The sequence below is a fragment of the Ambystoma mexicanum genome, chromosome 9 (assembly GCF_040938575.1).
Source record: "Ambystoma mexicanum isolate Mex_15411 chromosome 9, UKY_AmexF1_1, whole genome shotgun sequence".
Classification (NCBI taxonomy): Eukaryota; Metazoa; Chordata; class Amphibia; order Caudata; family Ambystomatidae; genus Ambystoma; species Ambystoma mexicanum.
Window position 1 is genome coordinate 585,497,037 of NC_090931.1, and position 72,089 is coordinate 585,569,125.

Here is a 72,089-nt window from a genome sequence, read left to right on the forward strand (position 1 = left end):
AGCTCTAGTGCTCCTCGTATGTTTGCACCAAGGTAATGGTGCCTCTAGACGTAATCCGTTGCGTTGGTGCTAAAACGCATTCAAATAATTTCTCAGAATGAAGGCAAGGTTTGGCTTAAAGGTATTTGCGCTTGCACGATGCTAGGTTTTTATAAAATGGCCGTGTTCCATGTACGTTAACCGTCATAGAAGTTGGGCTGTACTACACAAACCTTTTTTTAACCGAGAGCAGCAGTAAATTAGAGGTTTCGGCTTGTTTGGCTTAATTTGGATAAACATGTCATAGCTCTCAACCATTTGTGTGGCAAAACACCCAATTTTGTTTTTGGCGGGTGAGACGCCCATTGGAATGAATGGGCGTGCAGGAGGCTTGGCGGGTGAGTCAGCTGTTTCCAAGGCGTGACACCCGCCAAAAGCGTGAGAGTTGAGAGCTATATGTTGTGATGTTGTTTGCCCTGATAGTGCTTTATTGGACCATTTCCTCATGGGGTCAAGTACACCAAGACTTGCTTGCCTTTCTTTGGAAACCAGAAAACATTGGACATTACCCTCTGTGTCGCAGCCAGGCCCATGTGGTTCCACGGTTTGTCAGAATCACTATGAGGCCACTCTTACACCATTTTTAGTTTTGGCTATAAGCACCACGGTGCACAAAGAAGCCGAAATGAATGCTTTGGAGTACAGCTAGGTAGAGATGCTTGTAGGTGTTGTTTGATTAATTCTCCCCTCCTACCTCCCCATTGACTGCCCATGGTCAGGCTAATCGCTATGGCCATTCACACCCCCTTCCTGCCCGGATCCCTTTGAGATACCTTAATCAAGCCTTACAAGCAAACTTTGTGCTCAAAGTGCCTGCTAAGGTTTTTTTCAAAGCAGTCTTCTGAAAGATAATGTTTTACTTAGTGCTTTAAACGTGCTACTGGCGCAATAAAAATGTTGTAACCAGCTCTGCCTTCAGCCACTCGACTTATAAGCACTATGAGTGTCCTTCACTAGGGTCATGTTAAAAGCAAGCATTGGCAAAGCTCACAGTTTCGTCGGCATGCACACCTTTTTTCAGCTGCTACCATTAATGGCCAGTTATGGCAATGCCTGCAAAATGCCTTTCCCATGTCTACACAAAACCCAAAACTGTTGGCATTACCAAGCTTGTTTCGTTTGTTTGTCAAAAGCATTTGACTGCATCTTCAGGAACATGTGGCGCCCCTCCAAAAAATAAGCAGGCAAAGATATCCTGACTAGACTGTCATTATGTGAAAATAGCAACAATGTCCTAAATGTTAGTCCCTATTTCCCCTCCCCAAATCCTCTAGACGGGAAAAGGTTTGTAACAATCATAGACTTACTTAAAACAAGGCAGGTCGGGTTGCGGTTTCTGAGTGTTATCAACCAGAGGAGGTTGCCCTCAATCACTGGTTGCACGTTTAAGCCATTCCTGATCAGTATACAAGACCAGACGACCACCTCTTATCAAACCCCTCCCCCAATGCACAGCATCAATAATGTAAATCCAGTAAATCGCTGCCCTGTAGAAGAGGTTGCCAGGGGAAACAAAATGTATTTCAGCCTTTAGTTTATCCATGACTACAGGTGTGCACCTAGGCTAACAATTCTGGGTGGTGGAGTCGATAACCCTTCAAATGCTGGGAGAGGCGTTAACTTCAGAGACTGTGGGGGAGAGGCAAACTTACTTGTGTGGGGACATCTAACTTCTTTACACAATATAAGGAGACTATTCTGGTGCAGCTTCAATCTTATAAGCAGTTAACACTCTCCTTCAGTCTGAAACCACACAGTTAAGAACTGGTATGCAAATGAGTTGTCTCCTGTCCCCCTGTCCCTCCAATCACTCCCCTGATATGCAAGTGCTAACACCACATCACAATGTCAATTGCCTAAACATGTATGCATAAGAATGCAGGTGCTAACAAGGAAACAATTTACATTAGTAATTGCTGGGCATTTATTAAATGTCCAGTCAATGCACCATTTATTGTCTGTGTACTGATCTGTCCGGCTACAGCTTTGTAGGTCAACCAGGTCAAGCACAAAACATCAGGGGGAGGGGTGGTGGCTGAAGCCTGATCTGCCTGTAGACTAGCAGCTGGAGCGTTTCAAGTGCCAAATGGGATTACCAAAACAAATGATTTCAGGCCCAAATAACCAGACCGACTCAAAGAATATGGCAAAATACTACTTTATTATCAGTTCAATAAAGTAAGAAAACTTGCCGAACAAACAGATTGTAGTTCACACACTGTTACGCTCACCTGGTATCCACAGGGATGCCACCCAGCCGGGTTACTCGCTGGTATGCTTCCCAGCTTTGCCCTGATGTGGTCTGAGGGGAAGGTTCTGCCTTGTGGTAGAATTAGCCATGCTCTTAGTCCTGCCTTCTTTGCAGGGGCGCGTTGTCTTTCTTTGGCGAGTGCGGTCCAGTTACTTCACTGACGCTGGCCCGTTTGATATTGTTCAGGTAGGTCTTATTGCTGTTCTTTAGTTTTGTTGCTATCCTGCATGCCTTTCTTTGTTCAAAATGTCTCTTTTTTCTCTCTTAGGTATGCAGAGCTTCAGAGCGGCGAACTGGCTTGGTTGAGCCCCGCTGGTAAAAGATAGCGCATTAAGAGCGCTATGATGCAGTGAGTAAGCGCTATGCGCAGCGCTGCGAAGTCTTGCCTTTGCTAACCTGTGTTTTCCTTCCTTGTAGGTCGCTGTGTTCTTCAGCACGAGTGGAATGTCCGGAGTGGTGCCAGCCGAGAGGCGACCAGCCAGGTATGCCTTTTGAGCAGTTCGTAATTTGTAAATGTTTCTACTGCTTTCTTTAATGTTGCCTCTATCTTCCTCTTTCAGGTCGTTCTGTCCGGGAGGCATGCAGATTCGAGGAAGCTGTTCTCAGTAACTGTGAGTGTTTAAAGATGAAGACTGCAGGTGAGATGCAGCTGCTAATGATGTTCCTTTTGTCTCCTTGCAGGTTCTGCTTCTCCAAGGGAATAGCTGGACACGGTGAGCGTCAGGTTTCAAGCTGCAAAGTAATGCGAACCGTGTTGTCTTGCTCGGGTGTGGTTTAAATAGCCCCAACAAAATAGTCCAGGTAAAGTAGTCCCTAGGCTACCACACCCAAAACACTAGACCGCATAGCTTGGTTCTTAGGAACCACGCTATATGGATGCCTCCATGTTGGCTGATAATACAATAAAGTAGTTCCCAAGCACATTGTTTTTCATGGTGTATGAGCTTGGCGCCATAGGCGCCAGGACTGGCCCCATGAGGGCTTTTGAAGAGGATGCCAGGCTCTAGAGGCCCGAGTCCTGACTCCACCTGGCCAATGGGTTTGCCAGAGGGGGTTTTGGGCGAGGGTTGTGACAGCACTCCCCCTAAGGCCCTCCCATGGTGTTCCTTCTGTCTGGCCCAGGTTTGGTTGGGAAGTTCCGATGGAATTTCCTGATTAGACGTGGTGCGTGGATATTCTCACTGGGCTCCCAGGATCTATCTTGTGGTCCAAATCCTTTCCAATCGACGAGATAATATAGCTTGGTCCTAGAGTATTTAGAGTCCAAGATATCTTTGACTTCGAATTCTAGTTCTAGTTAGTATGGTCTTAGGTGGTGTCCCAATACGTGTGCCGGGTTGCATTGGTTTCAGGAGGGACACATGGAATACCGGGTGGATGTGTAGATTAGGTAGTAAATCCAGTTTCACGGCTGCTGGGTTGATAATTGCCTTAATGGTATGGGGTCCTAAGAATCTGGGATGAAATGTCGGGGTTCCCTTGATGGGTACGAATTTAGTGGCTAACCAAACTTTGTCTCCTACTTGATAATCAGGGGCCTTTTTCCAGTGTTGGTCGGCAAATCTCTTTTGTTTTTCTTTGGCATGAATAAGGTGTTCCTTTGCCCATTTGAAAGCCTGAGTATGGTGTGTAGAGTCTTTACCACTGGCATTTCCAAGCTGGCTGGAAGGTCTAGTTCAGAGGTACGTGGATGTCTGCCATAAAGGGTATAGAAGGGTGTTTGTCCCGTGCTTGAATGCAAAGAATTGTTATATGCATATTCGGCAATCCATAGTAGGTCTTTCCAATTCCTTTGTTCATGGTGCAGCATGCACCGTAAATATTGCTCGAGTGTCTGATTGGTTCTCTCGGTTTGGCCGTCCGTTTCGGGATGGTGACTGGTAGATAGCCGAACGTCGATCTGCGCCATTGCACAACATTTTTTCCAGAAGTTTGAAACAAACTGGCTGCCTCGATCAGAGACCAGAACCGAAGGGAAGCCATGTAGCTTAACCACGCCCTTCAGGAACACTTTTGCTAAAGTGGCTGCGTTGGGGAGGCCTTTGAGAGGAATAAAATGGGCCATCTTCGAGAATAAGTCCACAACTACAAGGATGGTGTTGAACCCTTGGCTTGGAGGTAGATCAGTGATGAAGTCAAGGGAAAGAGTGTGCCATGGAAATGGAGAAATGTCCAATGGTTGTAGGAGACCAGATGGTTTTTGTTTCTGTGATTTATTTTGTGCGCAGACACAGCAGGACTGAATATACTGAATGATGTCCTTACGCCAGGTAGGCCACCAAAAGTTCTCTTTCACCTTAGCTAGGGTTTGGCAATCCCAGGATTCCCTTCAATCAGTGAATCGTGATAGTTTGAAATAATATGCTGTTGTAATTCCTTCTTGGGTACATATAGGCGATCCCTAAAAAAGGGTAGATGGTCATTGATGGTATATTGTTCTCCTTGAGTTTGCCATGCGAGGTAGGCATCAGGATTCATTGTCCGTTGGATTTCTTTTCATAGTTCTGCTTGTGTTAAGGCTGTCGGGATATCCAAGAGTTTGTCTTGAGGTATAATAGGTACTGGTCTGGAGTTGTATATACTATGTCATCTATGCCCATGCGAGCTAAGGCATCCGCCTTTCCGTTTCTGACCCCTGGTCGAAATGTGATTACATAATCATATTCGGCGAAGAAAAGGGCCCACCGTAATTGGCGCAAGGGCTGTTCCTTGGCTGTTTTGAGATATTGCAGGTTTCACTGGTCTGTGATGACTGTAATGGTGTGTCTGGCCCCCAGAAGGTAATGCCTCCAGGCTTTAAAGGCAGATTTGATAGCCAGGAGTTCCTTGTTCGTGATGGCATAATTAATCTCTGGAGGTGGGAACTTTTTCGACCAGAATGCAACAGGATGTAGCTGGCTGGTTTCCGGGTCTCTCTGTGAAAGGACAGCCCCCATTGCGAGACTGGACGCATCAGTTTCAACGACATAAGGGAGGTCTGGACGAGGATGTCACAGGGTTGGAGCAGAGGTAAACCTTCATTTAAGTTCCTGAAAGGCTTCTTCTGCTTCTTCGGTCCAAGCAAACTTTTTATTGTTTTTCCGTAATAGTACTGTGATTGGGTGCACAACCTGAGAGAAGTCTGGGATGAACCGGCAGTAGAAGTTCGCAAAGCCCAGCATGCTTTGTACCCCTTTCAGAGACGTTGGTGAAGGCCATTTCCGAATGGCATCTACCTTGTGCACGCCCATTCTGATGCCTCCTGGAGTAAGGATAAAACCAAGAAATTCTACTTCGGTGACATGAAAAAAGCATTTTTCAAGCTTTGCAAACAAGCAATGTTGACGGAGCTTGGTGAGGACTGAACAAACGTGCCTGACATGATCTTGTTCCGAGGCTGAGAATACTAAGATGTCGTCTATGTACACTAAGGCGCACACATCAATTAACTCCCTTAAGACGTAATTCATGAAATATTGGAATGCTGCAGGAGCGTTGCATAACCCGAAGGGCATGCCTTGATATTCAAACAAGCCGTATTTAGTACGGAAGGTGGTTTTCCATTCATCTCCTTTTCTGACTCCGACCAGGTGGTACGCTCCCCGAAGGTCCAATTTGGTATCAATCTGGGCATCTTTAACTTGGTCTAGCATCTCAGGGATAAGTGGCAAGGGGTAGCGGTTCTTCACAGTTATCTGGTTTAATACGCGGTAGTGAATACAGGTTCTCAAGTCTCCTTCCTTTTTCGTTATGAAGAACAAAGGACTGGCTGCGGGGGACTTCAAAGGACGGAAACATCCGTTTGCAAGGTACTGGTCTAAATAGGATTTCAAATGAAGGTTTTCTGGTTCTGTGAGAGCGTAGATCCTGTCGCAAGGGATTTGTGCACCAGGAACAAGGTCGATCTGACAGTCATAGGGCCTGTGCGGCGGCAATGTATTGGCTTGGTCCTTTCGGAAAACATCCTGGAAATTATGGTATTCACTTGGCAAGGTATTAGTTGTTCCCAGGGTTGATACTGTCGCTCCGGGAGTCATAGGGATACAGACGTCCGGTTTCTCCTCTTGGTAATAGCAGGCAGGGGAGCAGTCACCGGGGAAGGTTAATTTTCAAGCCCGCCAGTCTATCAAAGGGTTGTGAGCAACCAACCATGGCATCCCTAGTATGAGCCTGAACTGAGGTGCCTTGATGAGATCGAATGAAATAGACTCCAGATGTCTGTCCTGGCACAGCAAGGTTACCCTGGCTGTGCACTGGGTTACTGGTCCTGAAGCGATTTCTGTCCCATCCACGGTGGTTACCTTGTCCATAGTTGGCTTAGAACACAAAGGAAGCCCCATCTCTGCTGCCAGTTCTTGATCAATATAATTTCCAACTGCTCCGCTATCGATGTATGCTTCAATGGCATGCATTCTTGACGACTGTTGGTGATTAATTAAGATCACTGGTATTGCACAGTGCGAGGTCAGCAACTCTTTCTTCTCACTCGACAAACTGACCTCTACGTTTGTCGAGCTTGGTAGTTTTCCGATTCCTTAGCTTCATCCTTCTCTGTGGTCCCGACTGTTCTTCTTGGGGGGTTTACTGGACAGTCCTTCAGGAAATGTCCTGGTTTCCCACAATACCAACAAAGCTGTTGTTGTCTTCATTTGTCCCGCTCTTGTTTTGTTAATGGAGGCCGTATCCCTCCAATCTGCATGGGTTCTACAACATTTTCAGGTACACGGGGTGTGTTTTCCTTTGGTCGAACATACACGGTCAGAGGGTCAGTCTTAGACCGGTCTGCCTTTCGATCCTGCAGCCTGTGGTCTAGCTGCACGATCAGATTTATGATTTCTGCACAGTCTCTGGGTGGATCAACCACCTGGGCTAAGACGTCCTTTAATTCGCCTGGTAAGCCTCGATGGAATAACATGGTTCTTTTGTTTTCTGGCCACCTAGCTTCAGCAACCAGTCTGTTGAAGGTAGCAATGTACGTTAACAAGTCCTGATTCACCTGTCAGAGGGACAAGAGTTCATTGTCTACTGCTTGTTCCTGGGTGTGGCGAGCAAAACGTTTTTCAATTTCTCTCTGGAACCTCCCAAAGTCATTTAATAGAGGATCGTAATGGGTTACCAATGGCACTGACCAATCTGCTGCACTACCACTCAGGTATGATAAGACAAAAGCTACCCGAGCTTGGTCGATTGGAAATGCTCCAGGCCTACAAAGAAAATGAAGGCAGCGCTGATTGATGAAAGTCGCATACTTCCGTGGGTTGCCTGAGAACCTTTCTGGTGGTGCCAGGGGCACTGTTCCAGGTAACGTGATCTGTACCGGAGTGGGTGGTATGGCAGGGTTTTGCATCGTTGGATTGCTTCCAGGTAGAGGTGTCTGTCCTGCCTGTGATTGCAAGTATTGCCTGCTAATCTCTTCAGTGCGTTCTTTGGTCATTATTAGGTGTCTCCGGAGGGCATTAGTCTCTTGTCGGGCAGAATGAACCTCAGCACGAAGCTCTCCTAGTAATTGGGCCAATTGGTCCATTTCTGATGTCTCCATGGAGCCCAGGTGGATTTGTTATGGTAGGCTTTGCGTTCTGTTACGCTCACCTGGTATCCACAGGGACGCCACCCAGCCGGGTTACTCGCTGGTATGCTTCTCAGCTTTGCCCTGATATGGTCAGCGGGGAAGGTTCTGCCTTGTGGTAGAATTAGGTGTGCTCTCTGTCCTGCCTTCTTTGCAGGGGCGCGTTGTCTTTCATGGGCGAGTGCGGTCCAGTTACTTCACTGATGCCGGCCTCTTTCATATGGTTCAGGTAGGTCTTATTGCTGTTCTTTAGTTTTGTTGCTATCCTGCATGCCTTTCTTTGTTTAAAATGTCTCTTTTTTCTCCCTTAGGTATGCGGAGCTTCAGTCGGCAAAATGGCTTGGTTGAGAGCGCTATTAAGAGCGCTATGATGCAGTAAGTAAGCGCTATGCGCAGCGCTGCAAAGTCTTGCCTTTGCCAACCTGTGTTTTCCTTCCTTGTAGGTCGCAGTGTTCTTCAGCGCGAGTGGAATGTCCGGAGTGGTGCCAGCCGAGAGGCAACCAGCCAGGAAAGCCTTTTGAGCAGTTCGTAATTTGCAAATGTCTCTACTGCTTTCTTTAATCTTGCCTCTATCTTCCTCTTTCAGGTCGTTCTGTCCGGGAGGCGTGCAGATTCGAGGAAGCTGTTCTCAGTAGCTGCAAGTGTTTAAAAATGAAGACTGCAGGTAAGATGCTGCTGCTAATGATGTTCCTTTTGTCTCCTTGCAGGTTCTGCTTCTCCGAGGTTCGAGGGAATAGCTGGTCACAGTGAGCGTAACGTTGCAAGCTGCAAAGTAACGCAAAGCATGTTGTCTTGCTCTGGTGTGGTTTAAATAGCCCCAACAAAATAGTCCAGGTAAAGTAGTTCCTAGGCTACCACACCCAAAACACTAGACCGCATAGCTTGGTTCTTAGGAACCAAGCTATGTGGATGCCTCCATGTTGGCTGACAATACAATAAAGTAGTTCAAAAGCACATTGTTTTTCATGGTGTATGAGCCTGGCGCCATAGGTGCCAGGACTGGCCCCTTGAGGGCTTTTAAAGAGGATGCCAGGCTCTAGAGGCAGAGTCCTGACTCCACCTGGCCAATGGGTTCACCAGAGGGGGTTTTGGGCAAGGCTCGTGACACACACTCTCAATGCATTTGAGTTACGCAAAAGGTTTTATACCTTGATTTACATCAGCTATAAGGTCATCCTACGTGGCTAACAGTAAAAGCCTATCGGGCGGAGGGATTGGTTAAGGGAAATGCTTAAATATAGTCTGTATAGGTGTTAGTATCTTCATTGGATTCCCCTTATCTATAGGCACACCTTGTACAACCTCTGACTACGTAAAATACAGATAATAACATAATAACAGCAGCGGATAGGCCCGTGCAACAATGTATATTCCACCATCACATAAGCCATAATGATTGGTTGGCTCCCTCTTAGCAACCTTGAACATTCGTCTCGTTGGCAGCACATAAACGAAACCCAGGTTCAAGGGAAGAACGTCAAACAACTGCCTTTCTTAGCTAATTAGCCTACCATCTCATCAGTTGGCCCTATGCCAAGGCTTCTTCTTTGTAGTTGACCTTACTGAACATTCTCTTCCTCAGAACTGTAAAGGGAGTGAAGGTACATTGCTATCTTCGTCTGGAGCTTTATGAATAGGCCTTGTCTTCTGGTCCTGGACCACACACGAGGAGAACATGATTTTGTCCATTCTGCCCTTTCATTTAGTACTATTTGATTTAATTATATTGGGAGCTATTACTCTTCTTGGCCTCTGGATACTTGGTTGCTCCATCCTTCATGTGCTTTCTGCATCTTTAATTGTACAATACATGGCACTCACAAATGTTCATTCCTTTGCTTAATCTAAGAGAAATATGTCCTACATACATGGGTTAGCCTCTTCGACTCTGTTTGTGCCATGTAGTTGCTCTTGCTGCAATATTCTTGATTCAGAGTTAAAATACTATCCTTTGTTCTGCAGAAATCTATATTTCAGTGCCTGTCAGCACAGAAGCATTGGTTTTACTTTCTCAAGGCCTCTTGTTTACTGTTATACGATGTTGCCGTCCATTTTCTCAACATAGCTGCTTTACTTGCATGCTATTTCCTACCCCAACAAGCTTCTATATTGTCTTATCTACTGTGCGTTTCTGCATATATAGATCTACTACATTTCTTGTTATTTATCTTAGTGTATATGGTTTTCTTCACATTCGGCCTATGTGTTTACTTTGTTACTTCAATCACATCTTCATTCTTTAGGTATCCATGTGTTAGTTTTAGTGTGCCCTTGTGTCTTCTGTCCTCAGTGGCGTCACTTTTCATTAGTCAGATTCACTTATAGTTCTTCTATGTCGAGTGGTGTCTGCAGGTGCAAGTCTACCACATCAGTTCAGGGATACATTTGGTAAGGCTACCTAAGTGCATAACGTCTCTCATACCTTTGATGTGGTATTGGAATGATACCAGGTGTCAAAAACAGTGCCTTCTTGCTGTATTTCCAGTATGATGGAGGTGAGGGGTTGGGCACTATAAATGACATGTACGTCTGCTTATCTAAATTATCCACTCTGATCGAGTCCTCGACCACCTCCTCAATTTTCTTCATACTGTGATTTCTTTGGGATCTATATCTTTGTCACCCCCCTCAGGTCACCTGCATTCCTTATGTGCTCAACCACACTCCAGTTCATATGGCAGCCCTCCCTGATCGGCGAGCAGAACACCAATTGTCCCACATAACTCTTATGATCCTTGGGATAATACCATTTTGTTCCTGGGGGTACCATGAGGCTTCCTTTCAGGTGCTCACGGGTGGTGTTTATGGTCTGTGTGTGGTTGTCAGCCACAGCATTTACATCGATCATTATATTCATTCCAACTGCTTTCTTTGCTGTCTTCTTACATTGTCCAATGATTATTCTCAAGAGACAGACTCCCAGCAATACTAACACTAGTATTGCTTCCAACAGTTTGAAGGCATTTGCCAGCCAGGTTGCAACCCATGAGAACAGATATGAAAACCAATCTCTGTCTTCAGTTTCACCTAATTCTTCCACCGTTTTTGTGTGCAGGGTCGACAACATATTCATTGCTTCTGCCAGGTTTCAGTTTTCTCCATCGTGGTCAGAAATGTAAGTAGAGCAAGAAGGCCCAATCTTTGAGCAAATGCATCCTTCCATTGCTGCAATTAACTCCAGGACATACCTGTTCATGAGCCTGATGGCCCTCAATTCGGTTGCATGTAATAATGTCGCCACAAAAATCTCGCCATGCAAAAATATCGCCAAGAGATTGCTGTTTTTTGTGGCGACATTATTGCATAGAACATGCGGGGGACACCCCTGCAACCTCCAAACTTTTTTTTCTTCTTTTTTTGTCCCCATATATATGGTCACCCATATAATATTGCCACAACCTTTTCCCGGTGATATTATTTACGGCGACCATATATATGGGGATAATATTACCTGATACCCTCAATTCTTCTTTAATCGCATGAAATCACTTTATTGTTGTATGAATCGTTTGTAGCAGCTCCCATCTGGAGATTTGTAACCACTTGGTGTTTACTGCAGCCTGAATTCCTGGCATGAATATAGCTGTAAATATCACTGCCGTCCTATCGAACAGTTTGTGCTCATCTGCAATGTCATGATAAGTTTCTTCTGTTGGGTAAGGACAACCTCTTCTTCCTTTGATGTGCATCCATTTTCAGAAAGCTCTCTATGTGAAGATCACTTTGAGGGACCATCAACGCAGGAACATGTCTTACCACCATAATACATATTCCTCCCCAATTTATAGGTAGCTTTATATAAGCTCTGGATCCACAGGCGAAATAGTGGTCCATCAGCACAGCATTATCTCCTTTCATTACTGGCACACAAATTATTTGTTTGCATCCTTTATTTTCTCCAAATTTGGTCTGACCCCTGTTTCTTAAACAAAGTGTTGTATTCTTCAATGGTAGTATAGATACAGGTCCTGCTTCATCTTCAATCCATGTTAATAACTTCGAATATTTGGCCCATTCCTTAAGACGTTCATCATTCACTGTTTTGACTATCTTCACTGGTGCTGTCATCACTACATCCCAATATTCCACCCTCCCATCCTGTACTGGTGGCTACCTGTCCATAAACCAAGAGTTGAGGTCTTTCCCAGCATCCTGGTAATCCTGGTGTTTCCCATGTATCTGCACAAGTCAATCTCTTTTGTTCAACAACGTTCATCTCTTCTCTATTCAGACCACTCAATGGGTACAGGATCGTTTTGCTACTCGATCTTGGGTCCTTTATATCTTTTGTGTTTTTATGTAAACATCTTCATATCGGAATGTTCTTTTTGACATACATCGTAGGGTTACCCACTTCCCTTCAAATAGTCCTCTTGTCAATCAAGCTGCTAGATGGCTGAGGCACTTCACATCGTGTGTAGGTATTTCTCTTGCCAGAAATGTTCTGGCTGTGCTCATGGCATAAGGGATGAGAGAACATACATAGAATCTCTTGTCTGGCGTTCCTCTCCCTACCTTATTCAAGTGCTGATGTCACATGTTATTTTTCAAATGGGCTGACTTATCAAGATATGCATTTATATCCTGATAGTCTTCTCCAGCATCCCTCTTAAACCGGTTAATTTGTTTGGAAATATCACGGAAAATATCAGTGGTGCTTTTATTAGGAATAGAAACAGCTATCTCATTGCTGGATGCTTCATTTATATTGTAAAACATCATTTGTCAAAATGCTATAATAATAAAGAGATCACATCATGCAAAACGTGGCTACAAGAAACATTGTAAAATTACGCATGCATAGTACTGGGTTTTGCGCATTAAACTGCCTTCTTGCTAGCAATGTATATTTTACAAAATTGAACATTCCCATTTTCTTCTGTGAATGTATAATTCCTGTTACTGTTTTATAATAACCACACTTTTTAGAACAGAAATTGTAATAGTATTGCAATGATGATCCTGGCAACAATAGGAGCTGTCTTAGAATTTCCCAAAAAGGTGCAAAACGTTTTGGGGGTAATTCATAGATTTCAGCGCAGAGGCAGTACACGCGAGCAGCGTAGAGAGGGAGCGTGCGCCAGCATGCGCTAGCCATGTGCGCTAAACAGCATTCTGGCACACCACGTATTTATAGAATTACCAAGCCATTATGAGCGCTGGCGCCGAGAACATCCCGCAGCATCAGTTACGCCCCCAAGAACGCCCCTTGCGCAAGGAAAAGGCATTGAAATCCCCAATGCAGCGCAAAGGGCTGCGCTAACCCTGCACCAGCTCACAGGGCCGGGACACTGTAATCGCGTGAAAAAATCATGCGTACCCTGCTCACGGCAGCCAAAAGTGTGAAAATGTACAGGCGCACCCCTCGGAATACACGTACCCCGCTCGCGCTTGGCCAATAGCGTGTAAAACTTCACATGCACTCCTCAGAATACAGGTACCCCGCTCGCGCCAGGCCTATCGCGTGTAAAACTTCACACGCACCCCTCAGAATACACGTACCCCGCTCGCGCCAGGCCTATCGTGTGTAAAACTTCACACACACCCCTCAGAATACACGTACCCTGCTCACGCTAGGCCAATAGCGTGTAAAACTTCACAAGCACCCCTCAGAATACACGTACCCCGCTCGCGCCAGGCCTATCGCCTGTAAAACTTCACACACACCCCTCAGAATACACATACCCCGCTCGCTGCCAGGCCAATAGCGCTTAAAACATGGAAAAAGTCCTCCCTGTGGAGTGGGCTGCCTGCGGGGCATGCCCAGGGGTGAAGGGCTGCCTGCAAAGCATGGCCATGGTGGCTGAGCTGCCTGTGGGGCATCCCCAGGGGTGAAGAGCTGCCTGCGGGGCATGGCCAGGGTGGCTGGGCTGTCTGCGTGTATTCCGTGGGTGCGTGTGAAGTTTTACACCCTATTGGCCTGGCGGAAGTGGGTTACATGTATTCTGAGGGGTGCGTGTGAAGTTTTACACGCGATTTCGCTAGCGCGAGAGGGGTACGTGTATTCCAGGGGTGTGCTTGGAGTATTACATGCGATTTGGCAGTGTGGGTCCTCCCGGGTGTGCCCCCTCTCACCTCCCCAGGCCCTGCAGGCAGCCCACACCACAGGGGACTACCCTACACCCCTGGCCATGCCCTGTAGGCAGCCCATCCACCCTGGCCATGCCCCGCAGGCAGCCCACATTGCACCATGCACTTGTGAGCCCCAACACATGCCCCACCCACCATTGATGGACACCTGCCAGCAAGCCGCGACTCATGTCCCCCTGAACCCTAACCCACCCAGCAGTGACGGGCACCTACCAGCAGGCCCCAAATCATGTCCCCCTGCACCCTCACACACCCAGCAGTGACGGGCACCTGCCAGCAGGCCCCGACGCATGTCCCCCTGCACCCCCATCCACCCACCATTGACAGGCACCTGCCAGCAGGCCCCGACTCATGTCCCAACAAACAACATGTCCTAACAAAACAGAGCCATGTCCCTAAAGCCAACCCTAATCCCCCTTGCCCCCCAGTCCAAGCATGCAACCATCCACAGAAGCCACTCCCAAATTACCCATGCCCTGATACCCTAAATGAACCACCATGCCCATGCAGGAATGCACAAGGGAGCCACACAGTGGCAACACATGACTGAGGAAATGTTCAATGAGACATGCACAAAACCAATGACAGAACACAACACCAATTTAGAAGTTAGAAAAAATGTATTAAAAGCATAATGAACTGACTTGGAGGAATTGTAAAATGAAAATCAGTGTACAATGACAGATTAAGAAAAAATAAATAAAAGAAAAACAAAGGAAACCTAAGACTAATGAACTATATAGAATGGCGGCGGGCAAGTCCTACGGATCACTCTGTGATGTTCCGGGCCAGGGCATCATCGGACTCCATGTCGATGTCCCGGAGGTGGGCCTCTTCCCTGTCCTCGAGGTCTCGCAGGGATGCAGTCATGGCCTGTTCCAACTCCCTGCGAGTTACCTCGAGGCACTCAGCCCACTTCAAAGCCCTGCGCATGGAGTTCTCCGGCCTGACCATAGTGAGCCGTGCCTCCTCCGCCACTGGAAAGGCCCTTAGCGCGTAAGCGCATATGTGACGTAACATGTGGGGTGTTTCCATGCAAACAGGTTGAGGGTCCCACGTGGGTTTCCATCGCTCTGTACATGCTTTTCGTGGAAAGCGGTACATGTGTTTTCCAGGCGTTGGGGTTCACACGCGATTACTTCACAGCGGGTGGGTGTTGGCTATGTGTTCTTCTTCTACACGCAAGGCAGACGGTGAGTCGCACACACTATTTTTACCACTGCGGGTGTCCCTGTTTGTCGCGTACCCCTTTTTTTCCGCCCATACTAGCCCGCGTGTTTATCACGTACGTATTTTTGGGATCTTGGCCGCCACAGTGTACTGCGTGTGTTTTTTGACACGCACGTGGGCTACAGGGGTCGCTTATCTCTTTTTCTTGCTTTTATGGGATGCCTGTGCGTTGCGTGACACGTCAATTCTCCTAGGGGGCCACAGAATGAGACATTCATCGTAGCTGTATATACGTGTTTGTTGATTGCGCACACTTTTGTTATGCGCAGGGATGCTACCGCCTGCCTTCATGTGGCGGACGTGATTAGGCCTGTGTGTGTATTTTTTGCCGCACGGATTTCCCCTGTTCAATTCCATGAATACGTGTTGTTAGTGCGCGTGTGGGCGTTGTGAGCATTTACCTCCTGTACTTCCCCCGTAACTCCCACATTTTCACACGTTGTTCCCCATTCCGCGTGTTACGCACCGTGTTACGCCCACTTTTCTTGTGTGCGCTACATGTTGTGCGCTTTCCCTGTGCGCTTCGCGCACAGCATTTGGTGACATGTGCACTTACGTGCGCCACCCACGGATATGGCGCACATCCCAGAGTTTACATGCGCAGCACATTCAATGAATCGATGAACGGCTGCGTGCGCGGGTTTAGCATGCATGTGCTGCATTTTTCATGCTTGCGCTCCCCTTTTCGGCGCACATTTATTCCATGAATTACCCTGTTTGTCTCTCTATGGTTGGACAGGATTGAAGTATATATGTAAAGACAGCATACAGAAACGCGTGTAACATTATAGGCAACGTTAAGTGTTCTGTGCTTTCTTCTTTTTCTTTCTTTAAAACATTGTCTCTGTAGCCTAATAGGAATAGTTCTGCGAACAATACAAGTTATGTGTTTCCCTTTAAACTTGGGAATGATCGATGGTTCAAATTGTTTTTATTTTGACGACTCCTGTTGGTTCTTGGTAGCCGATCTACTCTCCGTGCACGGAACTTCTCTTTCTTCACTGTCAACGGGTGCCAGCGGGGTAGGGGTTTCTCCATTGTAGAGCTTTACGTCATTCATATGCAGCCATGCGCATCTTCCTTGAATCTTCATGGCAGTGGAGGTGACCTCCTCTACTAGGTACGGTCCCTCAAAACTGGGATTATGCCAAGTGCAAACAAAGCTCTGATGAGCACTTGGTCTCCATATTAAAAACTAGCTGCTTTTAGAAGTTCAATGGGGTAATCATTTTCCTGTCTTCTTGAATCTTCTTCGGCCGTTCCCTCCGATTTTGGATCAGATGGGAAATAAAGGAAACAATGGGGGCCATATTTTTCAAATAATCATGCATCTCACCCCCTAATGTTTTTGCTATGCTATGGGCATCAATTCCAATTCGAGTGGGAGGAGCAAGGGGTACTCTCATACGGCATCCAGTCACCAACTCATGAGGAGTCATGTGGTGATCTGAGCAAGGCTGATTTCTCAATGCAAATAGGGCAAGGGGTAGGCAATATAGCCATCCCTTCTTCAAAGTCACCTTTATTTTTACAATCTTCTTCTTTGAGGAGTCTGTTTAAACACTAACAAAATAACATTAGCCTGTAGGTGATAAGCTGATGAAAATGCATGCTTTATGCCCCATAGAAGAATTATCTGTTCGAACATCTCATTTACGAAAAGCAGCCCATTATCAGACCGTAGAACTTCGCATGCACCCCATCCAGGAAATACCTCACGTACAAGAAACTTGCCAGCACATGTGGCATCGAGGTGCGTGCATGGACCTGCTTCAATCCATCAGGAAAAGGGACATACTACCACTAACATATTTCTCTAGCCATTACAGGTTTGCAACATATCCACATGATCTATATGCAGATGCTGAAAGGGACCATTGGGACGTAGTATTGCTCTTCTCATTGTTGGTATGCCCTGCTGTAAATTTCTGGCAGACAATGCAGTTTACAATAAACTGTGCAATGTATTCCAACACGTTTGGTGAAAACCAGTCTTCTGCAATCATGGCAACAAGACTCTCTCTGGTCGTATGCACAGGATAGTGAAGTTGATCCAGGGCAACTTTCAATAATGCTAGAGGCACAACTGGCTTTGCGGCACTATCTGGTCTCTATATAGCCTCATGGGGGATAAAGAACATCCCCCTCTTTTCCATAAATTTTGTTCTTCGTGTGGGGCTCAACCTTGCAGCTCAATTAACTTTACATTAGATAACATATTAAAGCCTTCCTTCATCATCATGCATCATTCAGACATTTGCTTAACACTTTCTACTTAAATTAGAAATATTGGGAAAATACGTAGCACTTTTTGCTTCAACATCTGCAGCTTCGGTACCACGAGAAATCAGTCTTCTCTCTTATTAGGGGCTGCGCAATTCACTACGGTGATAGCCAATGGAAGCTTCAGTACCTTAATGAGTTTGTTCAATAGCGACGCATGTTGCACTTGTGTGCCCTCAGCGTGGAGGAAGCACCTCATTTTGCAGCATGACAATCCTGCGTGCAAGGTTGACGTCACATAAGTCAGAGTACACTGTCACGTTCTCATCCTCATATCTCTGGAGTGCACCAATATGTGCCACTAATTCTGCAGCCTGTGCTGTACAATGTGAAGGCAATCTTGTACTTGTCACTACTTCAAATTCACATCATGTTTTAACTTCACTAATGCTGATCCCGTATTTCTTTATACTGTTGTTTGATCGATTCTTGAAGAACCATCAATGAATCGAATTCCCCCTTGGAGCATTTTCTTTCACGTGGGGAATATCATCAAAAACTCAGTATAAGTTGTGCAATCACGTACATAAACTCCCTTCTTTACTGGTTCTGCCATAAATGTTGCTGGATTCACTACTCTACATCTAACAATATTGATTGTTGGATTTGAAATGATCACCTCATAACCTGATGCTCTTTTTGTAGTCAACGTGCTTTTAGGTTTCTCCATAATGGCGAATTAGGATTGTTCGACAAATAATGTCATTGAGCATACCATTATAATACTTGCAGCTTTTTCCATTGCGAAAGCAGCAGTAGCTAATGCCTGTTTGCAGGGGTAATGCCCTCTCATTACTGAGTCTAAAATCCCACTTTAATAACCCAATGGTTTATGTCCGTGTCCTAATTGTTTTCTGTGTAAAGACTGCTAAGTAAAACTCTTCATTATAATCTGGACTCCTGAACACTGGGGTTGTACAATTTGTCGTTTTCAATTCTTCAAATCCTTCTGTCATCTTGTATGTTCATATTATCTCATCTTTACTTGTCTGTGTTTCTTTGAGTCCTTTTAAAAGTGGTCTAATATATGCACTGTAATCATAAACCCAGGCCCTACATTAATGGCATAGGCCTAAATATTGCTGCATTTCCCTCACTTAGAGTTTTCATGATCACTTTTGCACTCCCAGGCGTCACCTTTCTCTGCTCTTGAGTGATTAGCGGTACTATATACAGGGCCTCTTCCTGGCAAAACTGTAATTTCTCTTTGTCCACTTTGTATCCTTTTTATGCCAATACTGTCATTAACTGGACTGAATCTTCCCTGCATTTTTCTTCTGTCTCACTGCACACTAATATATCATCTCTGTATTGAATTACTGTGCTCTCAAGTTGTACATTACCTAGGTCCATCTTGTGGGTTAAAAAGAAAGCACCCGAGTGATAGAGATGGCGAAGCCATGCTAGGCCCCATTGTGAGAGTGAATCTGGCTCAGTGTAGAGTTCCATTGACATATAAAAGCCAGTACAAAACAGTGATTTCAACATGAGGCCTAGTGAATGAGCGAGAATGGACCTCCCTCGATTTTGTTACAATGTACAGGCATTCAGCCGAAAAGAGTGAGACCTAGCACCGGAATATTGTTAACTGCGACCAATGGATTCCAAGTACATGTGGCATTGCAGATGCTGACTTCGTGTAAATTCCCAGTTTGACAGATTAAAAACTGTAACAGTGCATATGGAAAGAATAAATACATTTGAAATACTGTGCTTCTAGAGGCTAAAAAGGAGGAATGATGCCTTACATTGGGAAAGTAAAGTCAAATGACAGACTGCATTTTCAGGAATAAAGATACTCAATTTCAGCACATAAAAATGACAACATTTATAAGGAAAGGCCTATTTTGTTTTTGCATAAATGAACACAGGTTTCTGATGTAACTGTGGCATATATATGTGAAGAATACCAAGAGAGAACGTATTTCTGTTTATACATTATATAAAGAAATATATTGTGAACAACGGGCCCTGGTGCAGTATTGAAAGTTACATGTATACGTGGGTAAATGCAATATGCAGCCTTTCAGAATTGTGAATGTAACTTGTTTTTCTCTCTGAGCTGAAACTTACCTCAAGACCTTTGGAGATGGGCCCACCAAGGAAACAGGTCTAGTTGTCAATTTAAATGCTAAAATATACAAAGAAGTAGATTGAAATTATGGGATTTACAAATAACATGACCAACAGAAATTACCTTTAAGGTCAGGTTCTACATAAAATGTGCATTAGCTCTGAACAAAGACCTTTTGAAGCTCAGCAGAAGAGGGTAAAATAAACATTGGCCCGAGCAGGTCGCTGGTCACATGCTTAAGGAGAAATGGAAACTTGGAGGAGAAATAAAACTATCTCTCATCTCATAGCATGCAGTGCCATTGATTAAACATTGAACACATTTTCCTAAATAAAAATAACATTGTGTGTCCTATCAAGCCCACCCTGGGTTCATTTCAAAGGGGATAAAAAGCCAGTTGGCACCACATAAAATGACATTTTTGTGATGTTCATAACTTAATGTAAGCTATGATCAAAAGTATGATTCTGGTATGGTCATAAATTTGAGGAATTGGAAATATTGATAGATTAATAGACGGTGAAATTAATGTTGGAAGTATGCAGTGTCAGAGTTGTATCTATTTCGGCGCAGCAGCAAACTGCGAAAAATGGTAGCTCTGCCCAGGAAGTGCCTGCCAAAATGAAATATAGTATAAAATGTAGAATCCAAACATATATTGATTCATGTAGTTATCTGAAAAATGAGCATAGCTGCCATGTTGTTAGATTTCCAGGGCCCCAAAAAATAAATCCCACATGTAATTTTGAGATGATGAATCTTTCTCCTCCATCAGCCTATATCATACAGACCCCCATCTCTTAGTTCTATCAGCAGCCAGTGGGCGTCTTGGTGGGAGGTGAAGGGAGACTGCTAGCCAATCCTTACCATGGGAATTATGACAATGTTGGAGTGTCATCAGCCCTATAAGAGGGCATGTTTGCATCAGAACAGGGCTTTTTCACTCTATTCCTGGAGACAGCCAGCTGACGGACTCTTACAAGGAACAAACAGCAGAGAGGCCGCAATCCTTGCATTGGAGACAGTGATAGGGGAATCTAGAAGCTAGCTTTGACCCAATCAGAGGGAGTTTGGGTGCAGAAGAAAATAATTGACTGGAAATCCTTGACCAGATCTGTGCTGTCCTCAGAGGAGTCCAGCTGTCTTACCCTGACCAAAGCCTCCCATTTAAGTAGAGATAGCCTAAATGCCATCAACAGTGTGAGGGGGTACTGCCAGCCTTAATCTCCATCTTGGATAGCGAGTAGAGGGTGGTACTGTGAAGGCCTTGCAACATTGTATTTAATCAAATTCAAATTCATTCCACTATTGAAAATCACCCTATCCATTTAAATTACACTGTGTTGGGAACAGCCCACCTTAATCCTTTCAATTAAATTGTGCTGCATTCATATTTTTGGCAACTCTATTCGCAACCTCCAATGAATATTACATGTGAGGTCGGGCGCTACTCGAACCTTGCGCTGGCCACATCCATCATGGGGTACTTATACGATAAATAGGGCATCCCTCCCCATAAACCGTAGAGGGGGGCGGTAGGGTCGGCTCTATCAATAATGCCTAACCGGTGCAGCTTTTTTTGAATTGATGTAGGGTTCACTTCTATGAACTAGCAAGTGGATTTGTGAACCAGGTTTCCTTTTGAAAGTCACACATGTAGACAAACCATGTGGTACCAAAAATGCACATTTTTTCTCTGCAGCTAAGGGACCCACTCCGCTGCGGAGTAACTCACACTGTGAACCTGAATGCATGGGTCCACTGAAAAGGACACAGACTTTTGTATGCAATGCGAATCACCCACAGGGTCACACTCATTTTCTCTACCGGAATTGGCAGCCCGGAATACATATGGGTTTGAATAGCTTCACCAGAACACTGTTTTTCTTGTATCACCGATAGGGACCTGTGTATGTAAGAAACATTGAGAATTTTTGCAGCACTCTTTTGGATTCAATCAGGAGTTTGTTTCGACCAGTTTTTTATCACGCTGTGTCAAATTTATAACACGATAAGATCAGTGATCTATTTACTGTGAGAAATAGTGCTCTTCTTTGTTTTAATGAATCAACATTAAATGCCTTGTATAAATAATACAATCAATAACTGAACTAACATACACTCGCAACCACACGTCTCTTGTCATTTTCCAACAGAGACCCGTAGGACACCTCCTTTTCGACTGTTTTTCCTGTCCTGATGAAGGCCAACCACTTATAAGCTTTATGAATCAGCTGATGAATGGCCGAAGCACAGTAGTGTCGACTCCACCCTCTTTTTCCCCAGTGTATAGTGTCAACACTGTAATTTTTTTCAGACTGCTTTGTATTACGTTCACATGTTCTTTGTTCACCAAAATCCTTAAAATGTTGTAAGGGATGATACATGTTCCTTTGCACTCAGATCCAGCAAACTTAACTGGATAGAATACTAATGTACTGCTGACAGACGTTGTTTTGTTTTCATTTGTGTCCTGCTCGAAGAAACAACTTTGAAAATTATATTGTATATATAAAATAATTGGGCAAAAAGCCACATTGTTCATACCTCAATCTAGAGAAATGTTTTTCTTTGTGTAGGGTTATTTGAATGAGTGTACATAGGTTCAGTCACCTCGACAATTTGTTTGTATACTTGTTGTCATATGTTGTAATACTGTTCTTGATAGGGAACCCTCTTGAGGTCACGGCATGAATATTTTGTCAGCCGTGCCTTGGAGCGATTCAGCATGGTATTTCCTAATCTTAGGTGTGTACCTCAGTAATGTTTTACACAGGTGTAGAAGAGGAGTGTCCTCCATGATGACAAGTCATTTTTAACTGTTGATACTTACTGGATTTCTCATTCTGTAATTACTTTAATCAATTAGTATTATATCAACGTTATTCTTTCCTTCTTCCCAATACTTCATATGCCACAACAATCAATTTGGGCTAGCACCATCAATCGCCCCCCACATTTCCCAAAAATTATTCTTCAAACAATTTTCAAGCCTGCAGAATAATATTCAATTTGCTTCTTCATTATATTTCTGTTGGTTCTCACTATCCTGTTGTTTTATCATTGATAATCTGAGAGTCTTTTTCTATATTTTCCCTCAATTATTACCCTCTTATGGTCGAGCCAAGTGCTTGTTTTTAGAGTCTGATCAGCAGTCAGATTATTACTATTGTTCTATATTTTCAGCCTACAACCTAAATCATCACAACTAAGAGAGACACGTGTCTTTTTAAACCAAGTCAACTTCTTACACTAACAATTTCATGACCCCAAAGAAATGTGCACAACAATTTCTACGATTGTCTTCCTTACTGCTCTAGTAAAAGTATCTCATCTCCATTTTACCCCATTTTGGAGATTAAGACACATCCTTCATATTTGCCTTGCCTCAGGAATCCTTATTTTAATACTCCATTCCGGAGTGTGATGTGTTTTCTTCTATCTCCTTGAGAATAGGGATCGAGTTATCTTATTTACACATGCACTACAAACCCTCCCCTATTATTTGCCACTTTCAATGTTTTACTTACGTCTGTTGCTCAGTTCGAGCCCTTCGGTATCGACTCTTCCCCAATTGCCCACTTTGCCTTCAGTCATCGGGACGCCCGTGGGGACAGGACAGGACTTTCTTCAAAGAGGCACCTGGCGACCATCTTGTTTTACACGTGTGATTCTTCCGCTCTCCACAGCAAACTCTGCAATCTTCCGGCTGATGGTGGAAGACGTCAAAAATTCAAGAGTCTGGATCTGAACCATCCGCACCGCTACCAAAATGTACACTAGCACCTGGAGCATTCCAAGTGCCAAATGGGATTACCATTACAAATTACCTCAGGCCCAAATAACCAAACAGTCTCAAAGAATATGGCAAAATACTACTTTATTATCAGTACAATGAAGTAGGGAAACCTGGCGAACAAACAGATTGCAATTCACCACTCTCAAAGCACTTCAGTTACGCAAAAGGTTTTATAGCTCGATGTACGTCAGCTATGACTTCATTTTATGTGGCTAACAGTAAAAACCTATCGGGCGGAGGGATTGGTTAAGGGAAATGTATACAAATAGGGCTTCATTACGAGGTGGCCGGTAAGGGATTACCGGCACCGGTAAGGGCACTGGTGCCGGTAATCCCTTACTGCCCTACTATTAGTTCCCTTTGCAGGTCCTTCCTTAACGCCTGGTTTTTACCAGGCGTTAAGGACGGGACAGGCAAAGGGATACCGGGGTCAATAACGGTGCCGCAATTTGCGGTACCGTTTTTGCCGCCTTCTCCCTTCCCATTGAGCCCTCTGGGGGCTCAAATGGGAATGGGGAATGGCTCTGGTGAATGGGGAATTACCGGTCCCTCCGACCACTAAACGGACCGGTAATTGCTCCATCCACCAGATCTGAGTCAGTACGATTTTGGTAGCAGCCATGGCAGTAATGGCGCCATGGCTACCTCCAACCTCGTAATGAAGCCCATAGTCTGTATACGTGTTAGTATCATCATTGGATGCCCCTTATCTGGAAGGCACGCCTTGAACAACCTATAACTACGTAAAATACAGATAATAACATAATAACATTAGTGGATAGGCCTGTGCAACAATGTATAGTTCACATCCAAAGACCCTCGTGATTGGTTGGCACTCTCTTCCAAACTTTGGACATTCAGCTTGTTAGCAGCATGTAATGAAACCCAGGTGCAAGGAAACAACATCAGACAACTGCCTTCCTTAGCTAATTAGCCTACCATCTCTCATCAGTTGGCCCTATGCCAGGGCTTCTTCTTTGTAGTTGACCTTGCTGAATGCTCTCTTACTGATAACTGTAAAGGGAGTGAAGTTACATTGCAATCTTCGTCTGGAGCTCTATGTTCCTGTACCATGTGTGAGGAGACCATGATTTTGTCATTCTGCCCTTTCATTTAGTACTATTTGATTCAATGATATTGGGTGCTATTACTCTTCTCCGCCTCTAGAGACTTGGCTGCTCCATCCTTCATGTGCTTTCTGCATCTTAAATTGTACAATACATGGCACTCACAAATGTTCATTCCTTTGCTTAATCTAAGAGAAATATGTCCTCCATGATGAAAAGTCATGTTTAACTGTTGATACTTACCAGATCTCTTATTCTGTTATTACTTTAATCAATTAGTATTATATCAACGTTATTCATTTCATATTTCACAATACTTCATGTACGACAACAATCAATTAAGATTGAGATAGGAGTGGACAAATATCCCATACTTTTAGGACCTACCTTGTTATAGGAGTTGTATAGGGTGAGGAAGGTCTCAGATATGTCAGGCACCAGATCACTCTCCACATATGTTCACTCCCTACTTCAGCACCCATTGCCCACCATTACTTTGAGGGCTCCACTTTACGCCATTCCGCTGATATCTTTCCTGGGTATGCCTGGTAATATCAGACCAGTTTGAGGCAATGCAGACTGCCATCCTTCATTGACTTAATTCCTTTAAAGGGTAAAATACCTGTTTCTCATTGGTCGTGCTATTGTCTTCAGAAGGAGAAAGAGGAGCTTAGGTTGCAGTGCCATCCCCTACATGCTGATTAAGCATCCACTCTTTTTCGGCGGGTCTTCTTTCTCGCTTTGATACATTTTCCATAGTTCTAAAATAGCTAACCTATAGAATGATTTACTTCTGCGAGTGTTCATTTGTTTTTTCAGTGGTCGAAATTGTGGCCATATGCTTTCACAATTATTCTGAATTATAGAAAAAAAGCTTATATATACACAGCAACTGAAAAACCAGAGAAAGATCACCAGGAAGAATAATCTAAATGTTCAGTATTTTCCCCACAGGCGAAAGAGCGATTTTTATGAACAAGATACCTCAGAGTGTCTAGCTGACAACCTAGAGGTAAGATTTGATATGGAAAAAGATACTTAAACAAATATAGATCTTGAACGTAAAGTGTGTACACGACCGAATCCAGAATATACCATATACTATATGTGGCTCTCTCTTCACAAGTAGAATGTGGAGAAAATAACCCCAGATACACCGATATCACTATAATGATAGTGGTGGGTAAGAATGTTGACAAAAATAAAATGCTCTGAAAGATTTAAGAGGGGGAGTAGGTAGAATGATGTCCCTTGCACTTCTTTATGTGTTCCACTGCAGGCAGGAAATAAAAGAGACACGTTCCGTTACCCATATACAGGAGAGAACACATCGCCCTTCTGCTTTTATAGAGAACACAGCTGGGAGGCTGTGCTTTGGTCCTGAAGAAAGCAGCCAGACGAGAGCATAGACACTCAATTTGTCGGAGAACCCGGGCATCTAAGACCATAAAATATATATTTGTTTAAGTTTTTTTAAACACATAACAGACGAATCTGCTTTTTTAACGCATCAAAGAGGGAGAATTAAAGTAGATTGCACTCCCACTAGTGTTTTGGGGTTTAACTTTGTAATACAGGGAAAGTAGTGGGTCGGTCTAGGGCTAGTCCTCTTTCTATCCCCTTTCCTAGATAGGCAGTACACTAGTTCTGACTAGGGAAAGACAATAGATACACCGAGGGATAGTTATACTTTCTTGTAGGGGGATTTAGTGAGCTGTAGGCCACTTATCCTTGAAAAGTGATAAACAGAGTCTCAAAAACGTCCGCCTGTGTTGTGTAATGTGAACAATGTGTACAGATAATACATTCTATTGCATACTTTGCGAATGTGGGAACAAAAGTAGTCTTTTTCTATGGTATGGGTTACCTGCCAAGTGGCCTGCACTCCAAGCTTCCAAACTCCTGTTTAAGAGTCATCGAAGCCGACTTGGTTCCTGCATTAAGCCCTTCAGAGTGATCCCTTTCTTTATCCATTAGGATATTGAGGTCCCCTCCCATGATTAATTCCCTTTTGGCAAAATGAGATTTGTTCAGACGCAATCCGTGGAGGACGTCTTCCTGACCTGATTGGGGTGCATACATTGAAATCCATATAATATCTCTGTTCCCCAACGTTGCTGCAGCCATAGGAAATCTATCATTATGACCGGTCAATGCCTGAGGTAACATAAAAGGGGCTCTAGGTGCACCCCTGAAACATTGAATTCCCAGCAATCAGGGCCTCTTTGGGGGTCAGCATTCACAGGGCTAATAGCCTCACCTTCTAGATCTCTTTTTGGGGGAGGTTAGCCTTGAACATTTAATATACATGCCTCACTTTAGGGCATCTTAGTAAAAATACTGAGACTCCCTGTGCTCTTAAAACCCAGTTATCAGGGACAAGTCACCTCACTTTTAGCTCTTGCCGACACTGAAATTATCGTCCGACTATAGTGAATGAGAACAGCCCACGACAGACTCCAATCAAATGTGTGTTTCCCCCCCACCACCTGCCACGAGATATCCCAATTGCAGAGCACTACCATTCAAGTGGAAATACACAGAAGAACCCAGTGTCATATGGCATTCTCCCAATTACAGCTCACTCCCAGTCACATGAAAATGATCGGAGGAACACGCTCTCATATGTCGGGCATTCCCGCAATGGCCCATCACTACTACTCAAAAGAAAGTTATCAGAGTATCAGTCTCATATGACATTTTTACACGTGTAACCATTTACCCCATAGCTCCGTAGCTCCGTAGTCCCGCTCAGTTTTGTCATCCTACGGTCCATTTGGCATGATGTGTCACACTGTATCGACTACCTCATGGAGAACTGATCTTTCATGTTTCTAGACGAATAGATAGTGTAGTACCAAAGTTACTGAATGCAGACATACTATCTATGGGTAAAGTTACTAGAACAACTTATGCGGGTCAGAAAAAGGTCACAACAAGTAACCGGTTAAACTCGTTCACCTCTCTCCATTCCGGAGTGAATGAAATCGGCACGCTTACCACATCTATTAGCATGGGGGCCACTTTTACCAAATAGGCCAAAGGTCAAATATAATGGCCATATTGGAGTGGTGTGCAACCCTTAAAATTGAATGGATATTGTGTCCAAGAAAATCTATTCCCGAGTGACGAAGACAAGGTAGGGGTCCCGATGACAGAGTATGCACAGATATAACTTAAGGGGAAATCCAACCAGATTACAAAACACTGCAAATTAATAACCTTACTCTGTTTCGGAGTTAATGTCAATGCCATCACACCAGATATGCTGTCTCTATCATCTATGGCAGCCGTCTCAACTAGGTGGCCAATCTAAAATGAAGGGGCCACCTTGGACTGGTGTAAGTTCGGTACTACTCACATGGCCCATTTATATTGGGGCAATCAATCTCAGAATTAAAACCCCCATGCAAAGGTTTGTACAGTTAACTGATCATTGTGGTGAAATGCAAGTCATTGTTGAGACCTGTCCTGTGGGTGTTAAAACGGTGAATCCAGACGTGTTCCAATCTGTATAATATGGATAACACTGAGAAACCCAGCCTATCTAGCTTAAGCTTGTCAATGGCGAACCATTTGATGTCGTCCGGTCCATGGTTCTTTTCCCAAAATGTACCAATGGGGCTGTCAAACTTGAGTGTTTCGCTGTCTGAATCCGAACACTCCCCCAACTCCCCACCTGAGGTGCTGGTACTTGGCAGTGAGATCTTCTTCCTTCCTTGGCTTCTGTAGTCTTTTTTCTTATATGTTGGTAGGGTCTACTTCGAGAAGATGCCACAATGGTTGCTCGTGTGGTAAGCAGGCCAGTGACCTCCCTCCTGAGAGAGCCAGAATGGGGAAAAAGCCAGACATGGCATAAAAAAAACCTTGCTGGATTGTCTTGAAGTGGCAGTGAGTTATCCTTCCCAGTTATTGAACACTGATGGCTGCGTGTAGTTCCGGAAGGAACAACAGGTGGTCTTCACGAATTTGGCTCAAACAGGAGTGAATGGGTTCCAGATCTGGCTGTTCTGATGGGGGGACAGGAGCAGAAATACCAATAAGAAATAACCCAGAGGAAGGTGATAATGCCCAGCGTGCAGCTACGGGCAGTGGCACAAGAGGAAAGAGCAGCAATGGAGTCTGTGAACTCCGCGGGAGAAACAAAGGGAAGCAATCCCCAGCAACAGAAGCAGGGACAGAGAAAGCAAAAAGAGGACTGGTGAAGGGACCGGGAGCCCCAGAGAAAGCGATCCATAGGGAAGCGAGGGCAGAGCGATAGAGCTCTGCCGAGGAACCGCTGAGTGAAGCGGGACCGGCGGCGAGCCAAAGCGAGAGAGAAGGAGCCGCCGTGGGACACAGCGGGAGGGAGAAAGCGCTCAGCAGAGCTCGGAATAAGGAAAACAGCATGTTAAACCAAAAGCTAGGAAAGACACAGGGTTGCAACGCGCCAATTGCCGGTAGGTGGGAATAAGATCCTCCCGGCGGTGGCCATGCTGAAAAAGACTAGACCGCGCAGAACGGTCTGAGAAAGGAACGTGATGGGTGAATCAATGGTCGCAAGACCGCCAGCAATCCCAGACATGCAAGCTATGATAGCGGTAATAAACCTGACTTGGCTTCCACTGCCCGCTTTCCTTAGTGGTTTGTGTTTGGGTTTCTGCAGGCATTAGTACCATCAAAATGTCATTTACAAGGGCACTGCTGGAATATGTTGTGACAGGCTTGTGATCTTGTAGGAACATAAGCAGCATGAAAGGGACTGCGCTGGTAAATACCATTGGCAGGCCGCTTAATCTGCTTTGGGCTACAATGAACATTAAGGGGGAGGTGGAGTGCTGGCATATTATAATCGGCTCAACTTGTAATAGCACAACTTGCACGGACCTTAAAATAGTCCATGAAAAGTAGCATATCTCAAACAAGGTTTGAAATTAAGATTTGATGAGGAAGGGCATTCACTGTCCCATTCCTGATCCTGCTGTGGTGTTTAGTGATCTGCACCAAGACTTTTCAGGTGGTCATGCCCACATACAGCAGTTCGCATGGGCAGGAGATAATGTATACAACATTTTTTGAATTGCATGTGGTCAATTTGCATATGGGCCATCTGACATTGCCATCTGAAAATACTGTAGTTTATTTGGTATAGGCACAAACCCGTAATTACCACAGGGGTGATGTCCCATTGCCCCAACTCGTAGCATTTGCCCATCTGCTGTTAAGGAGGTTTGGATTAATCCTTCCCTCTGTGGAAGTCTCGAATGCACAAGTTTATCCTTAACGTTAGTGCCACGCTTGAGTGCAAACAGAGGCATTTGGGTGTTACATCCAGTCGACGTTACTTGATGCCAGTATTTCTTCACTATTTGGTGAATTCTGTTGGTATGCGGAGAAAAGGTGGTAACACACACCACCCTCTCTGTCAATATGTGGGACTCCCTAGGGACTAAAAGCACTTCATGATTTGTATAGCGGGCCCTTTTGGCTGCATGTTTAACTATTTTCCTCAGATATCCACGCTGATCAAGTCTTTCAGTCAAAATCTGGGCTTGATCCTCAAAATCAGCTGTTTAAGTGCAATTTCGTCGCAACCTAAAAAACCGCCCATAGGGCAGGCTATCGCGCAGTGCCTTAGGATGTTCACTCTCATAAGATATTAATGTATTTCAGTCCATGGGTTTCCAAAAGAGTATTGCTCATTCCGTCCCTATGACCAATCATGAGTTCCAAAAATGTCAAGGAGTGCTGATTGCCATTACTTGTAAAAGTTAGGTCTGATTGACACTGGTTCAACCAGGACAAAGTCAACAAGTAATTCCACATGTCCTGTCCATTTACAGATTATATCACAAATGTAACAATGTCAATGGGCTTTAGTGGCGCTTATGGATTGTTGTGTATAAAGAGTTATTCAAATTCGGACATGAAGATATTGGCCAGACTGGGGGCAAAAGCAACCACCATAGCAGTACCTTTACTTTGTAAGAACCTCTCAGTGCCAAAAATGAAAGGTTGGTTACACAACGCAATCTCTAACAAAGCCGCTACAAATACTTTTGGCATGGTATGTGTCAAAGGTCTTTCACCCAGCCTGTTTCCCAAGAATGTGAGTGCCTCGGCCCGGGGTATAATATAGGGCAGCAATGGTAAGTGTAACCAAGATGTTATTCTCTGGGTTGAAAGGCGCTCCTATTAAGATATTTATGGCTGCTGGCATGTCCTTAAGGTAGGACCTTGTCTCTGTGGCCAATGGTTTCGGAATTCATCAATATACTTGCCAACAGGTTCCATAATGGATCCACATAGAGAGACAATGGGCCTGCCAGGTAGATTTTCAATGGATTTATGCATATTTGGGAGTGCATATATAGCTAGTACCCTGCACTCCGTAGGGCCTAGGAATTCAGCCTCTTACTGAGTGAGGAAGCCAACTTCCAGCCCTTTTCTGCACAATTCCTGTATTTCAACCAAAGGTCTTTCCGTAGGGTCCACTCTGATTTTAGTGTAGTGTTCCTCATTATCTACCAAAGCTTTTTCAATGCTAGTAAACATGCTAGAATACATAAGGAGGATTTGGCGTGCCATTGTCAGCATGCTTGATGACCACATTTTTATACCCACTAAACTTTTGAGGGCTTGTTGTTCATCCCTAGACATAAATCTATATTGCGAAACCAGCCCTGATGTACTTGCTCACTAAAAATGTAGGGTCATTCCCTCAAAATCATTCTTTCCAAGGTGACAATCTCTGGCGGAATCTCAGAATAAATTGGAATAAAAGTGGACCTAGGTCTAAAATTCATAATAGCTTGGTGGTCCATGTTCTTGTTGCTAACAAAAAAGGCTTTAATCCGTATTGACCTAAATAACTTGCTAAATTACAATTCAGTTTGATTTAAAGAGACAGATTGAGTTGGAATAAAATGTGAAACCTTGGAGAGCACGCTAAGCTGTGCTCTAGTAAGCAAGATATTGGCGCGTTTAAAGATGGGAATGGTTAGAGTGCATAGTTCCTCCTCCGAGTATTGAAGGAGTCTTGAGGGAGCGGCTGAAATGACTGTGGTTGTCTCTTGGCAAATATTGGAGTGTAGTGAGTTCTGGAGTGTGGGGGGCTTGGACAGCAAATGTGATGCCTTCCTGGTGCCGTTATGAGAATATTGCTACCTGCAGGACAGCGAAGTCTGAAGAGCTAAGTGATCTTACTTGCTGACAGGATTTTATAACTTTATGAGGTATTTATTATTGGTTTATTTCCGCATCCCACTCCCTGCTGTCCTGCCTGACTCTTCCTCCATCAGCTTCTCGGACACATTCCAGGGCTCTCTCCAACCTTGCAAATCTTCCCAGTTGATGTCCCTCCGACACACAGACCCAACAGCTTCATCCCATCTTGCATCATTGTTAGATGCTCATGTGTTTTGCTCACTGGAAGACTGAGTCATACAGGGGAGTGCCAATTGTATTTCGTTGACTCCGTGTTGAGTTGGTCAATTATTGCCTTTGTCCTTTTCCTTTTGCTTGATATGATCCATGATAAGCCTTGAAACAACATCCCTATACCGTCCTGAAAGAACATTTCAGTCCTGTCCATGGCTGCCTTCAGTACCTGTTCTCTGCAGTCTGATAAGTCCTTTTTATTTTGACGCCAACGTGTTTACCAAGTAAATAGCTGAGCTTCTCTTGTAAGTAACCTTCCAAGACTACACCTTCTGTGCCCGCTTGTAAGATCGGCAATGCTACCATTGCTTCCTTTGGATCGTTTTTTCAGCTCTTCACACACATTAGTTAACATTAGTGCTGCATGTTCTCCTGCTTTCAGATGGTTCCATAGCACTGGGTAATTTCTGTTTTATATATATTTATTAAAAATAAAAAATGACTTTGCCAAGAAGCACTATGCAAAGGGCATGTTGGTTGATGGAGTGGGCCCATGGCTGCCTCTTTTACACAGTAATGATATTACAGTTAATACATTATACTAGATAGAGGTGGGGAAGTGTTTGGGAATGGTGAAAGGTGACAGAGCACGAGAACCTTTAAATACATCTTCAGTATATATAGTATTTATAGATGTGACAGATATGCAATACAGTGGAGATGGTGGTTGGGGATCAGCAAGGGTGAGGTGGGATAGCACTCTAAGATTATGGGTCTTCTTCTTGGAGGAGAAGGTGGCCCTTGCGGGTGCTGTCGAAGCCAGAAACTCTTGTTAGAGACCAGATTAGTTATTCTTTTTGTTGATACTCGTCCTCTCCAAACACTTTCTAAAATTTCTTTGCTAGATTCTGCACTGGACCAAGATAACTCTTTCTTCATATTTTTTCAATCGGCCACACCATTGTTGATCAAATCTGTTGATTCTTTTTGTTGGGGATCCTACGAGTGCGCTATGATGCTGCCATCAGCTGATATAAGGATTTAGGAATACTTCATTACATGAGCCTTCTTGTACTACCTATGCTTTTTTGTCACCTGCTACTTGCAGTCCTTTCATGTCCATGCTTAGTCTACCCTGTTCCACCAAGCTTGAGTCGGGCTCGTAATGGTCTTCCTTCATTTACAAATGACTGTAAAACTTCCTCTGAGCACCTCCTCTGTGTCTGTGCCCAAACTTATGTAACCCTCAGCTTCTCCTCTGTAATTCACCTGTACAATGCCAAAATGCAACATCTTAAACAATTTCTATGTTTACTCAATCCCATCAAGGAATATGCAGAAATTGTCAAATTTCAAACCTGTCTCAACTTTCAAAGGCACTTACGTTCTCTTATCCCTCATGCGAGCCACATACGAGGGCGATGTCCTCCCCCATCATTATCAAATCTATCCAGGGGCAAGCACTCCTCCCCTCCCGAAATCCTCAATATGTTGCTCTCACAGGGAACCTTCCCCAATAAGGCAAAACAGGATTACAATGCCCTCTTGTCAAGAAAGCAAATCAAGACCCAAATGACCATACACATTCCTGCCAATGTCAAACCTTGCCTTCCAAGATAAGGTAATTGAAATGATCCTGGTCACTGTATTGCACGAACAAATAGACCAGCAGAAGATGCTGCACAACTATTGCAGACATCTCTAAAAAGTTGCACTACCAACTGCACCTTCTCAGAGGTATTCTACCTTTTCTCAGTTTCCCCCAGAGGCTCACCATCTCCAGAGCCCTGGTTCTTTCTAGGATGGACTAATGCAACAGCCTATTTCCCAACCTTCCTTCTTCTACTTTCCACCCTCTTCAACTCATCCAGAACAGAACTGCAAGACTTATCCTTGGCCTCAAGCCCAGGGACCACATCTCTCTGGCCCTGAAATCCCTTCACTGGCTCCCCGTTGCTGCAAATGTTAAATTCAAGACCCTTTGCATTGCCCACAAGACTTTCTGGGGCCTAGGCCCACTCTATCTGCAATGCTCTCTTCCTAAATACTCTCCTTCCCAAGCCCTCTGCTCATCTACCTCCAACTCTCTGTGGGTGAGCCGCTTCTCCAAGCAGAGACTTGGGAGGAGATGGTTATCCACTGCAGGTGCCTCCCTCTGGAATAGCCTCCCTGCCTCTCTCCGACTTGAGCCAGATCTCCTTAGGTTCCAAAAACTCCTCAAGACTTTCCTCTTTGCCTCCTCCTTCTCTCTCCCTGTAAATACCTCTTTCTGCTCTCTTGCTCTCTCTCCTCTACTTCTACTCAGTTTCGCTGACTGGTTGCCTGGTGTACCTTCAGAGCCTCACAGGTCCCAAGCTTTCCTCGCCAGTCTCCTGCACTTGCCCCAGGGCCTTGCACTTGCCGCAACACTACTGCACTTCGGTTACGACCCATGAGAGTGGTATCTCTCTGCACTTAACCTATGTTCTGACAGGACTGGGCGCATCTGGCCCCTATTGCCCCCACCCCATACACTTCCTGTTTTGTGCACCTGCATGATCTGTACCACACCTAGTAAGATCATTTGTCTTGTCTTCCTTATCACTTCCCCTCTCTTGCATGGTTGCACTTTGAAGCACTTGTGCATAAGCGCATAATAAATAAATAAACAATCAATCAATCTTTGCTTAGATCCAAGTGCAGTAATAAAAACGCAACCCTACAGGTAATCAAGGATGCATTATACATCATGGACCAAAAGGAAGGCATGTTTCATGGTCCTACTCTGCCTATCCACAGCATTTTACACTGTCGACCAACCTTTACTTACAGTTTTAGCTCTGTGGAGGGGGGTTTGTAGACTCTGTAGGTGATTGATAAAAAGGGGAGGGGAGTGCAAGTATTCCTTCTATGCCTGTGCTGGCAATGGCAGGATTTATGATGAAAGTGATTTCCACCAATTGCCTGCCCCTTCCCACCCAACACACATCCTCCTGAGATCTCCTTCAGCGAGCTCCATCAAGCAGTAACATAACAATGTGTCCTCCCAGTGTTCATTTTAAGCAATTTGGTGGGAGTTAATGGTTTAACTGCAGCTGCAAAGGTGCTACTCGTTTCATAAAATTGTCTTCACCAAGCGGAACTTCCAATAATTCATTTTGATTTGTTCCTTGCACTAAAGTCCTTTTAAATAAAAGCATTGACAAAGTCAAAAGTTCTGGCTTACGTATCGGATTTAGATACACATTTGCCAGCAGTGCTATCATATGTTCAGGTAATCAAAAGCTTTCCAGCTGTTGCCCTCTCATAGCCATACAGTACGCTTATGGTAGGGTCTGGCAAACGCCTAAACACATGCATACAAAAAAAGCCAAAAGGGTTGACTTTGACAATGGTTGCATATATATCTTTTACACAGATGGCTGCCCCGAGCACAGAAAATCCCTTGAGCTATCTCACTGGGATGGGACATTCTGACATGTGGGGGTACAAGCATATGCTTGCCAGAGGCCTTTTAACACCCTGAGCTATATTAGAAAGATTAAAACCTGCATTGACCTGTCAGTCGGCACACGTGGTCCAATAAATGATTCTGTCTTCTCCTAATTGCAAGGACATGGTCTAAGAATGAGCAAACGGAAAAGCCATAGGATTAGAAGATGGACTAAAGCTGGGTGAGCCTTGGTTACAAACCAGGCCCTGAAAGTTGGCTTTTTCCGCAGCTATAAAAATGGAGGCGAGTCTGTTCGTGTTGACTGGTCCCAAAACCATTGATCATTAGTGGCCCTTTGACCTTCCCAAGTACTGGTCAGAGGGTCTAGAGGAAGACAGTGGGGATCATTACATCTCTGGCGGTAGCCGTGCCGGTAAAAACAGCAGGCTGCCGCCGGAGTTGTGAATTTTTTCCAGTGCCTGGCAATGGGGAATTACCGGGGCATTACAGCCACGGCGGTCCCTGAAGTCAGGCGCCGGAAAAAATGATTCCCCATTCCCATTGAGTCCCGTGGGACTCGATGGGAATGGGGAGGACGGATGCACCTGCACTGTGTGCAACAGTGCCGGTGCGTCCGTCAAGGTGTGCGAGTGGGTGCCGTTCCGCCCTCCAGGTGAGAACAGGCGCGTCGGAGGGCACCTGCCTGCAGAACTCAGAGTGTGCCGGTCCAGTAACAACGGTGCCGGTAGCTCACCGGCACCGTTGTTACCGGAGCCGGCACACTCCTAATGAGGCCTAGTGTATTCTTACTGACTTCGTTTTTATATTGGAACCGTTTTACTGTATTAGGTATATTGACGGCTGATTAATTCTATTTTACTAGGATGCCTTCATGAAAACTTGATTTCATCTGTTTGCCCACGCCTTTAGTTACACAGGCCCCGCCTCTTTTAAAAGTTCTGTAGCTTCTTGCGATATCTACGTCACGCCAGACCCCTTTTAGGCCCAGTCCCCAGGTCCTCCCTCTGCACCCCCGATTTATTTTCCCACTTAAAGCACATCTTCTGCACTTGTGCTCGTGGAATTAGGTAACCTGCTCTTCTTGCCCCATCCTTACAGCAGACACCCACACACACATTTTTTGGAGATAGCAATATTTTAATTTTAGCATAACACATGACTGCATTGTAAAGAATGTAAATAATGCGCGCCCCACCTGCCTGGCTGCCCTTAAGTCACGTTTGGTCTGATATAACCTTGTTATGCCACAATATTCCAAGCCTGTCATTAGGTGCCCGTGCTGAGGTGCCTTTGCGAATCCTCCCCTTTGAAGCGTTTCCACCCTGGCAGGCCGAGGTGTACTGTGCTCCACGGTGTCACTGGAGGCAATCACTTTCCTGCTCAGAATGATTCACGCGCACAGATTGTACCTTTCAGGAGAAGCCTCTTTACTCCCATGACAGCACATGTTCTATCTAACCATGACCAAACGAATGGCACAATAATTTTGCATTTAGTCAGCCCTCATCAGTCGTCATATCTCCATCAGGGAGGATTGGTCTGGTATTAATTATTTATTTACAGGCGGAACAATGCAATTTTGATTACAAAAGAACATAAAATTGGTAAGAATTCAGATTTGAAGGGAAGCAGTGAGCTTCTTACAAAGGGGTGAATTTGAGGGACGTTCTGGCCAGGTTGTAAAGGGGAGTGAATGGCACAGTCACGGGGGACAATACATAAGTGGACATACATAGATTAAGGACAATGAACATCAGACATTTTTAAGTGCAGGTAGGAGGTACGGGCAGCTTTGTTAGGGATGTGGCCATGATGGGTGAAGTGCTAGAGGAGAGGAATAGATAGTGAGGGACAGAGGCAGGTTAGAAGTGAGGGAAACATGTTAGCTAGCAGGCAGATGAGAGTCGAAAAGGTAGGCTTTTAGTTTGTTTTTTTAACAAAGCCATGTGAACTGTTTCTCAGATATCCGGGAGAAGAGAATTCCATGCAAGTGGGGCAAGAAGAGAGAAGGAGCGGAAGCGAGAGGAAGCACAGGGAGGGCGAGGAGCCACAAGGGTAGTCAAGGAGGCAGAACAGAGATTATGAGAAGTTTTATAGAGTTGGATGGAGGAGGATACAGTGGTGTCTTACCGTGGATGGATTTGTGAACCAGGAGAAGAAATTTAAATCTGGCCCTGTTTTGCATCATCAGCCATTCAGCCTCATGCCGGTATGAGGTAGAAAGTGTGAAGTGAGGGAGTTCAAAGAGAGCCCTTATAGCAGAGTTTATGATCTTGTTGAGAAGACAGAAAGCATAGTTGGGGAGACCAAAGAGGATGCTGGCACAAGGGTCCAGTGAAGAGGAGACACGAGTGGTTAAGAGATGCTTGGCGGTGTTGAAAGGAAGGAGGTGCCTGATTTCCCTAACATTTAGGAGGTTGAGTCTAGCCGGCAATGCAGTTTTTGGAGATGAAAGTAGAGTAGGTGTGAGAAGGGTCATAGATTGACACAGAGGTTTCTAGATGAAGAAAAGTAGGGGAGAGTGTCAGGTGGGAACTGGATAGGCAGAGGAAAACATGAGAGAGAGTTTTCGGCAGTGAAGAATTGCACCTCTGTTTTGGTAGAGTTTAACATCAGAGAGTGCAAAGCCATCCAATATTTAATGGCAGAGAGACAGTTTGAAATTTTGATAGAGAGATCAGAGGCGAGTTCAGGAAAAGCAAAGAAGATTTGGGTGTCGTCCACAAAGAGTTGGCATGAGATCCCAAAGGAGGAGACTAGTGCCCCAAGAGCAGAGGTGTAGAGTGTAAAGAGAGTGGACCCAAGACAGAGCCTTGTGGAGCACCAACAGTTAGAGGAGTTGAGAGGTGTTGTTGCTGCAGGAGACAGAGAATTGGTGAGTTGCAAGATAGAATTCAATCCATGCAAGGGGTACATCCCAAGAAGAAAGAGAGTATTACGGAGATCAGAGGGATCGACAGTGTCAAAGGCAGCAGACAGGTCAAGGAGAATTAGGATAGAGGATTTGTTGGAGTGCTTAGCAGAGGCAAAGTTGAACATATTCATGAGAGCAGTTTCAATGGAGTGACAGGAGTGGAAACCTGCTTGTCCCTAAGGTCTCAAAGGTTGTGGATGTCTGAGAAATTGGTAAGACGGTTGAATACATCCTTTTTGAGCACTTTAGAGTAGTGCAGAAGGAGAGACACAGGGCAAAAGTTAGTCAGTAGGTTTGGGTGAGTCCCTTGCCTTTTTAGGAGAGGGATGACCATGTCTGCTTTGGAAACAGAGGGAAACCAAGCAGAGTCGAAGGACAGGTTGAAGAGTTCAGCTAGGTGAGAGACCACTAATGGGGCAATAGGCTTGCCGAGCTGAGAGCAAGAGAGTCTGATGGGACAAAAGAAGGGCTTGCCTTCATCAGTAGAGATAGCACTTCGTCAGTATTAGCGCGACGAAAGTGGGAGGTAGAGGCAGAGGATGATGGTAGAGTAGCAAGAGTGTAAATTGTAGGAGGAGGGAGTGTGAGGAAGGTCAGGAGAGAGTCTCTAATTTTGGAAATGTATTCAGTGAAATATTCAGTAAGGTCATTAGATGTGAGTGTGGAGTTGATAGTCACAGACTGAGGAGGAGTGAGGAGTGAGTTTAGGGTGCACCGTAACCGGCGACGATGGTTGGAGTGAGAGTCAATGACGGTTAGGTAGAATTCCCTTTTTCGTTCTATCAAGAGTGGACTTGAGAGAGTTCAGGGGTGAGAGGTAGAGTTGCATGTCCTCATGCGAGTGGGTACACCTCCATTTGCACAGAAGCCAACGCATGTCTGTGCAGAGAGAGCGTTTGAATGGGGTGACCCATGGCTATGAATGCTGAGATTTAGGGGTGAAAGTAAGCAGTGGGAAGTGAGAGGAGAATGAGTCATGCAGTAGAGATTGGAAGCTGGAGAAGACAGTGTTGGTGGAAGAGGCATCGGGTGAGAAGGAGGAGAGTGAGAGCTGTAGGTCAGAGAGAGAGGATGAATGGCAGAAGGTTTACATTTCCTTTTAGTAATAGGTGAAGCAAGTGGTAAGGAAAGGTCAGAGGGTGGAAAGGAGATAGTGGTGGAAATAATTGAGTGATCAGATATGGATGGTGTGAGAGTAGTATTAGTGGCTGGGCGAGAGGTGGAGATGAATAAGAGATCCAAAGAGTTACCCCTGTGTGTGTGGGTAGGTTATGGATAGAGTGGAGAGCTGGGTCACTAAGAAAAGACTGAACCTCAGATGTCTGAGAAGTGGTTGGAGAGGGAAGGTTCAAGCCACCTAAGAGATTGAGGTGATGTTTAGTGGAAAGAGAATCAAGGCGTTGCTCAAGATCATCAAAAAGGGTCCAGTGTGAACAGGCCCGTGATAGATGGATATGATGTGAACCGGGTAAGGCAGAGCAATAGCAGAAATGGTGAATTCAAAAGAGGTAGGAGAGAACGTGGCATTGGAGATTTGTGAGGCATCAAGGCGGGAAGAGAGTAGATGTCCGACGCCTCCACCTCTGCCAGCCAGTCGAGGAGAGTGAATGAAGGATAGTTTGGAGTTGTGTAGGTCCGCCAGAGTGGCAGTGTCAGATGGAGAAATCCAGGTTTCAGTGATAGCAAGAAGGTCTAGGGGAGGAGAGCTGGACTGAAAGTAGTCAGTGATAGACGACGTTTTGTTGCATACAGACTGCGTATTCCAGAGGGCAATGCTCTGATGAGGTAAGGAAGACTAGAGAAGTTGAATCTCAGAGAAAGAGAGGCGATGTTCAGAGGTGCTAGGGGAGGTATGGTTAGCTTGTTGGCTTTGTTTGTTGGAAGGAGGGGGAAGAGAGACAGAGTAGTGGAAGTTTCGAGTTGTGAATTTTTTAATAGGGATAGGAAAGGAGGGAGTTGTACCATGATAGGAGAAAGCTTTAGGAGAGGTGATTAGGAGAAGCAGCTGGAGGAGCAGGTGTGAATGCCTTATATCTGAGTAGTGCAGTGTGCAGATACAGTACAGTAATTAGGAATCTAGGGTACTCACATGTGCAGGTGTATGAAAATAGTTGATTTAGTGAAGTGTTGGAGTTAGATCTAAATGTTAATTGTGTGCTGTTTACAAGGCATTTATGTGGCAACCTTTGGCAAACAGGGGATAATAGGGGACACTGAATGGTTTTAGCCTGAACATGCAACACTGATCAATGATGGATGGAAAAGCTTTAAATTAATCAGAACTACTGGTAATTGCTCTGGATGATCTTCCATGCCATTGACTTTCGGCAAGCTGCACCATTAAAGAAGGGGAAAACCAATATGGAAACCATGCACTGTTCCACTCCAAACGTGGCAGTCCATCCCAAACTGCTAGGTGTCACGCGCTGCTCGCGCGCTTCCTCGCTTACCTTGCTGGGTCACTGGTGCCTGTATCTGAACTGGAGGCTGCTTCCATCTACATACTCCTGGAGCCTCGGAGCACGGATAGCAGGACATAGACAAGGCGGTCTACGCTGTTCCGCTTCGGTGATTGCTGCCTCGATGCCCGTTTCCATGGCAACCACAGCACATTCCTGCTCCAGCTCAGCTCTGACTATTTTTTCTTTTATTGGTTCAAAATGGTTTACAATATAGGAAACCTTTAGCCACAACTTTAACCAAGTATAACAAAATATTAAAATCAGCAAAAATTAAAAATGTCATCAGCCTCGTTTAGTATGTCTCTGCCATTTCTGATCGACTATTCTGGTTTTCTACTTAAAAACCCTTTGTCAATTCTCTTGAATATGGTCAACAAGAGTTTGATCAGAGCCAGAATGATATTAGTCTTTTCTCCTTCCACCAGTATCTTCCACCAGTCATCTATCGACCTGCTGCTGTACATTTTCATTGCCTCACCTAAGAAGAAGTTTCTCTTCTTTCTCAATGCCGGGCAAATAAGCATCAGATGTTTCAAAGATTCAATTGAGTCCTTTCTCTTGCATAATCTTCATACAATTCTTGTGTCCTGATTTTTTCTCTTACCTACGACTTGTCTGGTTGGAAGAATGTTTAATCGGAAGCGGATGTATTGTGATTTAAAGAACCAATTTGGGAAGATGCTAAGGTACGCAGGTAACACGTTCAGCTATCGCGCCCCACACCAAAAGTCTTCATGGTGTTTGTATTTTTGTATCCCCTCCTGGGTCTCGATCCAGTCTTTTGTATATAGTTTCTTCTTGAATTTACTGGGGTCCCTTATCAATGTCTCATTTGATTCATTAAAGTCTTTAATGATTGCTTGGCAGATGTTTTGCCATTCCAATAATGTTTTTTCACTCTGCTCTTCCAACGCCTTCTTCAAGACTTGGAACCCTCCACCAGTATTATCCTCAATACATTGAGGACAGAATGAGAGTGATTTCCATGCTGCTATTGCTTTAAGGGATGTAAGAGGTAGCTCTCTTCTTACTATCTGTATTGGCAGGCTCATCAGTAACCGAAGAACGGTCTTCCATAAAGTACCTTCTATTAACGACCACGTGTCTTCCGGGAGTAACAAGGAGGTCTCAGCGCCGTAGGTCAGAATGGGTGTTACTTTCATTCGATAGAATGTCACAAGTGGTCTTAACGTAAATCAGCAGTATCTGTTTAACAGTATATGTCCTTGAGCTGCCAGGTTCTTCGTCTTTTTCTCCAGTAAATCAACTCTGGGTGCCTCGCATCTGCTGGTGTTTATGCAGACGCCTAAGTAATTAAATTACTTGACCTCCAGAATTGTTTCACCGTGCAATGACCGAGTTGGCTTCTTCTTAGTGCCTCTGAAGTTCGGTACACCAAATGTCATAAACCGAGATTTTGCTGGGTTTATTTTTAAGCTTTTAGTTTCCACATAGACTTGGAGGGCCACCAGTTGGTGCTGTAAACCTATGGGAGTCTGATCGATCAATACAATGTTGTCAGCGTATAATATTCTCCTAATAGGTGTTCCTGCAAGCTTCGGCGGAAAAAGGTCGAATTTGAAAAAAGGCATCCTCTACGTCTGACATGAAAATGTTAAAGAGTTCTGGCACCAACGGGCAGCCTTGCTTCAGGCCTACATTCGTTGGGATGGTCTCCGACAAAAGGCCTGATTTATCTAGCCTTATTCTTATGGATGTGTCCAGGTAAAGGTCTTTGATGTTGTTCAGCAACACGCTCGGATATCTCGAATCTGCTAGTTTTCTCCATTAAATAGGTATTTTAACGGTGTTGAACGCCTTAGACAGGTCAATAAATGCTAAGAATATTTTCTGGCTCTTGTGACGCACAGTCTTTGATTTCAACAGGTTTAACAAAAAGATGTTTAACGGAGTCAGCTGTGACTATAAAAGAGGACGCTGTGTTGCAAACTGCTCATTGCAATTCTCGCCCGTTCTCTTGCTGTGCTGGACCTGCTGCCTGCTTTTTTGCTAGTCTGTCAACCTGTCCGACTCACTGCCTGTGAGTTTCTCTTCCTCTTGGTTCCTGCCTTTTGGAACCCCTCAGCCCCTCTTCTGGGTTCACCTTGACTCCCTGGACCCAAGGAATTACACTGAAATATCCTTGCCCTAGGGTCATCCATCTACATCTACCCCTCCCAGTTCAGTGCTTGCACTTCCTCACCACCACACAAATACTGGGAGGCGAGTCTGTGGTGTTGATGGTTTGGTTCTGCTTATCTTCCATGTCATCCGTCATGGGCGAAGACTGAGCTGGACCCTTTGCATTCACCATCTGCATTCTGGAGCACCTTGGAGAAAGACTGCTACCAAGATGTCAAGACCAGCACTGAAGAAGTCCTACTACCGATACTCCAAGGACCTCAGATACATTGCTCTCGCTAGACACTGTGCTTGACACTAGGACACGCCACTTTTGCGTGAAACCACAATGAACCACGCACGTGTTTCAGCCTTGTTGGATGTCATTGGTGAGGTGCAGCTTGAGACGCCAGGAATATCACACTTGGACCAAAGTCTAGGTATACCTGTACACTTAGGGTGACTTTGCAAACCTGAAGAGTTATGGATGGAAACACTCTGAATGAATAATAACCACTGGCAACTGCTGGCAATTACTACTCTGGGTAGCCTCTCATTCCATTGTTTTTTAGCCTGCTGTACCATTACCGAAGAGGAAAGAAATAATGGAAATCAGGCTTGAGCCAACCCCAGAAGGGGCACTTCACCCCAGCTCATTACCGGCTTGTGATCTGGCAGAGCGGTATTAGCAGTGCTTATTCCATTATCAAAACTTTTAGGGCGTAACGCCCAACTCGTGATGAGGCCCATTGTCTCGTTATAGGTAATGTTCCGATCTTTGAGCCCCCAGTTTTTGTTCTTTTAGGAAATTAAGTTTAGGGGTGAATCATATGTCTACTTCTTTATTTTGTGAACATTTGAAGGGCTTATCAAAACTATTGGGTTTTCTGCCAGAATTTTTGTGACCTATGTTGGTATTAATTCTGGCAAACAGGTGGCGACTTGTGCAGTGCCTGCTGGATTGTTTCCTGCTTATCAGAGCATCCTCATACTTCTCCGCGGGAAAGTAATTCCCCGACTCAGTCAGAACCAAGCCAGCTTCTGTTATGTTTTATTTATTTTTTTCTTCACAGTGCAGTTTGTGTTATTTACAAACCTTAAGCACATTCCTTAATGAAATGTTTTACATAATACGATGTTAATCAACAGTTCGATACATATACAATACTTTGTCAAAGTAGCTTAAAAAATTATTTCCATATACAGTAAGCTGCAGCAGTCATTATCTTCAAGTCAGTGCTATAAATATGGACCAAAATGTATCCAATTCAATGCTACATGGTTACGTAGCAATGCTATTGGACTTGGCCGCCTTATTGGTTCAATGTTCGAAATATGCTCTGCTTCTAGTGTGGCAGGGCGAGGGTACAGCCATTGCTCCATAGGCCCACATCATCTGGCCTGCCTAATGGTACCATCCTGCAATCGATTCGAAATCAGCGTGCCGGCCACATTGTTAGTTTTCCTAGGGTGTTTGCTAAAGGCAAACTTGCTTCCCTCTTTTTTTGTGTCTTTAATCGCTTCGCGCTTTTGTTTGATTTAGACTTAGCTGAGGGTTGGACAGAGGGTGTTTCAAAGCTAGTAGTATTTAGACTTCCCTTATTTACCCCTTATTCTGTGGGAGAGATGAAAATATCCGCATACTTCAATTTTGGATGGGTCGTATTTCTAGGGACTACTATGTCTAAGCCACTTGTGGATGGTCATTGTGAGCCAACCCTTAAATTCAGCATGGTAGGTTCAAACTTTTTGCTTAGGACTTGCACGTTGCCAGGTGGCATCCCACTTTTTACTTCCGTATTTGCTCTGCAGTCGGATACGCAGAATGAATCAGTATCACATCCAATATTTTTGCCAATAGTGTTTTCATGCCACTTGTTCTTTGGCAACAGTTGTCATCCCAGGCATCACGGCATCTATTTCTGAGATGATTAGCCTTGCCATGAAACATGGCATACTAGCTCCCTTTCTTCCCAGGCTGCCCTTTTGCGGAGTCGAAGCTGAACTGTCGTTACTCTCTGAAGATGTTTCAAAGGAATCTGTTGAAGAAACAAGGGCCACCAAGTCTGGGGTGGCAGATAACTTTGTGCCTATGATGTTCTCCCTGTCAAAATTCTGTTGTGGCGTTGTGAGCCCACCAAGAGAGGCGCGCTGTAATCCATACACATATTAAGTGGCGAGTGATTGTTGTTGATAGTCGGTGAAATCTCTGCATTGGTGATTTCTATATTAGCTGTGGGATTATTCAAGTCTAACTGGGGAGCCACTTTCGATATAGTCGATGTCGCTCCAAAAAAAGACGTTATTGGGGGCTGTGTCTCTGCCGTGGTGCCAGTTCGAGCCTTTTTTTGTACAAGCATCTAGAGTGTTGTTATTAGGATCTGCAGGCAAGCGCTTTAGTCTTTTTAACCCGCGTACTGCGGCACTGCGCAGCCCACTTCTGCGAGCCGGGGGCCACATCATATTCAAAAGGTTAAGCGCGGCAAAGTAAGATAGCAAGTTTGAAGCCCTTATGATAATCAAGACCCGGCCAGTAAGCAAACGATTTAAATGTTCTTAACAAATAGCAGGGTGCAGTCAATAGCAAAAGTCCTCAAAGGCTGGTGATTGCATAAGAGCTGCTCCCGGCCCTGGTCAGCAAGCTCCGCAGTGCTGAGATACAACCACCCGACTTCAACAATATCCGCCCTCCTCTTCGCTAGCACCTCTCGCTTTAAATTCGGGCCAAATCCACACTTACTGTTTTTCTCAGAGCTTATGCAAGGGAAGACCTCCAAGACACGTCCTCTCTCCATTGATTTTACGCCAAGAGAAACGCCCAGGCCTCTGCCCCAACGGCTCCACAGGAACACAGCAACACACTCTGCCAAACACTTTGCCACACTCCGCTCCCAGGCAGGGTCTTTGAAGATTTGCTCATCCTCCTGACAGCTGCAGGCAGTGTGGACTGCCAAACACTACAGCTTCTGTTGCTTTTCAGAAGCTTGCCCCTCTGGAAGCCACGGCCACTTGCAAACATTATTCCTTTGGGCTCAAGTTCCAGAGCCAATGCTTAGTATGTGCATTCAGTACTAAGGAGCATATGTGGTTGATCTAGTCTCTATGGTTGCTGCCACTTCCTTCTTTCTTGGTGTAGATTGCTTTATTTTCTTCACCCATGTATACAGTTAAAGAGATGGGACATAGGAGTCGGTATAGGCTACTAACGGTATTGACAGTTTTACTCCTAGTCCCCTGTCCTGCACATGGGCCTTCATCCAGCCCCTCAAAAAGTCCACTAACAGCTGTGAATGAAAAGAATACGCAGGATGGATCCTGTATGTGTGTGAAGGAGGCGTGAGTAGGCGTGTCTCCTCCTGTCAAGCCACGCGCAGGAACAACACCTTACAAGTATGGAGGGGAGCGGACAATGGTTTAAGAGTACAAGGACCACTACAATTTGAACGCAACCTTTACTTTATTGACCATATTCTGGACTCTGTACCAATCAAACCTGTTATGGAAAAGCCTGTAAAGCCTGGATTGGCTCTGCTTCTTCCTACACAAAAAAGATAGAGTGAGACTCAAACCATCATTGGCTTGCTCAGCTCCATTCATTGGACAGCTCACCTCCATTCCCAACTCCCCTTGAGACATCAAGTAAGAATTCTAGTCAGGTTTTGCTAGGTTGGTAATTCGCCTACCGCTCCATTTTGATTCAGTTTTAACTCTCTGCACAATCTCAGTTTCAACAAAACTATGCAACATTTGTTTCATGTTTTGACCCATGTTAGTATGCCAACGAGTGGTGGGGCAGTGCCTCATTGGCTTCACTGCAGGCTTTTTTACCTGACAGAGATCACAGTCCTTCTTCGGGTCTCCCATTCCTCCTTGTCACTCCCGGTCCAGCCACCATCTTTCTGCCCATTGTTCTCCTCACCCTGCACCTGGGCCCCACAGGAAACTCCTTTGTCTCTTTGATTTTCCACTCTGACGTCCTGCCTCTTTGTATGCGTGACCATGACTCCATTCTCATGCCAGCTACAGTATTACACTCCTCCCATTGTTAGCATCTCCAGCCCTGCGACACACACATTTTGCCCCAGCGGTGCATTTAGTTTAGGGGTGTACCGAAATTCGGCTTTGAGTAAGTATTCATCCGAATTCCAGCTGAAAATGAGGTATTTTCGACTTTGGCCAAATACTGAATTAAGTATCATTCGAAGCTGAATAGTTTTTGCTTCAAAGTACTGCTTTAACTGCGTACCTGGAATCATTCAGGTATGTCACGTTTATCCTTTAAAAGGATCATTAGACAAATGCTGCTGTCACTTTTTTGAATGAGTACAGGCAGAGCAGAGGTGTGAAAGTGCAAAGTGGCAGCACTTCATGTGCTGGTCAGACAGACTTTTATCTGGTGGTTTTCTGGGGAGGGGTGAGCTGAAGCAAACCCCTGAATATTTTTAATGTATTTCTGTCCGCCCTTGTATTTTGCAGTTGAAAACCATTGAGCTGCAACAATAGTTTATGAAGTCGCTATTGGGAAATGGTATTTTCTTTAGGCGCTTATTGATTTGCTGATGACCTGTGTGAGAGATCTGGATCTGAAAATTACAGGTCCCAATCCCACCAATTCCCAATCCAAACAAAATAATTTAAGTGGATTAATATGACTGCTGCAGAGATCCGAGGAAGTTCCAAACCTGAGGAAAATACACCAGGAGGTTGTGTGCCTGCAGTAAAGAACTGTATTCAGCCTGCAGGCCAAGGTTGTAGAGCAAGTAAGATGGCTCAGTGGGAAGTGTGCCTGTGGCAGAGATGTGCTTGTAATATCGAAACATAGGTTACAATTCCTGCCGTCCAACTTTTTATTAGATTTACAAAATGAGTCCTTTTGAATTCAGTAAAGGTGACAGATGTTACTAAAGAGCATGGCTATATTTATTTTACCAAAATGCCCCAGTCTGGCAGCAGAAATATTCCTCCCAACATTAGAGAGCTATAAAAAGGGTATTTGTGTAATAGAGACAAAGAGATACAAGTTTAAAATTTAGAAACATCGGAGCAAATGGATGGACAAGTGAAACAAATAAGTAAAATAACCTGCATATGCCAATGTGAAATCAGAACTGTCCCTTCCCTATGGGGTCAGCCGAGAACCATGGAGGACTCAGCATTCTCTATTTGTGTCTGGTGTCTTACCATGTCCAAAAACACCACAAACATATCCCACCTGAAAAAGACAGAACAATACTATCTATTAATGAAAAGACACATTTCAAATGCCTCACCAGCACTCAGTACCACAAGTAGAAAGCAAGCCATTAGCACCCCAAAGCTTTCTATTCAGTAGCACTTCAGCAGTCAGCAGCGGGCTAATAGACGCAATCACTCCTTTTGTGTTTCAGTGCCTTGCTGGAGGCAGAAGGCTGAAGAAGGGCAGGCCCAAGAGGATCACTTGAAAATACCAGACATATCCCAGCCTCCCCTCACAGGGATTGCATGCCTGCATACTACACTTATGTGCTAGTCTTAGTTACTTGGGCCCTGCCCAACAAGCGACACATTGGAATGTACAAAAATACAAACTGCTGTTATTGAACAGTTTATTTTCTGATGATGCATTCCTCTCAAACATCTTGCATAGACAACAAAGAAAATAAATGCAATAAAGGATGGCTATGCAAGTTTTAAAGTGTGTTATTAATTTACAAAGTGTTTTTCTTGCCTACAAAACGTTATTTATTAAAAAGGCAACCAGTCGGCTCTGTATTCAGCTTTGGCCGAATACCTAGGCAACTATTCTGTATTTGGCCAAATATTTAAATCCACTTTTCGGTGCACCCCTAATTTAGCTTAATAATAACGCTCTCCTTTTGGATTCAAAGGGCTGTAATTGAGCTTGTTAACGCCCGAGCAAAGCTTTCAGGGTCAGGACAGTGTGGGACGTGGGGGCAGGGCTGTGAAGCTTGATTATTGGCTCTGAACTATATCCATTGCTAGGACATGTTTCCTAGCAGTGAATAGGTCTCAAAACCTATTTACATCAGCACCACAAGCTCCACATCGACAGCCAACCAGACTTTTGGCATTGATTACGGCAGAGTGTTGTTGTGCTCAGTGGTAACCGTCAACTATCCACCACTGGTTCCTGTTACAAACTACGCTTGAGTCCTGTGCAGCCACTACCTGTCTACGATGTACAACATTTCTGCGGGCACATATATGAACCCAAAAATGCACCCAAAATGCAACTGAGCTGTTTATTAAAATATGGTACACGCTGGTCTTGCAGTGGGCGCGGGTCTTCAAGTGTACCACTAGATGGCAGCCCGAAACTAGGTATATCAATTATCCAATCCTTTGCCTTCGAGGCTTAAATCAAGAACCCATTCATGATTTTCTTCCAATACTTTACAGGAGCAGCAAAAGCAGAAACAATTGCTGGATGAATCCACAGCAATAGGAATACGTTTATTTAACTAAAAAGAGACTTATTTAACTAAAAAGAGACAATGACAGGGTCAGGGGTTTGACTCTGTCCGGGGGCCATTGGTGGGGGTGTGGGGGGTTCAGGGACCATCCCAGCCAGTAGGATGTCTAGCAGGGCGAATGCCAGAGCCAGTCTTACTTTATGTGTGGAGTAAAGGGAAAAGGGAAATGCACCCCCTATTCTGGCCAGAGTTCTCTGTGTTGCCGTTCAGAACTACCCAGTCCAGAATGCATTGCCAGATCAGATTAACTCAGAGGGCCACAGAAGAAAATCATTATAGACCTGGCAGACTCCAATAACCTGGCGCATGTCATGTGAAATGAGGATCACTCCCTGCAGCGCAAATACAGTGAGAGGCCGTCCCACTTTCCACTCGGGGGCCATCAGAGACAGTCGCAGAGCAAAGGGGGCAGGGATATCAGGGTGTTTATGTTTTTGCAACGGAGCGACCCACGGGGGGGGGCGGGGGGGAGGCACAGACACTGACTGGGCCCCTGAGTCAGGTGCAACGCATAGCCAATGGGGGAGAGGAGAGGAAGACAAAGGTATACACAGCCTGTGTAAAGACTGCAGAGTGTGTTGGTGTGTTAGAAGTTTGGCTGAGGTCCGGCGCTGCGCAGGAAGAGCGAGGGAGCAGAAGAATGATGGAAGGTGGACCGGAGCATTGGACATTCTGTGGAGCCGCTTGATGGGAGTGCAGGTGAGGTTACTGAATAGCTCTAAACTCACACGCTTTTGGCGGGTGTCACCCGCTTTGTAAAGGGCTCACTCACCCGCCAAGCCTCCTGGACGCCCATTCATTCCAATGGGCGTCTCACCCGCCAAAAACAAAATCGGGTGATTTCACCCACCTTTGCGAAACAAATGGTTGAGAGCTTAGTTACTGTGTGTGTGAGAGAGACTGAGTGGTGCTTGGTGCAACACGTCTAGCTGTGATTGGGAGAGTGCATGGGTGAATGAATGGTAGTGGAGAGAGAGGGAATGGAAGTGTGTAGCAGGTGGGTGGGGGAAAGTGTGAGAGTGGCAGGGGAGAGAGCAAGTTGGAGACATACCTGCCTACATTTGAAAATAAAAATTCCTGAGATGCATGCCGCGCCCACAGCCAGACAAGACTCCACCCATTTGCACACAGCCCCGCCCACATGCCCCGCCCACCTGTCAAAAACGTAAAATCGGTTGTTGTAGCCTTCATTTTGCTCAAAATAGCACTGAAAATCATTCATTCAATGCTATAGTAAGCAAAATGAAGGCGGCGTCACAGCAGAAATAATGCTGCTTTCAATCCAATGACATGGATTGAAAGCAGCATTATTTCGGCAGCGCCGCCGCTGCCTTCATTTTGCTTACTATAGCATTGAAGGAATGATTTTCAGTGCTATTGTAAGCAAAATGAACGTGGCACCGCCACCGTAATAATAGTGCTTTCAATCCAGGGCAGTTTCTAGTCCATTTGGTGCCCAGGGCGAAACATTAAATTGCGCCCCTCCCGGTCCACAATCGCGCCTCTCCCAAACTATAACCGGCGGTTAAGTAGCTCCTACCCAACGTCAATAAATCACTGTTATACACATGAAACAGGTTTGATTACATTGTTATTCAAGAACTTTTTATTAAAATTGCTTTTTAATTTTCTAACAATTAGTGTCTATTTTATTTTCTTGTATGTGTGACTTATAAAAGCAGATCATTGACTTTTTGCATCCTTTCTGGTCCATCATTCAACTGGTTCTTAATTCGTCACTCTCCTCTGGTCCTTGGCTCCCTTGCATACCTGCCAGGTATTGCCATGTCCTTCGTGACACTGAGCCATCCCAGGCATCTCCTGTTAAATGCTAGGACTGGTATTTGTGTTCTTCCCATTATAAGTATGGGCCTAGAAAGACCACCACGCATGGCATGGGCCCCCCACTTGGCAGCAAGGCCCTTGTGAGTTGCTCTGCTTTTCTGTCACCCCTCTGGTCCTTGACTCCCTTGTGAGTCACTCTTCTCTGCTCAGTCGTCCCTCTAGTATTGAGCAAACCTGGTTGATCGCTCTCCTCTGGTCCTTGGTTCATATGGCCCATCACCTCTCTGGTCATTGGCTCCCTCATGAGTTGCTCCTCTAGTTCATCACTCCTCACATTTTGATGTAATCATAAATTACCTGGGGGGTTACCGAGGATCATTTTTGGTGAAAGAAGGGAGGAATAAAGTGTTTACAAGCGTCCACTTGTACTCCCCCAAGTGAACAAGGCAAGTGCCAGGTGCTATGGCAGTACTGGCGAAAGGATTCAGTTGTCTGGTTCACGCTAGAGTTGGCCTGTCAATGTACTGAGCAAGAAGGAAACTCTTTCAGCTCTCTTTATTCAAGCCTTAACATCAAACTTTGCACTTGAAGTACATGCCAGTGTTTTATCAAAGCAGTCTTCTGAAAGTTAATGACTTAATTTGAGCTATAAACTCTACTGATGTAGTAAAAATGTCTTAACCAGGTCTGGCTTTAGTCAATCGATTTATAAGCACTGTTCATGTCCATCAGTGAAGTCCTGTAAAAATAATCATTGGCAAAGCTAACAGTTTTTGGCTTGTGTATACGTTTTAGGCATTTGCCAGGTACTGCTAATAGATGCCCAGGTTATAAAAAGTACTAATGGACATGCATTTCTGCCATTTCCCCAGTTCCCTTTCCTTTTGAAAACACAGGAAGTGAATGTTAATATGGTGCATCCACCCTGGTAGAAAGAATGGCCTGGTGTGGGGTGTCGCTGCTACGAAACACACCAACTCAGGGGGCACACCGGCCCTGTATGTAAACATGATCCCAGACTACAAACAGAAGTTTGGTATGCAGAACCTAGTCATTCAGAGTAGATAGAAGGCACCAGCCCGGATGGGCCGAGTACTGCCACTGGGTCTGGTTTCGCACAGACAGTGTAGGTTCCCTCTGCTCTGCCCCGGGTAGGAAGGAGAGGAAGCCAGCACAGGGATCTGTTCAGTGGGACAACCCTTTGCCTCCCAGTTCAGGAGTGGAGATGCCTTTGCTGGTCGGCCCCATTGCTCAAACTACTTCTCTTCTGCACCCTCCCCCTGACAAAGTTTTAACGAGGTGCCTTTGGGATCAGAAACAGGCTTCCTTATGTAGAGGGATAATCGGTGCATAAAATGATGAAGGAACACCCCCTTAGTGTGGGTTAAAAAGCGTTTTTTAAAGAAAAAAAAGCACTTTTGTACCATGTTTTTAATTGTTTTTAAATATGCATGGGAACAGAAGCCACCTGGCAAACCTATGGCTGTAATTACCACATGCGCGGCCGGGCATCGTGCTTTCGTGGTGGCGTCATTTGTTTCTATATATCAGTGAACTTTTGTATGAATGTGCGCAAGATTTTGGAGGGACTGGTAAAGGGAATTTGTGATGGAATGGGCCAATTAATACCGTGATCTTTAGGCCAGTGCCACCCGTGCCCTTGAAGAGTACCAGGGTCACATCACCATTGGGTTGAGATTCACGGCTGCCCGGAAACACGCGCTAGATTAGCCTTGGAAGGCAACTCAACAACACGATAGCCACGCCAGCGATGTAATGATGAAAACTACACAAAACTGACAGCAGCACACAGAGGAGCGTGCCAATGGAGCCTGCCCCACTCTCCTGGTACAAACATACGCCAAGCCTAGAACCACACCTAGGAACTAGAATCAGACACACAATGTAAACTTTCTACTAGTCCAGGGGCACATTAACTATTATAAACACTGCCACAGTGATTTACTATAACGCACAACACACTGTACCCTGTAATACAAAAAGTATTTAATTTCTTCAAAACAGCATTTCCTGTTGCCATGGTTTTTTTGCGCACACTTGTTATGAAAGTGTTGCAGAGCCCATGGAACTTTGCAGCAGTGCTGCGCCGCCGATAAGCCACGGGGAAGTTAACTCCTAACATGATTGAAAAAGGAGTTAACTTCCCCGTGGGTTGTTGTTTCTTCATTCACCCCCTGTGGCGCCGAGTCTGATAGTGACCCCTGCTGCTAGGATTGAAAGGAAGAAGAGGGGGGGGAGGAGTTAATTGGAGGTCGTTTGTTAGTGATTGCTAGAGTAGAGGCAGCAGGTATTGGCGCCGCCTCTGATGTGCCGGCACCTAACGTGAGCACATCAGAGGCAGGGCCAGCACCGGCTGCCTCTACTCGAGCAATCGCGCCCGAGGTAAATGCGCCCCCTCGGGCAATTCGAGCCCTCATCAGGGTGGGCGATTGCGCCACGGGCAGTCGCCCGCTTCATCCGGGCCAAGAAACGGGCCTGTTTTAATCCAATGATATGGATTGGAAGCACTATTATTATAGTGGTGCAGGCAGTGGGCACGAACATTTCGCGCCGTTTCCGGGTCCCGTCATATTCTTCACCTGATTGGCTACTGGCGGCAGCCAATCAGGTGGAGAATATGACGGGACCCAGAAAGAAACTCAAAATTCCTGAGATTCAAGGAACCTTTCCGGAGACCCGGAGAAATGCTTGGAATTCCAGAGTCTCCGAAAAAATTCCAGAGGTTAGGCAGGTATGGTTGGAGAGTGAGTGTCATAGTGAAAGGTGTAGAGTGGAGAAGAGAGGCTGGGAGTAAGAGGGGGCAGTCGGAGAGTGTAGATTCAGGAGGTGGATGAGGACAGTGAGAAGACTGGAGGGGCAGAAGAGGTCGGAGGAGAGAGAGAGAGAGAGACAGGAGAGGAAAAGAGGGAGAGAGGGAATAGGAGCTGAGAGGAGCAAGGCGGGAGAACAGGCGAGGAAGAACAGATGTAATAGGAGGTGAGAAGAGGAGATGGGGAGAGTAGGATGGGAGGAACATTGGGAAGGGAGTAGAAGGAGATGGAGGAGAGTAGAGAGACATGAGATCAGGGAGAAAAGTGAACGAGCGTGAGGGGGCGACAGTGCATGAGAGATTGGCTGAGACCATTCCTTTGTGAAAACCATCATTAGAAAGGGATTAGAGTAGGGTACCCTGTAGGAGGTCTCAGAGGGATTCCGGCAGAGAAAACCACTGACTTTAGGCCCTCCTATGGTGAAGAGGTTATCTATATAGTGGGGGTTACCAATCCTTAGCGTTACAGTTAACCTTGGGTCTCGGGGAAGCCATGGTTAGGGCAGAGGGAGGCTGGTGGACCAATTAGGAGACCCCTTTGGTTGTTTCAGTCGGTAACTAATACCACCGTCCTACTACTACCCAAGAATTCTGAAAATAAAATCTATCCATAGAATTTGTATGTTTCTTTAATTGTATTCAGTAATTCTACTGCCAAAATGTCAACATAATAGCCTGTTGCAAAAATCAAACAATGCATTCTCTGTCTTTGCTTTAAGCATTATATTAAAAAAGTACCTAACTTTTAGTGTACAAAACTGATGATTTGATTTTAAACATAAAGTGATCCTGACATCTACTGGGCAAGTTCAGTATTGCCATTCCTCATCTTTACATAGACCTTTTGCGCACAGGGAAATCAAGTTGGGGTCCCAGCACAGTCCTGACTTTAGGGCATTTTTTTGACTCTGGCACAGCAGAGCCCGAAAGATCCCTGGCCCGCTCAAAGTCTTAGCGGAGCAGATCATTTTGTCACACCGTCTTCCTTTCATGCAACAATGACAACATACCAACGCTCCCATTAATTCCTCATGCACACGGAAGACACTTTACAACATAAACACACACTCCACACCCACGGAAGGGATAACAAATCACCAAAATGCCAGGGAATAGGGGAAGTGACATCAAACACCTGATGGCAGTACAGGAAGTGATGTCATATAACCTTGGACCCTGGTAACAGAACAGGAAGTGAAGACACGGATGTGAAACAAAAACATATACTTAGAAATAATAAAACAACAAATAGTTACTAAAGCAGACAATATATAATTATTTATTTAGTATCATATAGTCAACAGATCTGTTCACTTTTAATACAAGACACCAAACCTTTAAAGTTCCAACTCCCTCCGCTTATACATTTCGCCAATAAGTGCAATATTACAATCATAAAACCAAGAAAGCAAGACATTTCATTAATGCGTTTCACGGATTGCTTAAACTTAAGCATAATCTCACATTCTCAAGTAAAAGTTTTTAAAATATAAAAAATGTTCCTCCACAATTTGGTTAAAAAAAATGATACAGCCGATCAGAGATAAGAGTGATGCTCCTGAGGCGTTTCAATTATGGTACGAAGCCGGCCTCAGTAGGGTGGGTCAGTTGTGGGTGGGGGCATCCTTTATGCCCCTAAAGGACATGGAGGATGCTCTGTGGTTTAGTAATCCCTCCCCGTTTCATTATCTTCAATTGAAGAGTGTGGTCACCGAACACACCTGAGGGGATGCCCCTAGAAGGGATCTCACAGAATTTGAAAAGCTTCTTATTTCAAAACAGAGTTCTAGGGGTGTCATATCCTGTCTCTACAAACTCCTCATGTTCGCGACCCCGCTGGACCCCCCGCCTGCACGGATGCAATGGGGGAAAGATTTAGGTGAAGAGATAGATGATAGGCGGTGGTCCAAAATGTGCAGATGAGCTAATCGCTCTACGGCCTCGCTCCACTTCCGACAACAGGCCATGAAGGTACTACACAGGTGGCATTACCCACCGCAGAGGATAGCCAGGATGAGGGTGGGGTATGACCCTCACTGTTGGAAATGTCAGACAGAGAAAGGAGATTACATACATATGTGGTGGAACTGCCCGGTGGCGCAGACATATCGGGAAGAAGTGCTGTCCTGGATTAAGCGGGTGGACGGGGTGGGCAGAACTTCGTCCCCATGGCTCCCCCGTTCGGGATCGGAAGGAGTGGGGAACATGAAGAGACACAGGGTCACATGTTCCAGGTCATGCTGGTGGCAGCTCAGTGTTGTCTGGCCCAGAAATGGAAAAGTCCCAACATGCCTGGGGAGAAGGAATAGGTTCTCAAAGTTAGTGATATCTACGAAATGGAATTTGTAACGCACATTATTGATGAATTGACATTGAAGGTTTGTGGCTTCCCTTTTTTGAGAAGTATGGACGCTTGGTTTGAAATGGTGGGTTCTTGCAGGGATGGAGACCCCATTGTGAGGCATTCCTAGGAACTCCACCTACTTAGAAGGATATGTGATGTGCGCTGGGAAGGGCCATATGGGGAGTGTTCAGCCCACAGCTCGAGTATGCGACCGAAGATGCAATCCTTATTGTGTTGTGCAGTGCTAATCATGAGCCCTATTAATATGGCAGAAGTATAAATTTGCTCCATGACCACGGGAAGGGGGTGGGGGTGGGTTGGGGGGAGGGGCGGAATTGTTATAATTGTGTTTCCGAGTTAAACTATGTTGAATATCGCACAAAGTTATAACTAAAAAACAAAAACTTCAATGAACATTGATTTAAAAAAAAAAAAAAATGATACATCCCTCATGATTTCCCAACATCCGGATCCACCAGATATTTTCCTGAGTGATGGAAGCGGGAAGTAATGCCGCTTGAATTGCTATATCCGGGGACTCGCTAAGGAAAGGACATTAATAGACAAGGTGGAAGATGGACTCTATGTCAGATTTTCCACATTCCCCACATCTTCCATCACTTCTCTGTATATTGTACCAGGCCTCAGTTATTTCTAGTGTGTTAGCACAATTAAACTTCAATCGCATGCAGTCCCAAATGAGTGAGTTCCCCACAAACTGGTTAGTCTACATTGGCAAACTCTCTCGTTCCATTATATATGAAATGAACCTACATGCGTTAGTTTTCGTGGCTAGATTGACCAACATTTGCTTTACAGTCCCCTGAATGATCAGCGCTTTCGATATATATGTTTATAAGATCCCAAAGACATGCCGCTGGGGTTTACTATTAGTTTGTTCCATTTGTGAGCCACTTCCTTAATTTGTCCTATGGCACTGGATTGCTAAAATGGAGCAGGCAAAATACCAAAATATCAGGTAACATACATATTTCAAATCTGGTGCAGCCTTGAGATGCTATGGGTGGGGTCATGATATGACAAGGTATGCTTAACAGAACCTAATTATGCCAGGGAAGTGCCTTCATATGCCAGGAAGAGCGGCATATGACCTACTATTGCCATCTTATTTCAGTTACTGGCTTGCAAACGGGTAATACCAATTATATTCTAAATACAGGCCAAAATTCCCAGGTTCTGCCATCATGTGCCAAGTGAAATTCCAATTCCTTAAAAATCCCATTTAGAGCCTCATATTCCTAGTACAGTTGACAGTTTCTAGGGAGCAGCCTCGTAGGTGCAGAAGCTGCCATCAAAAGCCAAGTACAACCTCCAATGCCCCAGAAATGCCAGCTTATGTTTCGTATGCATGGTATAGTCGCCATATGTAATCTACAGCCTCACATGTGTAGTCGGTGTGAGTTGGGAGCACTAGAATTGTGGAACTACTGCGCGAGATTGGTATTCTTGAGCGAACCCTGCTGCGTGCGCGGGTGTCTCTTAGGACAGTGCTCCACTGTCCTAGACTGGGAAAATAGAAGAGTTGGAGACCCTTCACAGTTGCGCTAGGTACTAGAAATTATATATTGATGATAGTATGTTCTCTCTATTAAGGAGTTGGAAACAGAGTTTCGTTATCAGTGTATTTATTTGTTTAGCCGACACGTGTTTCGACCTTCAGGGGTCATTTTCAAGGCAGTTTTGGTTGCTTGGAAAGTGCAAATCCTAGGTTAAATTCGGGGGAGGAGCCCCATGTACTGGATGAGTGGATAATCCAGAGTCGGAGATTCCTGTTGGCTGCACTGAGTTCACTGAACTCAGTGCAGCCAACAGGAATCTCGGATACTGGATGAGTGGATAATCCACAGAGTCGGAGATTCCTGTTGGCTGCACTGAGTTCACTGAACTCAGTGCAGCCAACAGGAATCTCGGACTAGAGCCCTACAGGCCTTCCATTGGCTCACTCTGTGGATTATCCACTCATCCAGTACATGGGGCTCGTTTTATACAAAATCATATGCAAAATTCTACCCCACACTCCCAGGTGCTGCCGTACTATTCCAAGTGTAGTCTCCTATGTTCAGCCAGTGCCAGCCTATGTCACTTATGTATTCACATGCAAGGTGTTAAAATGGATTTCTAGAATCTGGCCTTGTGAACAGATTGTGGGAGGCCACCCTAGTTATAGTGAACAGGGAACTCTGAGAGGTTAGCAAAAGATAATCAAGGCACGCGGGTAAGAAGTCAAGACTTATTTTCAGGAGAGTGTGAGTGGGGTCAGGGGCCCTCAATGACTCCTCATAGTATGACACATAATTCAATTTCGACAGTCGTCTATCAACCATTTTACAAGGGGTAAGTATGTGCTTTCTTTTCGTCCAGCCCAATGTTAACCCAGAGCAATATACCCGATCCTGGTTCGATGTTTGTTTGTTTGTTTATTTATTGATTTGTAGGGCGCACCGAACCCTTAGGTAACTGGGCGCAACAGAATACAACAGATACTTAAAGCTTAGTTACACAATAGGGAGGATAAGGTAGGGTGGATGCAAACATTACATATTCGGAGGATCTGGTGAAGTTCATCCATACATGAAGAAGGATACAATACAGCAAGGGGCCAGGTACATAGGTACATGCAAGTGCAGGAGAAGGTTCAGAGGCCAGTACATGGGTGCATGTTGGTTAGTCATGAAGGTCGTTGGATCGTAGCAGTTGAGAGTATTGCGTCTAAAGCTGTAGTAAGATTGGTCTATTCTGAGATCAAGTGGGAGTGCATTTCAGTACTGGGCAGCTTTTACCGGGAAGCTATTTCCGCCTGTTTTTTTTTTTTTATCCTAAATCTGGGTATCTGTAGGCAGTAGGAGTTAGCTGCTCTGGAGGGGCGAGTTGATGTTCTTCTGACTATTCTCTCCGAAAGGGAAGGGGGAGCTGCGTTATTAAGGCACTTGAATGTTAGCGAGACCATTTTAAGTAAGATCCTGTTGCTTATGTTTAGCCAGTGATGTTCTCTTCTCATATTGGATACATGTTCTCTAGTAGGTAAGTTCAGGGCCGTTCTAAGGGCATTATTTTGCAGTATCTGAAGTTTGTTGGTAATGTATTTGTTAGCTCCCAAGTATAGGGCATTGCAGTAATCTAATCTTGACAGTATGAAGGCATTGGCAAGGATAATGCAGCTAGCTTGTGTTAGAAAGGGTCTGCATGCCCTAATAAATGTGTGTAGGCATAAGCGGTGTATGATGCCAGAGAGTTTGCCTGTTTCCTCAAGGTTAGGGTAGAGTCGAGGTAAAATCCTAATGTTTTCACTTCTTTAGCTACTGTGATTATATTGCCTTCAATGTCGAAAGCAGAGTAGTTGGGGTTGAGATTTTTTAGGTTAGCAATGGCGCCAAGAATCAGGATCTCTGTTTTGTCGTCATTCAGGCAGATGCCATTAGTTGCCACCCATGCCTGAATGAGGAGGTATATTTCATTTACCAAGGCCGTATCAGTGACAAAGTTGCCTGAAAGGTTACCCGATGACCAAAGGTTGAGTGTAATGTAATAAGGAGACAAGGGAACTTGTTCCCAATGTTATCCTATGGAGGACAGGGAGGTGGGGGGACAGATACACTGTGTTTACTTACCCTCCTGACTCTGATGTTTCCAGATAACTTTGTGAATCACCTGGGGTCACTGGGGGCTCGATCTTCTTCCGCTGTTGGTTCTAGTGAGCGGTGCCCAGGAGGTGAGGGTTCAAGGATTCTTTCTATCGAGTGCAGTGGCAAAATGCAATCTCTGTCGATAAAGAAATGAAAGAACCACCAATGCAGGCAACTTCAGGACACTCCACATGTTGGAGGAAGGAACGTTCCAGCGACGGCCTCTGCACACAGGTGATGACAGGTGTCCTTCCAGTTGCGGTCACAGCAGCTACTCCAAGACAGGTGCCCCTGAAGATGGAAAGCTGAAATTCAGGGAGAAGGCTATCAGTGGCACAGGCTGGTGACCACCGAAGTTCCGGACTTGAACGTGGAACTACAATGCTTCTGGTGAGGTAGCCCACGAGAGAGCTGGTCAGTCCACCGGGCATTCCAGGGATACTTGAGAAGGCATCAAGACTAGTTGGTCCCACTAGTCCAGGGGCTGAAGCACTGCTCGGGGTCTTCGGAGATCAGGCAGAGGAGCAGGGCTTCATCGGACTGGCTACTGGAAGGGATGCAGGCCATTCAAGGAGTCATCTTCGGATCTTCATCAGGCTGCTCTTCTTCGAGGGGTTCTTGGCTGCAAGAATGATCTGAAAAAATGGCTGCAGAGGTCCTCTTATTATTCAAAATCCGAGATGGAAGCAAGTCAAATCCCACCAATGGTAAGGATCTGCACTGTTCAAACTGCCAGAAGTTGTCCAAGTAGGGACAACTAATAGTTTCATATTTGCCCCACTCTGAGACCTTCGGGAACAAAGAATGTGGACTAGGACTAGACAGTACCACCCCCTTCCTGTGCCACAGACACACACACAAAGGTCAGGGACGTCATTTCACCAAAATGGCAGGTGTAGCGGAAGTGACATCACACAACCCTTGACCCCCTGATGACATCACGGGAAGTGATGTCATTTGACCCCACCCCAAAGTGATATCGCGGGAAGCGATGGAACACAACCTTTCACCGGTTGACAAAATAGGAAGTGGCATCACATAGCATTGTACACTACGAAAAACATGGTTACGATATCACTATAATGTGATGTACATTTCATTATGGAGATAATGGATGGATCGCCATATGTATTGTTAAGATCTGTCTGTGTAGGCCCATATTACCAAATTACTGTGATTGCAAGCAGACATCCATGACCAAATGATAATGATGTGTTATTATATAGCACTTACGCTTAAGCGCTTTACATAGAAGAAATATACACCCAATATCACCCAACATGTGTTGGTACCCATTTATCTACCTCAGAAGGATGAAAGGCTGAGTTGAGGCGTTTGAGAACAGACTAAATCAGTGTCTCACCCCCTGAAGTGTGCCTGAAATAAACCTTTAATAAGTCTAGCAATTATTGTATAGAATTCCAGAAAGACACATTTTTTGGCATTCCTATTCTTTCTTATTTAGGTTCAGTGCTGAAAAGCCACATGGTGCTGGACACAGCCCAGGAGCTTGCTTGGCAAAAAAAAGGGAGACCTCATAAAGCAACAGTTTTCTTCTGCTTTGAATGTCCCTGCCCCAAAATATATGTTGGACAAACATTTAAAATGAGACCAGTTCTGTAGATGAGGAGCCAAATGGCTCTATCAGAAATCCTGCCCCTGTTTTGCCTATATGTTGGAAGCTGGAAATTGCGACATGCACAACGCCAGTACTGGTACCTATCCCACGAAGAATCCCCAAAACCAGGTATCCATTGAGAAAGTCCTACATGATGTACCCACGGTGAGATGACAGTCTCTTAAGGGCGGTCCTAGAAGAAGTTTGACGTGATGGTGACGTGACATGAAGCAGAAATGTTGCACCAAAAAGAGATGCCAAGGGAGAAAGTATATAGACATTATAGAATCTGATGACGAAGTGAAGAGTCGAGTAACATTTTGTGTGCGGGAATAAAGATTGTACGTGCAAAGAGCACTGAAGAAAATGCAAATCACTTTACAACTGTACAGATGCTGCAACGCAAGTAGACTAAGTAGTCATGAAGGCTGGCTATACGTAGTGAACGTGGCCGTGCAGTTATGTTTAAGTTGATAATCCCATAGGAAGAGCACTTTTTGGGCGGCTTATAACTTTACTTCCCCTGGACGATTCCTCACCAAACTTTGCAAAAAAACTATATGGCCCATTCTGAATGGTAATTGGTGAGGTTTGGTCCAGGGGGGGCAAAGTTATAGGGGGGGTCCCAACATTTTCTTTTCCCCATAGACTGAATGGATGTCCCTGACAAAGGTAGCACTAGCCAACAAAAGCAGCAGCTTTTCTGGGCAAGTGCAAGACCAAAGAACAAGGAACATTTCTTGGCACCTCCATTTTAGGACAGTAGCCACTTTTAGTAGTCATATGCGATAAACGTGAATGCAAACACTAAAAATAAGGCAAACATTTTAAAAATGTATCTGCTGCCACCAGCTTGTCTTTAGGCACACATACACGTAACCAAAACCCTATGTGTAAAAAGCTAGGGTGATGCAAATGTATTCCCATTGCACTGCACTGTAAGGTGCTGTGTGCAATGTTAAAAAGTACTCAATTCAAAAGGGCAACAACGTTTCCCAGTACTGGAAGTCTGAAGGATAGTGAAGCTGAAGGCTTTACTTCCCTTCAAAAAGTCAGCACAGGATAAGAATAGAGCACAAAGAATAGGGTTCCATAGGAAACTATGTAGGGAAAATTGCAATAAGAGAAATCTTTCTAAGCACCAGGTACAATCAAATAGCTTTTAGCCTGATGGATCCAGGTGATGGCTGCTTTCATATGCCAAATGCAGCCTCCAATTCCTTAGCAATATGATTGAATGCCAGCTGATATCTGACACCGCTGGTATTCTCACTATATATATAATATGCCTCTTCATGTGTGCAGGTACTACCTTGATATGTCAAGTGCAGAAATACATGCTTAATAAATCTATCTTACGCCAACTAAAGCATCCTATGTGTGGCATAGTGTCTCATGTCCAGGGATTACCCTTTTATGACAAGTGCAGCCTCAAATGACCATGTAATGCCATCTAATGACAGTTGATTCCCTATATGTCTGGTATAATCACCATATGTAAGGCACTGCATCTCACGCACATGTTATGCAAAAAGCTGCCTCAAATGAAGGGTAATGTCCCAAATGTGCATAGCAAAGTCAACATATATTGGATGCAATTTCATATGTGCAGGTGCTACCAGCAGAATATCAAGTACAGCTTTTGCATTGGATGCCATTTAATTGCTCAGATGGTTGGTATGGTCACGGTATGCATGGTATAGCCTCACGTGTCCAGGAGATTCCATCATATGCTAAGTGCAGCCTCAAATCCCCTAGTAAGGTGATATAATGCCAGTAAATGTGTTATAATGCAGAGTTCAGTTTCTATGAGTAAGGCATGGCTTCACATATACAAGGAGTAACATTGTATGCCAAGTTTAGCCTCAAATGTCCAATCAATGCCAGCTAATGTCCTATAAGCATGATCTAGTCCTCACATGTCATGTAATGGTCAGCCTCATATGTCGTCCAGTTGCTGCTACGTATCATATGCCACACGTATCCTCCGATACCCCACACATGACTTTAGAGGCCTCACATGCATGGTATATTCTCCATGCACAAGCTGCTGTCTGAAATGTCCAGGTGTTACTATTGATTCATGAAGTGAAGCTGCAAATGCCCCCGGGACCGCCTTATATGTGCAGCTTTACTGAAAAGGCTCCTGCTACTGGGTCCCTGACCCGTTGATGTACAGCTCCCAACACCAATCAGTTGCACTGGTGCAACTTGTCTTCCACCAGCCTCCGCTCTTCAACTCCTGCATGAAGAGGTGCTCCCGCCCCTCGTTTTTTTAACCCTGCACCAGCCATTAGGAAGCGCCTGAGGGTCAAGGCGATGGAACTAGCAAATGTAACGGGTCTCCCAGCAGCCAACTGTACTTTTAGTTTGGTGCTGCCCCGGTACTCCCTTAACCAGGGGTCATAAGGGCAGAGCCACACATGCTAAGGGAGCTGCTAGGTGTAGAAGCGGGCATTACTGGAACCCACCTAATGATGTCCCTCTCAAGGGTGCTATTTAGGTGTTGCCATGGATACCAGATGGGACCACTCCTTTCTCCTCTCACAGGTTGGGCTGCCTGTGAATGCAGCGCCCCCCCCCCCCCCAACCCCGCAGCAGAGCTGCAGGAAGAGAGAGATGCACAGTGAGAGATGGGTGCAGAATGATAGGGGTGTACAGCAAGAAGAGAAAGGGTGCATGGAGAGGAAATTGTGTAAAGGGAGAGTGCAGCAAGAGAGGGTCATGCAGGAACCGAGAGGGCCCATAGTGCATGTATGTAAACAAACATAGTCTGGCAGGCAGGAGGACAGGATGGGGAGCGGGACGGAGGGGTGTAGGGGTGTAGGAGGAGAGAGAGTGCAGAAAGAGAGGGGCATGCATGAGCAGATAGGGCCCACAGGGAAACTATTCAGATATAGCCTGGCAGGAAGGAGCACAGGATGGAGAGTGGGGCAGAGGGGTATAGGGGTGTAGGAGGAGAGAGAGTGCAGAAAGAGAGGGGCATGCAGGAGCAGATATGGCCCACAGGGAAACTATTCAGACATAGCCTGGCAGGAAGGAGGACAGGATGGAAAGTGGGGCAGGTGGGTGTAGGAGGAGAAAGAGTGCAGCAAGAGAGGGGCATGCAGGAACAGATAGGGCCCACAGGGAAAGTATTCAGACATAGTCTGGCAGGCAGGAGGACAGGATGGAGAGTGGGGTGGAGGAGTGTAGGAAGAGAGAGAGTGCAGCAAGAGAGGGGCATGCAGGAACAGATAGAGCCCACAGGAACGGTATTCAGACATAGTCTGGCAGGCAGGAGGACAGGATGGATAGTGGGTTGGAGGAGTGTAGGAGAAGAGAGAGTGACGCAAGAGAGGGGCATGCAGGAACAGATAGGGCCCACAGGAAAGGTATTCAGACATAGTCTGGCAGGGAGGAGGACAGGATGGATAGTGGGGTGGAGGAGTGGAGGAGGAGAGAGAGTGAAGCAAGAGAGGGGCTTGCAGGAATAGATAGGGCCCACAGGAAAGGTATTCAGACATAGTCTGGCAGGGAGGAGGACAGGATGGATAGTGGGGTGGAGGAGTGGAGGAGGAGAGAGAGTGAAGCAAGAGAGGGGCATGCAGGAATAGATAGGGCCCACAGGAAAGGTATTCAGACATAGTCTGGCAGGGAGGAGGACAGGATGGATAGTGGGGTGGAGGAGTGGAGGAGGAGAGAGAGTGAAGCAAGAGAGGGGCATGCAGGAATAGATAGGGCCCACAGGAAAGGTATTCAGACATAGTCTGGCAGGGAAGAGGACAGGATGGATAGTGGGGTGGAGGAGTGGAGGAGGAGAGAGAGTGAAGCAAGAGAGGGGCTTGCAGGAATAGATAGGGCCCACAGGAAAGGTATTCAGACATAGTCTGGCAGGGAGGAGGACAGGATGGATAGTGGGGTGGAGGAGTGGAGGAGGAGAGAGAGTGAAGCAAGAAAGGGGCATGCAGGAATAGATAGGGCCCACAGGAAAGGTATTCAGACATAGTCTGGCAGGGAGGAGGACAGGATGGATAGTGGGGTGGAGGAGTGGAGGAGGAGAGAGAGTGAAGCAAGAGAGGGGCATGCAGGAATAGATAGGGCCCACAGGAAAGGTATTCAGACATAGTCTGGCAGGGAGGAGGACAGGATGGATAGTGGGGTGGAGGAGTGGAGGAGGAGAGAGAGTGAAGCAAGAGAGGGGCATGCAGGAATAGATAGGGCCCACAGGAAAGGTATTCAGACATAGTCTGGCAGGGAGGAGGACAGGATGGATAGTGGGGTGGAGGAGTGGAGGAGGAGAGAGAGTGAAGCAAGAGAGGGGCATGCAGGAATAGATAGGGCCCACAGGAAAGGTATTCAGACATAGTCTGGCAGGGAGGAGGACAGGATGGATAGTGGGGTGGAGGAGTGGAGGAGGAGAGAGAGTGAAGCAAGAGAGGGGCTTGCAGGAATAGATAGGGCCCACAGGAAAGGTATTCAGACATAGTCTGGCAGGGAGGAGGACAGGATGGATAGTGGGGTGGAGGAGTGGAGGAGGAGAGAGAGTGAAGCAAGAGAGGGGCATGCAGGAATAGATAGGGCCCACAGGAAAGGTATTCAGACATAGTCTGGCAGGGAGGAGGACAGGATGGATAGTGGGGTGGAGGAGTGGAGGAGGAGAGAGAGTGAAGCAAGAGAGGGGCATGCAGGAATAGATAGGGCCCACAGGAAAGGTATTCAGACATAGTCTGGCAGGGAGGAGGACAGGATGGATAGTGGGGTGGAGGAGTGGAGGAGGAGAGAGAGTGAAGCAAGAGAGGGGCATGCAGGAATAGATAGGGCCCACAGGAAAGGTATTCAGACATAGTCTGGCAGGGAAGAGGACAGGATGGATAGTGGGGTGGAGGAGTGGAGGAGGAGAGAGAGTGAAGCAAGAGAGGGGCTTGCAGGAATAGATAGGGCCCACAGGAAAGGTATTCAGACATAGTCTGGCAGGGAGGAGGACAGGATGGATAGTGGGGTGGAGGAGTGGAGGAGGAGAGAGAGTGAAGCAAGAGAGGGGCATGCAGGAATAGATAGGGCCCACAGGAAAGGTATTAAGAGATAGTCTGGCAGGGAGGAGGACAGGATGGATAGTGGGGTGGAGGAGTGGAGGAGGAGAGAGAGTGAAGCAAGAGAGGGGCATGCAGGAATAGATAGGGCCCACAGGAAAGGTATTCAGACATAGTCTGGCAGGGAGGAGGACAGGATGGATAGTGGGGTGGAGGAGTGGAGGAGGAGAGAGAGTGAAGCAAGAGAGGGGCATGCAGGAATAGATAGGGCCCACAGGAAAGGTATTCAGACATAGTCTGGCAGGGAGGAGGACAGGATGGATAGTGGGGTGGAGGAGTGGAGGAGGAGAGAGAGTGAAGCAAGAGAGGGGCATGCAGGAACAGATAGGGCCCACAGGAAAGGTATTCAGACATAGTCTGGCAGGGAGGAGGACAGGATGGATAGTGGGGTGGAGGAGTGGAGGAGGAGAGAGAGTGAAGCAAGAGAGGGGCATGCAGGAACAGATAGGGCCCACAGGAAAGGTATTCAGACATAGTCTGGCAGGGAGGAGGACAGGATGGATAGTGGGGTGGAGGAGTGGAGGAGGAGAGAGAGTGAAGCAAGAGAGGGGCATGCAGGAATAGATAGGGCCCACAGGAAAGGTATTCAGACATAGTCTGGCAGGGAGGAGGACAGGATGGATAGTGGGGTGGAGGAGTGGAGGAGGAGAGAGAGTGAAGCAAGAGAGGGGCATGCAGGAACAGATAGGGCCCACAGGAAAGGTATTCAGACATAGTCTGGCAGGGAGGAGGACAGGATGGATAGTGGGGTGGAGGAGTGGAGGAGGAGAGAGAGTGAAGCAAGAGAGGGGCATGCAGGAACAGATAGGGCCCACAGGAAAGGTATTCAGACATAGTCTGGCAGGGAGGAGGACAGGATGGATAGTGGGGTGGGGGAGTGGAGGAGGAGAGAGAGTGAAGCAAGAGAGGGGCTTGCAGGAATAGATAGGGCCCACAGGAAAGGTATTCAGACATAGTCTGGCAGGGAGGAGGACAGGATGGATAGTGGGGTGGAGGAGTGGAGGAGGAGAGAGAGTGAAGCAAGAGAGGGGCATGCAGGAATAGATAGGGCCCACAGGAAAGGTATTCAGACATAGTCTGGCAGGGAGGAGGACAGGATGGATAGTGGGGTGGAGGAGTGGAGGAGGAGAGAGAGTGAAGCAAGAGAGGGGCATGCAGGAACAGATAGGGCCCACAGGAAAGGTATTCAGACATAGTCTGGCAGGGAGGAGGACAGGATGGATAGTGGGGTGGAGGAGTGGAGGAGGAGAGAGAGTGAAGCAAGAGAGGGGCATGCAGGAACAGATAGGGCCCACAGGAAAGGTATTCAGACATAGTCTGGCAGGGAGGAGGACAGGATGGATAGTGGGGTGGAGGAGTGGAGGAGGAGAGAGAGTGAAGCAAGAGAGGGGCATGCAGGAATAGATAGGGCCCACAGGAAAGGTATTCAGACATTGGGCCTCATTACGAGTTTGCCGATCTGGATACAATGGTACGAGTAGGCTGAAAGTATTCAGACATAGCTTGGCAGGCAAGAGGACAGGATGGAGAGTGGGGCGGAGGGGAGAGACTGCAGGCAAAGAGGTATTCAGAGAGGGAGAGAAATTCAGCATGGAGGGAAATTGTGCAGGAGGAGAGGGACCTTCCTCAGGCATTTTGGCACTAGTCTGGAAGACAGGACGAGAGGCCGGAGAGTGAGATGTAATTACCACAAGCATAAGTGCACGAAAAAAAAGGTGCCCAGGGAGAGGAGAGTATGGAGAGAGAGAGACATGTAAGAGTGGAGGGAGTGAAGAAGCGGGAATTATAAACGCTCTAAGAGTTATTTGCAGTTAAAGAGGGGTGGGTGTTGGGTGGAGAGAGGGGGGTTCGGGAGTCGTGCAGCACAGAGAGAACAGCAGAGAGCGCGAGAAAGAGACACAGACGGGTGTTGGGGCAGAAAGGAGTGCACCAGAGAAAATCCTTTAGAAAGTGAGTGGCATGAGATGAGTGATAGGACTCACTGTCACTAAACATTGAGGTATGCACACTCTGGCTACTAGCAGGCAGAAGCGAAGGGAGGGTGGAACGTGTGGGAAAAGGACATGAGTGATAGGCAGAGGTGCCTGGGTAGCTTGAAAGTGGAGCTGGTAAGAATGGGGTGGGCTGGGGGCGTGGCTTGCAGCCGATATGGGGAGGATGGCTCAGTGAATGCTGCTGACTGGAACCTGACAACAAGGCCCAAAACCTCAATGAAGTACTGCAAGTTGCACCCAGAAAAGGTGCTTGAGAGGTGGGGGGGCTGCGAGGGGCGAGCTCTCGCTGGCGAAAGAGCAGCAGATCCCAACCTTTGGCGGTGGTGCTCTTGCTGGGCCAAAAATTCCATCATGGTGGCCGCCATTTGCCGAAGGCCAGAGTGACTGCTATACCCAGAGGACCTGTCTCTCGCCCCGGAGGTGCTCTGAGGGATTATTGATGCAGTGAGTTCACCCAGGGCAGGATCTCTCCAGCAGATCGTAGCGCTCGACTCTAGTGCCCCTTGTGTTGAATATCTAACATGGGGTCCTCCACTTTGTTGACTCCTGCTCTCGGATCCCTGAAGACCTTGGGGGTCCCCTCTCTTCTGGCAACTGCCACTCTAGGGGACCTGGTGTTTTCTCCACCTTGCCGTTTCAATCCGATGCCACTGGCAGGATTGGGCCCTCCTCCTCCCTGGTACTTTTCATTGGGTGCGCTCTGGTACCTGGAGCTTTGCAGTGGACTCTCACTGTGGCAGCCACCCCCTTCTTGGCACTTCCTACACAGTTCCCGTGCCTGCTCCTGCTGTTCATCCGACTCACCACAAACACTGAGGTGACTCCATCCTGGTGGGTCCTGCGGCATCAGACTCTGTGGTAGCAGTGTAGGGAGTCTCTCACATCTCCTGGGTGTCTACCATTTGTCTTTGCCTGATACGATCGACTGGATAACTGTCAGCCCCCTTGTGGGTTCCTGTGGTTTGGCTTGGGGTCCTCGAACACTTCAACTGATAACATGTAATGCCCTCTGGCTCCTCTTGTTACACACGCCGAGCAGGACCTTGCCTTCTAGGCTATCACCATAACCATAACGAAGGCATCCAAAACGGCAAGCAATCAGATATTGCCTCTCTTCTGCTAAGCACAACAGAGAAACCTAAGCGAGATGGACAGGTTGACGTATTGGTCCACTATCTCATCGACGGTTCCTTGCTCTCCTCCCAATCTCTGCTACGAAATCGGATCTCCAAGATTTTTTAGCGGCAATGACAAAGGAGTTCCTAAAGAGGACTCTCAATCCCCTGCAGAAAATCACTCCTCTTGATAAATTCGTAGAAGAAGTGGAAGGGAGAACTGCGGAAGTAGAAACTACACTATGCGGACAAAGCTATGAGATCAGTGAATGTGCAAGGAGAATTGTAGCCCTCAAAGCCAGATGTGAGGTCCTGGAAGCAAAACAGGAGGAAGGCGGTGAACTGATCGCACTGTAGCAACATCCACCACAGGGCATTGTTATCACGGTTGCAGATAGCGACCTCATGGAGTTTGTCCATGCCCTCTTTCATTTTGTGCTAGCCCTCCTGGATGACCCAGAGCTGGAGTTGGCCAGGGTTCACCGAATGCAGCCAAGACAGCCGCAAAGCAATCCTCCTGATGTCCTAGTCAGAGTTCACTTTTACATGGCCAAGGAACGCATCATGAATGCAGTTATTGAATCGGGTAGGATACAACTCGGGGATGTGTTCATCTCCCTGTATAAAGACCTGGCCACTATCACTCTGGGGACAAGGAGGGACTTACGCCCCATGACGGTGTGGTTGTGAGTGAGTAAAATCGCCTACCGATGGGGGTTTTCCACATCCTCGCTATTCACGGCAGGCAGCAAGAACTGGAAGATAAGGTAGATGAACTACGCCGAACGCCTTCATAAACCAGAGGCAGCGGAGGAGATGGACAAAAGCCGCTCTAGGTCAGGACGAGCTGGCCCTACCATAGCCTCCGCATCCTGGTGTCGAGCTGAAAGGAGGAGGAGTTGCGGAAATGGACATGTTATTGGAATTTCCAGATACTGAACTGTACAAGATCGCTGATATGCAACAGGTAATTCTCACTGTGAAGTTGTTCTATCCAAGGTTCATCCAAGGTCGCAGCAATTATGCACCAGGGCGTGCTTAATATAACTCATGGCTGAGGAAAATGTGCAAGTACTGCGCATGATTAACTGGACTGTGCGGGGCTAAACTCACCTGCAAAGCAGAAATCTGTTATGCGTACACTAGCGGATTTATTCGCTGATCTTGTCTGCTGAGCAGGAGACACATTTGCTGGCGGTAGATGAAAGGCACCTGTTGCATAAGAGATACACAAAAAATGCCCTTGCCACTTGCGCGGAGAAGAAAAGAGGGGGTAGCGCTGATACTGAGAGGGAATGTTCCATTGGTGGAAATCTCGGTGAAAAGGATCCGTAGGGAGGTATATTCTGCTGAAGGAATGGATGTTTAGGCAATGGTACACCGTTATCTCTATTTTTGGTCCCAACAGTGAACAAGACTGCTTCCTAAAATCGATTACTCCTGCACTTGTCTCCTTTAGCGAAGGTCAGATCCTGATAGGGGGGGATTTTAATCCGATACCTGAAAGTGGTAATAAGGGGGAGATTATGGCTTGTACAGCGGCGTACACTAGAACTAGTAAACTGCACCAAACCCCATTAGAAGATAGGGCCCAGGAACTGGGAAGGGAGCACAAAGCTAACCAATCACAGGAGGGTTTGGAGGGAGCTGAAAGGTGTCAGAGCCCAGTAAGAACTGGACTTAGCTAACAGATCAGCACTATCCCTGGCCAAAACCATACCAAATTACTACACCAATGGAAATGATATGATATGACATGCTAGGTTATTTATAACGTACTTAATACCCAGAATCGAACCTGTGTTGCATCGTATCGTCTTGCTTCCAAGGCGAGCGTTGCTGCTGAGCTATCCTCCGAGGTCATAAACCGAACCGTTTGTTGGTTTACAAGCTGAAGAAGATCCACTCCCAGAATAATATCCAAGCACTTAAGGAGTCAGATGGGGCAATGCAATTCTCGGAGCAAGGTAAATTGGACATACTGGAATCCCATCAGAACATAATGACGGGCTACCCTAAAGATGCAAACCAGCAATCGACTATTTAGCTGGTGTCATGCTTCCGAGTGCTCCCCCAGGGCAGATGGATTCCTGTGAGGACCTGATTGCTCCAGCTAAGGTGGAGGCAGCAATTACATTCCTGAAGCGCATGGCCCCTGGCCCTGACGGGTTCTCTGACCTATTTTACAAAACATTTTCACATATCTTGGTTCCCCACATGACTACATTTTTCAACTCGTTCCTAGTCCCAGGCCGCCTCACCCCCACAATGGGGCGTTGCTCCCTGTCCTTGTGCAATAGCACCTGTAGCGTTCCAAGTGCCTAGTGGAATTACAACAAAACATGATATCATGCCCAAATAACCGGACAGACTCAAGGAACATGGCAAAGTACAACTTTATTATCAGTTCAATAAAGTAGGGTAACCTAGTGAACCAACAGATTGCAGCTCGCACACTCAGTGCATTTCAGTTACACAAAAGGTTTTATACCTTGACATGCGTCAGTTATGATGTCATCCTACATGGCTAACAGTAAAAACCTACTG